Raw genomic sequence first — 70841 nt, forward strand, 5'->3', positions numbered from 1 at the left:
TATTCGTATCGTTTTATAATTTGTTATTAATGCGTACGTACTATACCCTAGCCCCTAAGCTTATTAAACCCTTAGGGGAAACAAGAAACGTGTGTCAAACATCATAACACAGCACATCTTGTTCGTATGCATTGCAGTTCACAAATTGTGCATTATATAGTCAATTATATCCATTACTTGTTACCATGTGAAGATTACATACGTGTCTACGTACTATACCCTAGCCCCTAAGCTTATTAAACCCTTAGGGGAAACAAGAAACGTGTGTCCAAACATCATAACATGATACATCTTATTCGTATGCATTGCAGTTCACATATTGTGCATTATATAGTCAATTATATGCATTACTCGTGACCATGTGGTGCATTATTCGCAGATACCAAAATGTGGCAGTTACTTTTCCGTCAAATGTCAATAATAACCCTGTAATGCATACAACCACCTTCTATAATGCAACACGGAACCAGTTTTATAGAATCAATCTGATCCGTTGATGCCTTAGATCTAACGCGTAATATTAAGAAGGAAAAAGGATCTAAAATGTGAAAAGGAGAATATATATAGGGGAGCGTTATTCTCCTTTTCACATCTTAGATCATTTTTCCTTCTTAATATTACGCGTTAGATCTAAGGCATCAACGGATCAGATTGATTCTATAAAACTGGTACCGTCTTGCATTATAGAAGGTGGTTGTATGCATTACAGGGTTATTATTGACATTTGACGGAAAAGTAACTGCCACATTTTGGTATCTGCGAATAATGCACCACATGGTCACGACTAATGCATTTAATTGACTATATAATGCACAATATGTTAACTGCAATGCATACGAATAAGATGTACCATGTTATGATGTTTGGACACACGTTTCTTGTTTCCCCTAAGGGTTTAATAAGCTTAGGGGCTAGGGTATAGTACGTAGACACGTATGTAATCTTCACATGGTAACGAGTAATGGATATAATTGACTATATAATGCACAATTTGTGAACTGCAATGCATACGAATAAGATGTACCATGTTATGATGTTTGGACACACGTTTCTTGTTTCCCCTAAGGGTTTAATAAGCTTAGGGGCTAGGGTATAGTACGTACGCATTAATAACAAATTATAAAACGATACGAATAATTCACCAAATTGTCACGAGTAATGGATGTTATTAACTATATAATGCACAATATGTGAACTGCAATGCATACGAATAAGATGTACCATGTTATGATGTTTGACACACGTTTCTTGTTTCCCCTAAGGGTTTAATAAGCTTAGGGGCTAGGGTATAGTACGTAGACATTACTAACAAATTGTTGTTATTGGAATATACGTATGTGCATTATTTGGTTTAGGTAGTGCATTATGTAGCTGTTAATTGTCATTATCTCAGTATATTATGCATTATTAGAGGTATTGTGTATATGGGTTAATCAACGGATTGAAGATTACATACGTGCATTTAGTAATGTCTACGTACTATACCCTAGCCCCTAAGCTTATTAAACCCTTAGGGGAAACAAGAAACGTGTGTCAAACATTATAACATTGTACATCTTATTCGTATGCATTGCAGTTCACATATTGTGCATTATATAGTTAATAACATCCATTACTCGTGACAATTTGGTTAATTATTCGTATCGTTTTATAATTTGTTATTAATGCGTACGTACTATACCCTAGCCCCTAAGCTTATTAAACCCTTAGGGGAAACAAGAAACGTGTGTCAAACATCATAACACAGCACATCTTGTTCGTATGCATTGCAGTTCACAAATTGTGCATTATATAGTCAATTATATCCATTACTCGTTACCATGTGAAGATTACATACGTGTCTACGTACTATACCCTAGCCCCTAAGCTTATTAAACTCTTAGGGGAAACAAGAAACGTGTGTCCAAACATCATAACATGGTACATCTTATTCGTATGCATTGTAGTTCACATATTGTGCATTATATAGTCAATTATATGCATTACTCGTGACCATGTAGTGCATTATTCGTAGCGGTTTCCAGCCATTATTAGATTACTATTGTACCCTCATAATGCACAAAATAGGACAAATAATGCAACACGGGATTAATTACCCAATGTTGATCTTGACCGTCCATTTCTCTAATCTAATGGCTGATATTAAGAAGGAAAAAGGAGGAAATATAGGAAAAGGAAATGAATACATCCCTATATATATATATATATATATATGTTGTGTAAAAGAATAATTTAAATTTAGATAGTTATAATCATTAAAATTTTGAAATATTTTGTAATAGTTAGTTATAACTAATTTGTTGTTAATTGACACTAATACCCCTAATTGACTTTTTTTTACACTGCATTGATATTTATGGTTGAATGATCTTATGCCTTGATTTAATGATCCAATATTTATTATTTAGTTGTAGTTAGCAATTTAAGATGGATTTAGCAATATAACGCACCCCTATATATATAGGGATGTATATATATTTTTTATTTTTCTCATTTTGACATTTTGTTTTAATTCCATGAACATCACATCTTAAATCACACTTTACGATAAAAATGATCATAATTATAAAGTTATTAAAATCAAGCCTCATTAAATAATTTATTTAAGCCAATATTAACCCTGGTAGCTAGGTACTAATCTTTATACATAATGTACTTCAAGTGATATTTTTAATTTTATTCACAAATGTTGTTAAAATAAGAAATAATTTCAAACAAAAATATTCATCCATACAACATTACTAAAGAAAAAGAGTTAGCATTAAACAAAAATCACACGATCGACCTGGTAGAGAATAAATTCCTGCATCCGTTTTAGATTCTTCTAGTTGCTAGGTCTTATTCCTTGATTAGTGTTTGACTCATTAGTCATTACCCTATCAATTAACAAAATACTACTGCCTCTGTCCGCGAATAGAAGTCCTGTTTTTTTATTTCGGTCCGTCCGCAAATAAGAGTCCTGGTTCACTTTTATTATAAATAGTATATAGGTCTCACATTTCACGAACTCATTTAACTCACATTTAATTTAAAACTAATATACATAAGTGGGACGCATATTCAATTAACTTTTTTCCATCCACATTTCTAATATTTCTTAAATTTCGTACCGAAAATAAATGGGACTCCTGTTCACGGACGGAAGTAGTAAAACATTAGAGCTACCACAAATTTTACCTTAAAATATTAACGAACACCTGCAAATTCACCATGTACTCAATTGTAAAATGTTTCTCTTTTAAATTTCAAGTAATAAATTATAAGGAGTTCCAATTCGAAAAAGAAAAAACAAATTCAAAAAATGAAAGGATAATTTGGTTCTCTTCATCAAACATTTATTTGGACCCCATAAAACGCAAGGACCATTTCAAGAACAATGAATGCATTTATTCGACCAAGTCTTCAATTGCAATCAATACTACAAAGCTTCCAAACGCAAAAAGCTGAGAGAGAAATTTACACTTGGATTTCTGAGCTTCCCTCCCTCGGTAGAAACGTGTCAACTCTTAATTCTTCCAAAACTCAAACCGACAGAAGACTTCTGATAGAAATAAAGAGCCAGACTCAACGGTCTTAAATTATTGAAAAAATAAGAATAATTTCCGACAAAATTAAATGCAAATATCAAGCATGATGCAAGACGTAATATTCCTAGAGTGTTGTTAAATGGCCATAATATGATCAGCCATAAAGAGTTAATTTAGTCCATTTACATGTATAAAAAAAATTAGAATTACCGATATAAACTTATATGTGTGTGAATGGACTTGTGAATTGATACTTATCTTTGAATTCCATGACGTAAAACACATTAATATCACGAATTATTGTATACGTTGAGCAACAATCAAGAAATGACAGTAGTAATAAGTTGAGCAAAAACTACGAAAGAGCGACACTAACATGTTGAGCAACATATAACGAAGATGATATAAAAGTAAAATCAAGTAGTATTAAACCAAAAATTTTAAAAAAATCAATTTTTTTTATTATTCAATTAATTTATGGCCGGTCATAATGTGGCCGCAAGCTTTATTCATATTCCTAATTCCCTTCCCATATTAGAAAAAATTACTCCTATTTGAATAAATATCTTACAAAATTCTTTACCTCTATTAGTTGACAGTTGACACTCGTCCCACTCCACTTTCGTAAAATTCCCCAATATATTCATTCCAATTTCCAATTGACACAGACTTCAAACTTCCTCTTACATCGAAATGAAAAACACTAATTTCTCCGTTGATTGCTCTCCGTTGATTGCTGCTGTTTGAGGTTTTGCGTAGAAACTATGTATAGTTTTAGTAGTATTTTCTTGGCTTCTCTTTCTAGTGTGATGCTCAAGATTCTTGGCCTCATTCACAGACACGTTTACATGTAAAATTCTTCTCAATCTCGATAAAAATCCAATCTTTTTTACTTATCATCTATTTAGGGGTAATTTCTATCCATTTTGCAGGTCAAAATCAAGTCTTGCTGAAGAAGAGAAGGGTTCCATGGATGAGAACTCTGTTTCATTTGGGAGCTGTTTGGTTGCTAAAAATAGTAAATGCCAAATTTTGTCGGCTAATAATGTGAGTGGATTCTTGGAAGAGCCTAAGGCAGTGGGATTTGTGGTCCAAGAATTGTTTGTCGGACCAGATAACTTTATTGTGGGGAGTGATCAGATCATTGCCTCTGAAATCATGGGATTAGATGAAAAGATGGAGAAATTTGGTCAAGGATCAGAAAAAACAGAGGAATATGATCAAGAATCAGAGAAAACAGAGGATTTTGAACAAGAATCAAACTTCTCCTCGCCCTTTTATTTCAAATTGTTGAATCCTTCTTTCTCTGTTAATCAAGAGAGTTCATCAGAAATGAAAAAGATTATTTCTTTAGAAGGTGTTTGTGGCGAAAAAGACAAAGAAGAGGAGGATGATTTTCGAGCTGAAGGGAAGATGGTGGATGAAGAATTTTGTTATGAAATCGAATTGATTCCCAGCAGCCATTCTTCAAGCCTGGATCAAGAATCGGATGCTCATCAGAAAATGGAAAAAAATGATTCCTTGAACTGGATGAGTAGTTTTCTTGATGAGGCTGATGAATCAAAATCATCTCTATTAGACGATGATCATGAAAATAAGGCCACTTTTGATGATGATGATGAGTTCATAGAGATGGACCCTCAATCTGTGAAGCTTAGTGATGATTTGGATTTGGACTTGGAGAGAGAGAGTGATTCATCTCCATCTCCATCTCCATCTCCATCATGTGTTGATGCAAATAATAGTTCACAACAGAAGTGTTGGGATTCAGATGATGAACATGAAAATGATGGAGTAGATGTTTTGTCCCAACACCAGAATTTGGTGCAGCAGATGAAGATGGAGCTCAAGAGCTGCAGAATCAGAGGCCTTCCAACAATATCCGAGGACTCCGAAACTCCTAAGATGATTGAAGATTTGAGACCTCTTGAAATTGATCACAAGATTGGGTACAAGGATGTGATGGATGGAATTCAGAGATTCTACAAGAGCTATACAGAAAAAATGAGAAAACTGGACATCTTGAATTACCAGACATCACAAGCTATTAGTAAGTTGTTATTATTAATTTTAATTTTTTATATGTTCAAGGATTGATTTTTGGTTGCAAAACATGATCAAAATATGTAGGATCTGATATTACTTGATGTGTTTAATGTTTCATGCTGGATACCTTTTTATATTGCTGTCTGAAAGGATTTGCATTATTGGGCTTTATTGAATAGTATATCCTTCCTCTAAAAGCTACCCAATTGTCTATAGGCCTAAAAAAATCACATTTTGAATATGGGAATGACCAAATTCTTTTTGGGAAGTATGGTTTTGCTTTTCAATTAGTGCATTATTGACCTAAAAGTTTGATCTTTATTAAATAAAATTCCTTTTGGAAAGTATGGTTACTAATCACGAGTGCATTCTTGACCTAAAAACTTGATCTTTATTCCACATTTTAATTTCAATGACTAATGAGGTAAAAGATGTGTTGAAATGATGCAGGTTTCTTACAGCTGAAGGAAACTGAGGCATTCACAGCATGCAAGAAAAGGGCTAACTCTGTTTTGCCAAGATTCTTGGCTGGGAAGGTGAGGAGGGTCTATGCTGATCCAATGCACAAAACTATAAGCGAGTTGCACAGCGATTTGGAGGTGGTGTATGTCGGCCAGATGTGTCTGTCGTGGGAGATTCTGTGGTGGCTCGATGCAAAAGCCCGTGAGCTGCTCGATCATGATGGTGAAGGGAGGCATTCCTACAACCGCACTGCTGAGGAGCTCCAGCAGTTTCAAGTCCTCATGCAGCGGTTCATGGAGGATGAGCAGTTTGAGGGGCATAGGATCGACAACTATGTCAGGAGCCGGTGCATGATCCGGAGCCTCCTCCAAGTCCCAACCATCAAGGGTAAGATAGATAAGTCAAATATTTTTTGCGATTTAACGTTCATTACTTATTGGATGTGTGATAAATATCATAGATGATTGTGCGAAGACGAAGGAGAGAGAGGAGAGGGATGACGCGATCACACTAGAAACATTGGTGGGGACCATAAGTGAGACAATGGTGATCTTTCAAGAATTCGTCTTTGGTGACAAGAAGGTGACAAATTGTGGTGGCCTAATTGCCAAGGTTGATGATGCCCTACAACATGGGCCTCTATTGGAAGTTGTCTCGAGCCTCGACAAGGTTTGTTATTTTTTCGGATATGAAGTCTTTGTTAGTAGTGGTGTGTTCGATAAATTTAGGTGGTGTTCGATTTTGCAGAAGGGGAGGAGGATGAAGGAGCAAATGAGGGGTGAAAAGTGCATCGTGAGGAAGTTGAGGAAGCATCAAGAGAGAGGGTTGGATAGAGAGATGATGGCAATTGAGGTGGATTTGAGATTGGTTTCGAGGGTTTTGAATATGTCAAGATTGAGCGAAGATCACTTGCTTTGGTGTCGGAAGAAATTGAATAACATTAATTTTGTGGGGAAGAAGCTTCGGAGGGATGCATGTTTTTTGCTTTTCCCTTGTTAGATTTTTCTTGTCTTTTATTATGGTAGCTTCCGACTTGTATATCAAGGCCATGAGAAGTACTTAGGTTAGTAGTGTATAATCGTATACACAAATATATTAGTACATAATACTACTCCGTAGTATTTAAAAATTTGTATGATATTCGAGGTTGAATTTAATATCATCGTAATTGATTGGATCTATATAAATAATTAAATATGGATAACCAGAACAAACTACTTTCATTGTTTAAGCTATGTAGATATTTCAAGTGACTTTAACACTAATTTCAAGGAAATTACTATTGTATGAATAATAGTTAAACAATTGAAAATTATTTATATATTTGGGGTGAAGGTATTATACTTCATCCGTCCCAAAAGAATATGCACTTTAAGTTCGGCACGGATTTTAATATAAAAATGGTAAAGTAAGTGAAAGGTAGAGAGAAAAATTAAATAAAATATTATTAGTGGAGAATGAATCTCAACTCATTAGAGATAAAAGAGTTTTCAAAATTAGAAAGTGTATATTATTTGGGAACGGACTAAAAAGGAAAGAGTGTATATTCTAGTGGGACAGGGGATATTCTAGGCAGAAAAAACTAAAATATGGAAAATAATTATATAATTATGATTAATCTAGTACGTATGTTTTCTCTTTTACTCAATTTTACCGTTACTTGAGGAGGTATGTTAAAGAGAACATAAAAACTAAGAACTACTACTACTACACTATTGAAAATCAAACAACAATCTAATTGCAAAAACAAGACACATTATTATACTTTTTCGGTTATTCGATTTATGTAATTTTTGACTTTATGCCAACTTTACTATAGTTCATCAATTACATGTAAAGTATTTGTATTTTATTTTTTCGGTTTTCCGATTTATGTAATTTTTGGTTTTATGCCAACTTTACTATAGTGCATCAATTACATGTAAAGTATTACTTTTTATTTTATTTTGGTCGTGTGTGTTAGTGTGGGGAACAATGTGCAGATTTTTTGTGGGGTAAAGGTTTGAATGTGGTGGTGCATATCATGCTAATACTAATAATTTAAATAAATACAGAATCGTTACTAATAATGTGACAACATTCAGCTATGTTAGAAGTGATGGCCGAGTTGATCAAGCTGTGGATCATGTTCTCAAGCCACTGGACCTCACTGTATGTTGCTTGGATGCAATCACAAACCATGCACAATCTGGAGATGCGAATGAGACAAAGAAGATTGAAGCACGTGTTGTGCAACAAGAGCCAATGGTTAACCTCTCACGAGCTGAAGCCAAGGACAAGACAATCAAGACAGCTAAGATGGAGGACCACATTTATACTTAGAGAGACTTGTTGATGCGTAGATTAAAGAAGAAGGAAGTGTGAAGGAGTTAGTTTTGATAAATGTTGTTAAAGTATGATTAGTCTTGTACTATGAAGATTAAGGAGAGATTCTAGATCATTCTAATATGGAGTATATGTAATAGGATCTTGCTGCAAGTTTATCTATGAAATGAAAATTCTCTGAGCATTCTTCATATTCCTTGTTTTCATTATGAGCTCGTTTATTCTTCTTCTCAGTTTTATTGCAAGTTTTCATGGTATCAGAGCGGGCCCAAGTCGATGATGGATTTATCTCTTTATCTCTTCTCTTGCCTACCCACGTGATGGAAGTCGGATGTGTCATTCCGGCCCACACGTGAGGGGGCGTGTTAAAACTATTAAATCTTGTCCCACATCGACTTGGTGACGATCCTAGCTCATCTATATAAGTGTGGATAATCCTCCCTCTTATAAGGCCTTTTAAGGGGTGAGTGGCTTATTTCTAATATGGTATCAGAGTTCAGTTATGCTTCAAATGCTTCTACAAGCTGGTATCCGGATTCAGGGGCAACTCACCATGTGTCTAATGACCTAAGCAACCTCAACATAAGCACTGAATACACTGGACGTAAGGCACTCTTGCTTGGAAATGGAAGTGGTGTTAATATTGCAAATATTGGTGAAAGTGTTTTTAAATCTCACTCAGCTAATTTTTCAAGAAAGCTTCATCTTAAAAGCCTGTTACATGTGCCTAACATCACTAAAAATCTCTTGAGTGTCTCTAAGTTTGCACAAGATAATGATGTCTTCTTTGAATTTCATCCAAATTTTTATTTTGTCAATGATCTGAACACCAAGGAAATAGTGCTCAAAGGAACTGTTGAGAGAGGCTTGTATCACTTTCTAGTAGATCATACCCCAATCAAGCGTGGCATAGTCCCTATTTCTTCTTCTAGTCCAGAAAGACTAGCTGTTCATTCTCTGAGCTTGGCCAACTCACAATCCAGCAGTAGTTCCAGTTTATCATCTTGTCTAGATTTGTCTTTATGGCATTGTAGACTAGGACATCCTACTCTAGATGTAGTGAAACATGCTCTTAGCAGCTGTAATATACCATATTATGCAATGAAAACTTCCTCTCTTTGTTATCCTTGTTGTGTGTCAAAATCTCACAAACTGCCTTACCCACAGTCTCTTTCTCAGCATAATTTTCCACTGGAACTTATCCACAGTGATCTATGGGGGCCATCTCTAGTTAAATCTAGAAATGGTTATTCATATTATGTTTCTTTCATTGATCATTTCTCTAGATTTACTCAGATTTTTCTTCTCAAAAACAAGAGTGATCTAGTAACTATGTTTAAACAGTTTAAAGCCATGAGTGAAAATCTTCTAGGTTCAAAAATTAAAACACTTCAATCTGACTGGGGAGGTGAGTTTCAGGGTTTAATTCCCTTTCTAAAGGAGTGTGGGATAGTTCATCACATATCTTGTCCATATACTCCACAGCAGAACGGTTTAGCAGAGAGAAAACATAGGCATATTGTTGAAACTGATCTGGCCTTGCTAGCACATTCCTTCCTTCCTTCCAAATTTTGGGATGATGCATTTGTTACTGTTGTATACTTGATCAACTTTATGCCATCCAAGGTCACCAATAACATTTCTCCATATGAAACACTCTTTCTTAAGAAACCTGACTATTCTGCCTTGAGAGCCTTTGGATGTCTGTGTTATACTCATACTAGACCCTATAATAAACATAAACTTCAGTTCAGATCAACCAAGGGAGCATTCTTAGGATATAGCCTATCTCACAAAGGATACAAGGTGCTTCTGCCTTATGGAAAAGTGATAGTAACTAGAGATGTGATTTTTGATGAGTCAGTGTTTCCTTTTCAACATTTGCCACCTGCTACTGCTATGTTTGTGCCTGTAACTCCACCTTGTCATCATTCGTCTCTACTTCCCATTCCTCTTACTCCAGAACACACTGCACCCTCTCATTCTGCTTCTCATTCACAATCTCTCTCTGACTCTAGAGATAATCCTTCTTCCCCAGATCAGCCTCATCTTAATATTCAGCCACATGAGTCACCCTTGTCGGCTCAGTCTCAGTCACACTCTACTTCTGATCCTCCTCTAGTCATTCAGCCCACTTATTCAATGACCATCGGATCAAAATCTGGCATCTTTAAGCCAAAAATTTTCACTGCTAATGTCTCATCTATCCCTCTTCCTAAAACTGCTTTAGAAGCTCTTTTAATTCTTAACTGGAAATCTGCAATGCTGAGTAAATTTACGGCACTTATTAACAATAAAACTTGGATATTAACAACATTCCCTCCAGGCAAGAACCTTATAGGTTACGCCTGGGTTTTCAAGCTTAAATTGCATTTGTCAGGTGATGTTGCTAGGTACAAAGCCAGATTAGTTGCACAGGGTTTTTCTCAGCAACCTGGCTTTGATTTTAATGAGACATTCAGTCCAGTGGTTAAGCCTACTACTAAGGATCATTCTCAGTCTAGATGTCTCCATGGGCTGGTCAGTTACTCATCTTGATGTGAACAATGCCTTTTTGAATAGCACTCTGAAAAAGGATATCTATATGAGGCAGCCTCTGGGATTTGAAGAAGGTGGACCTCATTTGGTGTGTAAGCTCAACAAAGCAATTTATGCTCTAAAGTAAGCCTCTAGAGCTTGATTCTTCACTGTGCATTCAGTCCTACTCAACCTTGGTTTTTCACAATCCAAAGCTGATGATTCAATGTTTATCAGACAGAGAGGTGGAGAGATAATCTATTTACTCATCTATGTAGATGACATGCTTATTACAGGGAACTGTCCAGTCTTAATCCACAAGATCATCTCTCAACTTAACTCTTCTTTTTCTTTAAAAGATCTTGGGGAGGTGAGCTTGTTTTTAGGAGTTGAAGTAGTCAAGACTACTGATGGAGGTCTCCATCTTTGCCAATCCTACTACATCAAAGATCTTTTAAAGAAAGCTAACATGATAGGTGCTAAAGGGTATCCAACTCCCATGGTCTCAAGCTCAGAGCTGAGCAAACACACTGGAGAACCTGTTTCTGATCCGAGGCATTACAGAAGCATTGTGGGAGCATTGCAATATGCAACCATCACTAGGCTAGACATCAACTTTGTTGTAAACAAAGTGAGTCAATACATGGCAGAGCCACTAGATGCACATTGGAGGGCTGTTAAAAGGATTTTGAGGTATCTTTCAGGGACACTAGATTATGGTATTCAGATCAGAAAGTCCACTGGAGAGATCATAGCCTTTTCAGACTCAGACTGGGCAGCTGATGTAGATGACAGGAGGTCTACCACAGGAGTGTGTGCTTATCATGGAAGAAATCTAGTGTCATGGTGTGTGAAGAAACAAACAGTGGTTGCTAGATCTAGCACAGAAGCATAATATAGGAGTTTAGCTCAAGCAGCTGCAGAAGTAGCATGGTTGTCTTCAATGCTAAGTGAGTTGAAGATTGAAAGGAAAGGAAGTCCAGTGATTTGGGTTGATAACTTGAGTGCTATTGCATTGACATCAAATCATGTGCTCCATGCAAGGACTAAGCTTATTGAACTGGATGTTCACTTTGTGCGTGATAAGGTTTTAGGTAAAGAGATTGAGTTGAGACATGTGCCTACTGCTGATTAGGTGGCAGACATTTTCACCAAGCCATTGAGCCAACAACCCTTCGTGAAGCTAAGAGAGAGATTGGGTGTTGTGTCTTTAGCCTCCCTCGGTTTGAGGGGGTGTGTTAGAAGTGATGACCAAGTTGATCAAGCTGTGGATTATGGTCGTAATGGCCAAGTTGATCAAGCTGTGGATCATGTTCTCAAGCCATTGGAGCTCACTGTACGTTGCTTGGATGCAATCACAAACCATGCACAATCTGGAGATGCGAATGAGACAAAGAAGATTGAAGCACGTGTTGTGCAACAAGAGCCAATGGTTAACCTCACACGAGCTGAAACCAAGGACAAGCCAAGCAAGACAGTTAAGATGGAGGACCACATTTGTACTTGGAGAGACGTGTTGATGCGTAGATTAAAGAAGAATGAAGTGTGTCAGAGTTAGTTTTGATTAATGTTGTTAAAGTATGATTAGTCTTGTACTATGGAGATTAAGGAGAGATTCTAGATCATTCCAATATGGAGTATATGTAATAGGATCTTGCTGCAAGTTTATCTATGAAATGAAAATTCTCTGAGCATTCTCCATAATCCTTGTTTTCAATATGAGCTCGTTTATTCTTCTTCTCAGTTTTATTGCAAGTTTTCAAGCTAGACTGGAATTGGACCGTGAAGAACTTTGGCGATTTCGGTTTTTGACGGTTTTAGTTCAGATATTGGAGGTTTCTTGAGTTTTTAAAATTGATTTTTTAGATTTTGAATATGTAATTATAACGTATAAAATAAATTTACCTTGACAACACGCAAATTAAATTGAAAACAAGTCGATAAGAAAGAAAATTTGTAATTTTATTAAATTAGAGTTGTACAATATACATATTGATTTACATGTGCCAACAACAAACAAAGTTCAAAAACACGAAATAAGAAAAAATTGAAAAGGACTTGACCTCAACTTGAACTTTTAAAGTTAGACTTTTTATATTTGTCTATGTATCCATAATTTATACTACATCCATTCTATAAAAATATGGGCATATGATCTGGCACGAAAATTAAGATAAAATTGGTAAAGTAGGAGAGGAGGAAAATGATAGTTAAAGTATTCTTAGTGGATAGTGGAACTCCATTATTGTTAGTGTTTTAATGGTGGTATAAGTTGTAAATAATTTGATGTATATAGGTAATACATTGGGATAACTTTCATAAATGGAAATGCCCATAATTTTATGGGACGGATGAAATGGAAAGTGGATATATTTTTATGGGATAGAAGGAGTATGAGGAATCAATGCCTACATAGTTCTCTTACATGACTTACATATTCGGCTCGGTTGTACTCGCAACTCATCGTCATAGTTTGATGGGTCCTACCTCATCATCGGCAACTCTTCGCTATCACTCTCCATGAGTATTCCAATTTGGCTCTTGTTTTCGCTTGTCCACTTTTGCCCAATCATCGAGTAACATAGTTGCTTCCATGTTTTTGGCAGATGGTCTACTCATTTTTGTCGTCTAAGACATAACCGTCGATTGCTAAAAGCTTGCTCGACAGCAAAAATATAATTGGCATTGTTGCGAGTATCGAAAACTCTTTCTCATGCGTTGACATCCATTGAAGGACGGCGATTGTTGGCTGGAGGACATGCATATCGAAAAATTAAGCACGATTGCAAGTACATATCTAATCCTCTAGAAGCTTTAGTCCTACTAGTACTACCATGTAGATCTTGTGATTGTGATTCCACATCTAGATCAGTTATATTTTTATAATATGTGGCGAATCCAAAATCACACATGAGAACACTAGAAGAGCGTACTTGGTGACAATTGTTGTATCGACTTTCATATTTTGTGAAGAGAGTACATAATGAGTTAGCTAACCTATATTTGATTTCTTCTATGTGTGGGAGTCTTGGCTCAAGGTTTCGCCACTGGCTAAACCTAAATCTCGAAGTGGAAGTATATGTAAATCGTCAAACTTTTATAATATTTGGTAAGTACCATAGCAAACATATTTTTATAAACGACGGATGCGCACTTGCATATTGACAACAATATATATCTTTAAAAAATTAGATAATATAATATTAAGATATATATTGTAGTCGATATATACTACTCCCTCAATACATGAATAGGAGTCTCGTTTATTCATTTTAGTCCGTCTGTGATTAGAAGTCCATGTTCATTTACTATAAATGGTAATAGAGCCTAACATTCCAATAACCTCATTCTACTCCAATTTCATTTAAAACCAGTACAAGTGAGACTCATATTCTACTAACTTTTTTCACCCACCTTTCTTAAAATTTCTTAAAATTCGTGCTGCCAAGAAATGAGACTCCTAATAGCAGACGGAAGGGAGGAATACGATATATCAAAATTACATATATTTTGAATTTTTGGTATAATGCAATAAAAAAGATTGATACTATTATCGTACAAGAATTATTTAGTAAGGTATGATACCATACGGAAAATTTAATATTTTTCGATACAATACATATGATATAGTGATATTTCAGTAGTTTTCTTATCCCATAACTATACCCGCCAACCATCCAATTACTATAAACTGAATTTTATCGCAAATCAAGGATAATCAATTCTAAGAACCAATTATTAACTAATAAATCTAAAACTAAATGCTGAAAATAAATAAATTATTTTCCATATGGACCCTTCGTTAAAAAAGAAGTGAAAATAAAGCGGGCCTAAGAAAAAGGGTGTAGAAATTGGGAATTAAACAGTGAGCATTGGGCTTTATAAACGGATTGAACGAGAGCCCGTTACACAACAAATAATCTGAGCCGTCTATTTCAAAGGATAATCTGAACCCTAGAAACTAGGGCTGCAGCTTAAATACTCATCTCTCTTCATTTTCTCATCCTCCTCCGCCACAGCCACTCTCTGCAACTCATTAACACACAAAAATGGTGCAGCGGCTCACCTACAGGAAGCGCCACAGCTATGCCACCAAGTCCAACCAGCACCGGGTTGTCAAAACTCCCGGTTTGCACAAACTTCTCGCTCTATTTTTTTTCGATTTGCTGTTCAGATCGATTCGAGGAATACATTGATTGTTTTTTTAAGTTTGGTGTTTCAACCGATTTATTTGGATTCATGAATTGATTTGAGTATGATTTGTGTGTGAAATTTAGGGGGAAAGCTAGTTTACCAGACAACGAAGAAGAGGGCAAGCGGCCCTAAGTGTCCCGTTACTGGAAAGAGAATCCAAGGGGTATGCATAGCTTGATTTTTTTATTTTATTTATTTTTTATTTGTTAATGTAGTTCGTGAGATTCAATTATTGTTGTTTGTGAAATTGTAGCTTTTGATTTACTAAAATTAATCTAACTGACATCTTTCTTGAGTGTTTTTGCCCTTTAACCAATGGCGTTAATTTATATTGAGTTGATTTTGATGAACGGCTTGATGATTATTTGATTGATGTTTAGTGAAATGGCCTCTTAAAAATTAACTCCTACGGGAATATGGTAGCATCATTGCAATTTATTAATATACTAACCCATTATTTTGCTAATATTGATCTTGTTTAGTTTGTTGATTGCTGATTATATCTTTAGTAAAGCATGCTGACAAAGAAGAATTTATATTAGAAAAGATATGAGAAAAATAGATAGAATCTGAGTTGCATAGTGGTGGTTGATACTTACAATTGGTTATGGTGCGTTACAGCAGGACATAGATATGGTTGTCCGAAAAATAAAGTACTGTAATGTTTAGTTAAAGCACCATTTTCTTGAAAACGATAGAGTTGATCGATTAGCAGAGGGCAGGTTGGAAAATTGTAATTATGTGTTGTATGGTGTGGTATGTGTTATAATTGAGGATAGAAGGAAAGAACATATGCTTTTGTTTGTGTTCTATTAATCTCAATCTTTGCTGTTTACTATCAGATTCCTCACTTGAGACCTGCTGAGTACAAGAGGTCTAGACTCTCCAGAAACAGGAGGACTGTGAACCGTGCCTATGGTGGTGTTTTGTCTGGTGGTGCTGTTAGAGAAAGGTTTGTTGTTTCTCACATTTAGTTGCTACCTTTTCACTTGTTCAAGTTTTGGTTCTTGCATTTGACTACCTCCTTTCACATCTTAATAGTTCAGGCTGAACTGTCTCATATTTATCTTTTCTTTGATTTTGTAGGATTATCAGAGCTTTCTTGGTGGAAGAACAAAAGATTGTGAAGAAGGTGTTGAAGATACAGAAGCTAAAGGAAAAGGTTGCTGGCAAGAGCTAAGTGTGATTTCTGTGCTGAGTTAGTTTTGAATCAATGAACTATAGTGAGAGTGTTAAGCTTGACATCAGTAATTTTCTTTTGCTTCTTTTGAATTCACCTTTCGGTTTGTTGAGATATCTGTTTAATTAGGATTTCCAGTTTTTGGCTATTGGATGATTATCAACTCATTTTGGATTCCTTTATGTCACTTCAAATTTTGTCTAGTTAATTTGTTATGTTATATATTTCCTGCACATGTTTCCAGATATTTGATCTTATATTGTAATTAAGCATGACAGTATCTCCTCTGCAAATAGTATGATCGTAGCTGTAGGCAAATTTAGTATCAACACTCCCATCTGTTTTCAAGAGCTCATAGTTATTTATCTTGCTTATGTCGTGATGGAAAACTTCAAGAACACACTTATAAGGCGATAAGCAATGCTGGACAAAGATAATAAACATTAAAAAAATCATATGAAACCAAAGAACTTACTAGTGCTAAATTAAAATGCATTGAGGGTTTAAAGTTCTTGCGAAAAATATAAAAATAAAATAAAGTTTGCTCACACAACTTGTTTATTTCCTCACAATCACTCGACTTTTTTAAAGTGCAAATAAACTTAATTTTACACTATTAAATATGCATTTGCCTTTCAACATTACGTGATATATATGCATTGTGCATGGGCTTCTACTACAGAGCTAACCGATTCTCATGTCCGAAGCAGATTGAGTTGGATTTGTTTTAACACCTCATTTGTTCCATAAAAATATGTGCAATTTCTATTTTCGTCCCATAAAAACACGTGCATTTTTATTTATAAAAATTTATCCTTAATTCATTACTCATATACATCAATTTATTTACAACTATGACTCCCTATTAAAACTCATTAAACACTAATAATGATGTGGGTAGGGGTGGGTTGACACGATATACCTTACCAAGAACGTCATGACGCATACCTTATCGAAAACTGCGGTATGACTAAATATCATACCTATACCATACCGAATTTTCGGTATACCGCACTTTTACGGCATGGTTAATTTTTGATACCGTTATACCGAAAATTCGGCATGGTTAATTTTGATACCGTTACCATACCGTTATTGCGGTATACCGCACTTTTACGGTATAGCGAAGTACGGTAAGGTATACCGTAATGCAAAAAAATCTATTTTATACTACAATATTTAAAAGTAGGATTTTCGGAGATTTTTCTTTTTAATTTTATATTATATATAAATATATTAAATTATTTAATATATATAGTATAATATTTCAACATGTACCGATTTTCAGGTATACACCGAGGATTCGGTATACCGCGGTATACCGAATCTACGGTATATACCGAGGTATACTGCGGTATAGGAAAACTGACACTATTACCGTACCCAAAGATTTCGGTACAGTATCATATCATACCGAAAATTGCGGTATATCGAAAAATCGGTCATTTCGATATTTTTTTCGGTACGGTAAGTGCGGTATTTTAGTATTTTTCTTCACTCTTAGATGTGGGTTCCACTATCCACTAATACTGCTTTAATTAATCTTTTCCTTCTCTCGTTTACTTTATTAGTTGTGTATTAACTTTCATGTCATTTTAAATGCATATATTTTTATGGAATGGATGATACGAAAGTTGAATGTCAATGAATTGAACTTATTAAATGGGTTTGCTGAGCCATCCCAAACTCATTTAATAAATTGAATGCAAAAATTTGTTTTTCAATTTTAAAAACAATCACAAAAACAAGCGACAAATATAAAACTAATCGAAAAGCAAGTAGTAAAACTGAATTAAAACTAAGAAATAGAAATTAGCTTGAAAGAGGATGACTAACAAAGCAGGGGCTTCTGGAGCCAGAATTCTCAATCACCCAATAAATTTCATTGCCGCCGTAGGAACCCCTAGATCAAAGGAATTCAAAATTAAGATCGAAAAACGAGAAATCCAAACAATGGCATCTCATTTTCCCCATCATTTTTAATATGTAGAAATCTAAACCCTAAAGCTTTTGATATTATTGGCCTACTTCAAAGTTCGTGGAAGAAGCTACTCGATTTGTTTAGTGTGTTGAGTAGGAAGAAAATAAAATAGACAAATGAATAGAGAATAAAGTAATGAAAATTGAAAAGAGAATAAATTAAGAGAAATATATACGTGAATTTTTGCTAAACATAGAAATACATCTATTATATTGGAACGCCCTAAATAGGAATACAATTCTATTTAGGTCCGTTCGGTACACAAAATTGGAATTGGAATTGAATTGGAAATAGAATTCTACGGAATTGAATTTAGCGGAATTGAATTATAATTCAATTCCAAATTCTTTGCTCAGTAAAAATGATAGGAAATTGAATTTATAAAAATTATGCACACACTAACATGAGTGTGTAATATGTGTAGTGTGTGTGTGACCGTGTGTGTTTGTGTGTGTAACTGTGTGTTTAAGTGTGTGACTGTGTGTGTGACTGCGTGTGTGTTTACGTGTGTGTGTGTGTGTGACTGCATGTGTGTGTTAATGTGTGCGACTGTGTGTGTGTGTTAATGAGTGTGTGTGTTAATGAGTGTGACTGCGTGTGAGTTAACGTGTGACTGTGTGAGTGTTAATGTGTGTGTGTGTCTGCATGTGTGTTAACGCAGGGACGGAGCCAGGAATTCTATATAGGTGGGGCAAAAATACATATAAAGATATTTTAAGAATTAGAGAAGGGGCATATATAGAGGATATTTCAAAATATTTAAAAATTAATAATCAAAATAGTATAAATAATTTTTTTTCAGCTGGGGCAATTGCCCCTTGTGATGCTCATATGGATCCGTCCCTGTGTTAACGTGTATGTTTGTGACTGCGTGTGTGTGTGTGTTTGTGTGTGTTTGTGTGTGTGACAGTGTGCGTTTGTGTGTGTGTGTGACACTGTGCGTGTGTGATTGTGCGTGCCTATGTGTGTTGTGTGGTGTGTTTATGAAGTAGTATGTGAAAGTATCCAATTTTATAATTATTTGGAATTTCAATTTTCTACTTTTGATGTAGAATTTTTTTTTTTCTACTTTTGATGTAGAATTCAAATGGTAGAATTGAGAGGAATTAAAATTGTAGTAATTTCAATTCCAAATCCATATAATTTGCAATACCAAATATCATATTCAGAATTGAAAGCTTCAATTCTAATTCCACAGCCCCAATTCCGTGGTCCCGAACGGAGCCTTACCAGAATAGATATAGTAATATTTTGAAAGCTACAGAATATTAGATGCTTTATTCACAGCAACCAAAATCAGAAAGCATAAAATCAAGTACTAGTATTAATAGTACTCCATTCATCCTATAATAAATGTCACATTTTCCTTTTTAGTTTGTCTCACAAAAGATGTCATATTTCTTTTTTTAAAAAAAAACTCCCTCTCACATTAATATAAATATACTATTTTCTCTCTCCACCTAACACACAAAACAACATCATCTAAAATCTCGTGTCATTTCTCAAGTGTGTCATCTGCTATGGGACGGAGGGAGTACTAAAGAAACATACTATTTTTTTGCTATTTCCATTCTTCAAATGCTTATATTGAGAAGAGCTAATCGTTGTACATGCACATCGAGTATGTATATGTACGAATATAAAGAGCACTCATAATCACTAAACAATGCCGGCGTAACAATTCAAAAAAATTAAATAAAACCTATAGTGATACAAATTGTTACAGCAAGTGATGGTTGTTAAAATCAGTCTTCCTTGTATTCTTTAGAGGGTCGTGCTTCGAAGCCCCCGTTGACATTCTTCTCAAGCGAATACGGCATGTAAGTACCGAGGATCCTATCCCACATCACAAAGAATGGCTGGGAAAAGTTGTACTTATTGCCGTAGAGCTGGTGGTGGATATCGTGATAGGCAGAGTTGTTTCTAAAGAGAAGGTGGAAGAGATTGCCCGGTAGCCATAGCCCACAGTGATCATCGACTGTTTTGAGGGTAGCAAACGAAAAAAAGAAGATCGAAGCCCGAGGAGACATGCCTGATACAAGGAAGGATAGAGCACCACCTACTGTGTCCAGAAGTAGGCCTTCAACAGGGTGGTTGTACAGAGCTCCAAACGCATAAGGGACAACCAGCCGGTGATGTTGAGAATGGATGTGCTTGTACAAGAACTTGTTTTGGTGCATGTAGCGGTGCATGAAGTACTGCCAGGTATCTAACACCATCATCCCAACCAAGAATTGCCGAGCAAGAACAATGAGGGAAGTCACCTGAGCGTGCGCAGGATTGCTGTCGCTTCCAGTAATCTGCATGGTACAAACTGATAAACAACAGCTAGCCAACATAATGATAATTATGAGGATGTAAAATTGAAATATTAAGCTATCACGATCAAAATTTCAAAATTATCCAAATCGAGTTAGATCCAGGAAGAGTAATATGAATATTAAACAAAATTTGTGCGGCCAAAAAAAGATCATAAACTACACAGCCAAATAAGTTTTCTGATTTATCAGTCTTTAACAGGCCTGAGAAAATGCTACATAACCCAGTTACATTTTATATGAAACACATTGAACCAGCAAATTTTCTGAGGTGATACTGAGCATAGCATATGGCAGTTCTAGAGTGCAAGATGTTTTGCTTAGAAAATATACCACATCCTGTCAAGGATATTCACTTACGTAGATTCTCCTACAAAAGAATTGGACAAAAGTTTACTCTTAAGTAACGAACAGAATCGACAAAACAAGTAACAAATGAGATGGAAGGGTAGGGTACTCCATTCAACAAATACAGCTCAACTAAGTAATATGATGGAAAACAACAGCCTCTTTAATTTCTTAGAATAGGCAAGTTGCAACAATCCAGAGGTGAATCTATAACTCGGTCAGATAAGATATCCCCATGACACAACATCAAAATCAAAGAGTGTTATCACCACTTCAACCAGCATGAGATTAATGCCACCGGAACCAACAATATAATCATGAGATGGGCCATCTGTCGTTCTTATTTAATGATAAATCATTGGAAGCATGTCTCTAAAATTCCAGGTGGAATCTGGGGAATGAAGAAACAATCTCCGGAAAGTACTAATACTATAGTTGAAAGTACTGAAGTTAAATACTTCATCCGTCCCACGGTAGTTGAGTTGTATTTCTTTTTTCAGTCATCCCACTGTAGTTGAGTCATTTCCCTTTATAACAAAAATCAACACAATTAATCTCTCTTACTTTATTCTCTCCATACTTAACTCTCTCTCTCTTCAATTATCTATTTATTTACTCTTCTATTTTATTCTCTCTCACTTATCTACTTTATTCTCTCTCCATTTAACTCACCTAACCCCATTCATTAATCTCCACGCCCAAAAGAAATGCCTCAACTATGGTGGGACAAAGGGAGTATTTTTCTTGCACAAACTCTAAGATCAACTGGTGTTCTTTATGTTCAAATTACTTTACACTTATATCACAGATGAATCGCTAGTTATCACATTTAATCTATCCAACTAGATAAACTGTCAGAAGACGACAACTAGTAACCAAATAATCTTAAAATGGATAGCAACTTTCTTTCTAATGGTAATGCAATTGTAGGTAAGACCTAAGCAACTTGTCCGCTCAATCAAGAACAATGTACCATGCGGCTAAATTCCAATATAGTACGATTCATTAAACTAGATCTTTAAATAACTATGCCAACTCAATTGTGTTTTCTATTTATCTACGACCAAGTAGATTACCTATTCATGGCAAAGCAGAAAAATTGGCGCGAGTGTGGTTAGGTCGAAATTTATAAAGTTAGGGGTACTTGTTATTATTTTAATAAGAATCAGCCAAAGAAATCATTAGTAGGACAAGAATATTAAATATTTTTCGTTTTATAAAGGCATATATATATTCTAAAATTCATTTAGCCAAAACAGGGCAAGTATTCAATGCACAATAAGCTTCGACATATCACGATGGCACGGAATATTAATTGTTGGTTCATATAATGCGGATCATACCATAAATGCTTCCTAAAATGAAGAAAATGCTTTGTCGTTTGGCGTATTCATGCCCAACAACTTAAGCAGCATTTATAAGCTCATTCCCCAGAACATTCCATTGAGCTTGAAGAAGCAGATTGTCCTAATAAACTGCTCTAAGCATTCAATAATCTAAAATCTACTGACAGCAGAAGGAAACGCAGCTGCATTTAGCTGTATGCTACACAGAACACAACCATGAAAAGAAGACAAGGCACATCTAGAGAGATCTAAGAAATATTTCAACAGTCTCATGTCTCGGATTAAAGCATACTAGTAATTAGGTAACAGCAATTATCAATACCAATTGCAATATCAATACAACAGCATAGGGATAACCTACTACATCTCCTTGATCAACCATTCAATATGATCACAAATTCACAATACATCTCGTAAATAAACACAGCTATGACAGCCAAGCAAATTCAACCAAAACGCACAAAGGCAGATTCCAAATCTGCAGCCAGGCAAGCAGTACACGCTCGCAAGTAACAAAAATCACCAGCTCTCATTCAACACACACGCACGCACGCAGTAATCTCGATTGAAACAAAAAAAAAAGAATATAGAAAGACTACTTACGGTGAAGAGAAGGGAGGCGACGACGGCCTGAACCGCCTGCTGGAGGAGCACGCCTTTGACGACATCGCTCTTGGACACCAAATTCTTCTCATCTTCATCCTTGCGCGTGTGCAGCCTATAATCGTCGAGTGAGCCTAGCAAGATGTAAATCCCCGAATACAGCCAGTAGACGATAATCGGCGCGAATGTCCCCAATATTTCGTCCGAGACTTTGACACCATTCATCATCTCAATACCTAACATCGCCGATCGAGGAGATGACGACGAAAAATTGAATCGAAATGTCGATGAAGAAACCCTAGGTAGAGATGATTGGACGGATCAATTTGGGGTCAATAGTCCCTCCACAAAAGTGATAATCACACACACTTGAAGAGTTCTGGGCTGATCCCACAATGTCTTTGTATATATAAATATATATGTGCTCATTTTTCATTATACATACTTGGAAAATGGAGTAGATAACAACAAATCAATCAATTTTTTGATAAACACGACAGTTAATCGTTCTGACTTGAGAAAATTCTACGTGGACTTTTCAATATTGCTGTAATTATTTAGGGCATCCGCAGTGGTGCGGATGTCCCGGAGGAATTCCCCACATTAAAAAAAATCACAAATTCACAAATTAAACAATTTCCGTAAAAACAATTTACGGGATTAAAATTTCGAAGCAAATACGGAGAAAATGCAACCACTTTATTTTAAAAAAACATACTTCATTAAAAAAATTACATAATTACTAAAACAAGTACATTATTTTTAAAATAAAAACCGGCTCCTCACTCCTCGGATTCCTCCCCGCCGCCCCCCCTCGCCGTCGCTATTCGACATCGCGTCGAACCCCAAGTCGCGGCGCATACTGTTGAAGAGGGGTCTAAGCTTCCGCTTGTAGTGGGGGTCGGTCGCTTGGCGCCATTCCTGCTGGTGAGACAGCAGCTTCACATCCTCGGCCGACATGCCGCTGGTTGCCGAGCGGAGGTTGTTTGTGTAAATGCCGACAAATCGGCTGAGCTGCTTCTTCAACCGATCCCACTGTTTCCGGCATTGCTTTTGAGTTGTGGGGCTTCCCCGTTGGCGGTTTGAACTGGAGGTAGCTTTGACTAATGCGCCACCACATCCGGTCGATGTGCTGGTTTGCCCCGACGTATGGATCCTCAACCACACTGATCCACACCTTCGCCAGCACGACGCACTCGTCCGAGATCCAGATGGTCCTCTTGGTCCCGCTGGATCCCTCCCCCACGTCAGCAACGTACACCGGGACGCCCCGTCCCCTGCCCCCCCCCCGCCTTGGCCTCCCCTTCCTCTCTGTCGCCGGCGGATCCTCCCAGATCGGAGAAAGCCCCAACTCCTCGAACCAGAACGTGTCAACACCAGTGAACTGAGTCTCGAGAGGAGTACTCACCGGGTTGTCCGCCCACAGTAAATCCATAAAGGGACGATAGACGTTGTCCACCGGCGATTGGGAGACACCCGGCCTACTCCCCCCCGAAGCGCCAGGCGATCCCTGCATCATCCCGGGCATCATCTTTCCCGGCATCTGGGGCATCATCCCATACCACTGTGGGTACATGTTGTAGTACCCCCGGCATCATGCCCGATGGCATTTGGGATTGTGGCAGCATCCCCGGAAATTGGGAGATCGACTGGGACAATTGCGTACTCCTGCCGATGGGAAAATGCGGCGCCGGTGAATCGCTCGAGGCGGGAGAAGAATCGCTATCGTGGTGCTCCATTGATGATTCAAAAGAATGGTATTTAGAGAGAGAGATACTCGTTAAAACAAGTGGTGCGAATGAAATGAAGTTCAACGGGATGTATTTATAGAAAATAAAAAAAATATTTAATGCACAATACCGGACGTCCGTGCGGAATTCCGTGACAGTCCACGCAATGGCGAACGTCAGGACGGAATTCCGCTAAATTCCGCGGACCTGCGACGTCCTCAACCCAATTCCGTATCGATGGAATTCCGGGACGTCCGTGGGAATTCCGCGCGGAAGTCCGGCATTGCGGATGCTCTTAGGGAGTAATAACAGTTTACAAGGAATTAATAGAAATAAAAGGTAAATTAGGGGGAGTTCAATTAGTATAGCTACAATAACTACTGCTCCCTTCGTACCATGTTGATGGAACCATTTCTCTATTTTATGAAGTTTCAATATAATTGAGTCATTTTTATTTTTAACAAAAGGTAATCCTCTTTCTTATTTTATTCTCTCTTACTTTATTCACCATCCACTTAATACACTAGTCTTAAACTTCGTGCCGGAAAGAAATGTCTTTATTAACATGGAACGGAGGGAGTATAATGTAATAAAATAGACATCCAAAACTAAACTAAATACTCCTTCTGTCCCATAAAAATAGATTATATTCGATGACACGGGTAATAAAGAGACTTCCAAAATCTGCAGTTTTTATTCAATATTTTTCAAATCGTAACCGGACCGTCGAAATCAAAAACTACAAATTTAAGAAGATCTAAACGGCTACATTTAGTGATTAAGAGAAAGGGAGTTAGGTGAAGAGTCTGGAATCATGTGAGAGAAAGTCGATGAGTTCTTCTAGTTCCATTGCCATTGCTCGAAGTCTTTGAGCAAGCGAGAATCTCAAAGTAGACGAAATATAGGAAACAAATTTCGTATTTGGGAGGCTTTTTTTAGTTTCAAGAGAGGGAAATATGCGGTTCGATTTCTGCATCTCTTGAGAGACACATATATTTAACGCGTATTTAGAGAAGCAAAAAAAAGTCAGAGACGCATATATCTAACGCGTATTTAGAAAAACAAAAAAGTCAAACTCGGATGGACACACTTAAAAGTCTTCCACGACGCCTCTAACCATTTGTGCGATTCGACTTTTTTTAAGTTTTCTAAAGACGTGTTAGATATATGCGTGTCTCACGAGATACGACATAGAAACACATCTTTTTTTGGAGGTAAAAGAAAATCTCCTAAACATGTATTGTTGACCTAATGCTAAAATTTCGCCCTTTGCAACTGAAGAGGAAATGGTACTCCCTTTGTCCACCAATACAAGGCCAACTATGAATGGACATGAGTTTTAAAAAATATTGTAAAAAGTGGGTCATATTTTTATATACTACCATTCATCCCCTAAAAATAGAAACTCTTTCCTTTTTGTTCCGTTCTCCAAAAACAGAAATTTTTTATATTAAGAAATTTCTTCCTCTTTAATGAGGTCATACCCATTTTTTACTTACTTACTTTTCTATCTGTCTCTTTCTTCTACTAATTTTGTATTAAAATATCATTTCAAAAGTTATTATTTTTAGGGGAGGGAGGGAGTATATTATTTTATATTGAAAATGTGAGTGAAATAAAATTAGTGGAATGTGACGTCTATTATAGAAGATAGTAAAAAAATAAATAAGACATTTATTGATGGATGAACAATGTGAAATAGAACGGTTATCTGTGGACGGAGGTTTGAGGCTATATTGGCGTAATGTAAGAATTACGCCCTTGGCAACTATAGAGGAAATGATGTTTGACCCAATTCTAAGCTAGTCCACATTGGTCATGCTCGGTTTACCGACACTATGATATTGAAAACTTATGTTCCTATAAAATTGAATAAAAAATCACTAGTTCAGTTTGGTAACCCTACAAATTCCTGAGTATTTGTATTTGTCGAAATTTTAATTTTTAGATATTAAGCAGCTAAATTTGTTATCGAGGCTGGACACATGCCAAATTTTATCATTATATAGTGTAATTAATTTCAATTAAAATAACAGATATTTTGGAGTAACTAAGAATGTAGTCTTACATTTTGATGGATGGAATATAATGTAATACTACTATATAAATTTAATGCTACTATTAAATAAAAGTAAGTGCTTGAAATAAAAGTGAGTGCTTGAAATATAAGGTGAAATCTAGAAGCCAATTTGAGCGCCGCAGATTCAGCTTAGATCCGCCCCAGCCATTTCTCGTTATCTTCTTCCCCTTCACAACTCCTAATCCGCGCGCTAAAATATTCAACTACGTTCAACCAAGGGAATATTCAATCGGTAACCCCATCTCCAGTTTCTTCGCTGTCAATTTTCCTAACATCTTTTTTTTTCTAGCAATCAAATCCTAAACCCTTAGCATATAGAAATCGGCATTACTTATGGTATTTCTAGACATCGGCATTACTTATGTTATGAAATGCGATTTTGTGGTTTGCCGTAAGTGCAAATGTAAATTTGGATATTATATTCTGTGATCAATCTGTAAAATGACCGGCTAAGCTAATTTTTCATTTTATACTTGTTATTATTGTTTGCACAGTTAAAATCTGAAGATTATGGAGCACATAGCGTCTGGTTAGAACCCTAGACGTGATAAATTAGCATAAATTGAGGAGTTTTTTTTGTTAGGTGTGTACGGACTTTATTTGAGTTAGTTTTGGAGCTGGATTTTCTCTCTTTTTAAAACATCCTTTCAGTGTTTGTAGTTGTAGATTGATATATTGTGGAGGTTTTATATCTTGCAGATGAGTTGTTTCGTAGTTGAGACTTCGGATGTGTATCCCTATGGCTTGCACGAGCAACATTGAACTTTCATCTAAGAGAAAATGCATTGGTGGTTTGGAAACAAGTCGCAGATTCAAAATGAGAAACATTTGCTGGCTACTCGCCGAGGAAGGAAGTTTGGTCGGATTTCTACAAAAATGTTGTTACTTGCTGTCCTCTTCTTGATATATTTCGTATACTTTGGGGTAAAGATGCATTTATATGGTGAGTTATATTGCCAAGCACTACATTGATGGAACTTTGTTGTGTTGTGATGCATGCTTTGTGCTTTGTACTTGTCCTCTACTAGACTTTTAAAAACTAAAGGCTGTCACTTACCACCCTCTTCTTACATGATCTCTTACAGATTTTTGACGACATTGTCAAGATTTGTGATGAAATTTTGAGATGGTTCTATTCTTGTTGTAATATTTTGACCAGATGGCCTTGATAAAAAAGAGACATCTCACTGTCAAATGTCAATCTTGAAAACTGATAATTTGGTGTGTACAGATTGCTTAAAAAGTGGTGATAAAAATTTATATTCTTATATTGAGTGTCTTTTTTATTTACACACAATATCATACTGGTTTGACTTTCTCATGACTGGAACTGATACTGCTATTGGTATATTCATTTAAAGAGACAGTTTTTTTGGAAGAGACCGAGGAAGAAACCAAGGTGAATAGCGTTCCAGAGCTACGGAGGAATGTATCAAATTATGTAACAAAGCAACCAAAAAAACCGCATAGGCAGCGTAAGTATATAGCGATTGCTTTCTTAGCAGTTACTTATGGATATATTGAGGTGTAACTAAGTTCAGCTCATGTTCATTTAAGAACAGATCATACAGCGAAGTTTTTGCTTGTGAGGTGTCTATATAGTTCCTGAATAAGAATATTGATTTTTGAGCCAGTGTTTCTCAAATGTTAATTATAGTCAATAAGGTCATTAAATCAGGGAGGTACTATGCCGATCCTTTTGTTTAACCTCATTTAAATTTTCAGGCTACTTTCCTTGTGAGGTACCTTTTCTTGATTCCGTTACTTACCTCCAAGAGCCTGAGGATAATGTGAAGCTCGCTCGTTTTTCCTTGAGGTATCTTGAAAGAGAGCAGGGGATCCTTCCTAGTGAAGCACGATTTGGAGGACATCAGACTTTTATGGATAGAGAGAAATCCTTCCATGCAACTAATCAAACTATTCATTGTGGCTTTGTGAGAGGACCTGATGGATTTCCAAGCACTGGGTTTGATTTGGATGAGGAGGATAAAAAGTTTATGAATGCTTGTAAAATTGTTGTATCCTCATGCATCTTTGGGAGCTTTGACTTTTTGAGAAGACCAACTAGCAAATTGGTAAGAACTGATACCTTCTGAAAAATTGTTGTCTTGTTAGTTTGTTATTTTATGTTGTATGTGGAACTGTAATTAGTGTACAATGTACTATTTTTTAGCTCATGCTGTTCCAAATCTTATGGAGCTGAGTGCATTCGCACAAATTGAAGGAAATTTTACAGTATATCAGTTGTCTATTTCTGAGGGGGAAAAGTTATATAATGGGGAAAAAGGGTAAGCTCACCATCACCGCAAAATGTTACTCCTACTAGTTATTATTCCCTACATCATCTAAGATGGAGTTTGTCATTAGAGAATTAAGGCATAAAACTCTATAGATCTCAGGCATCTTTTTTGCTCTAGGTTGCATATGCTATTTCCTGCATGGCACTGTGTAGGTTGGTTATGCCTTTACATGACAATATGTTTGCGTAAACTAGACATACTTTCTTGGGCTGACATTGGCATACTAATTGCAGATCAGTGAGTACTCCAAGAAAAATGTTTGCTTTGTTATGTTTGTTGATGCACAAACTCTAGCTAAGCTCTCATCCGAAGGAAATATTCCTGACGAAAGAGGTAACATTGGGTTATGGAGGATAGTTGTTGTGAAGAACTTACCATATGAAGATATGCGGAAAACTGGAAAGGTGCCAAAATTTTTGTCGCATCGCCTTTTCCCGTCTTCTAGGTGATCCTCTAGCCATAAAATATCCATGATTCATTTTTATTTCCGATAATATCCTGTTGATTTGAATAAGTAATTTGAAATCTTGATTGTGGTATTTTCAATGGTTAGGTTTTCTATTTGGGTTGATAGTAAGTTGCGCCTTAATGCTGATCCAATGCTGATCATAGAGTACTTTTTGTGGCGAGCGGGTTCAGAATATGCTATTTCTAATCATTATACTCGTCATTGTGTTTGGGAGGAAGTGCTCCAAAATAAACGGCTAAATAAGTACAATCACTCTGTTATTGACGAGCAGTTCCATTTTTATCAGTCTGATGGTCTAACCAAGTATGACTTGTCAGACCCGGATATTCATCTTCCAAGCTGTGAGTTTGATTAGCGAATTCGTTTTCTCCCTGTTAGTGCCTCTTCTTTTGCTCGTTTTTGTAATCTCACTGTTTTTACTTTCATTCTTCTGTAGTTGTGCCTGAAGGATCATTCATTGTCAGGGCACATACAGCAATGTCAAACATGTTTTCATGCCTTTGGTTCAATGAAGTTGATCGATTTACATCACGTGATCAGCTGAGCTTTGCATATACGTACTTGAAGTTGAGAAGGCTGAATCCTGACAAACCTTTGTATTTGAATATGTTCAAGGTCAGTTAAGGCAATCGATAGATAGATAGAGTAGGTTACTTTCCCAAATTTTCTACTTAAGTTCGGTGCATCAAAACCTGCTGCGCTTCAGTTCCCTCCCTGGTCATATTTATCTGATGATTTTGAAAGTTACTTTTCAGGATTGTGAACGCAGAGGAATCACAAAGTTGTTCCATCATAGAACAGAGACGTAGAGATTTGACCAACGTTAGGTTGATGTAAAGGTGAAAAATATCTTGATTTACAATTCCTTTCCCATCATCGGGTTGAATATGCAGTCTAAAAAGGTTTTCGTGATATGCAGCACACGAAAGGCGACCATTGTGCATATTTGGCTCAAGCTTTTGGTATAGTGGTTGTGCAGTTAGCCAAGTAGGGGAATGTCGTTTTGTTGTAGCCTCATGCTGGAATTGATTCTTTGATTAGGTCCTGCTTCCAAACTTGCAACTCTAAAGAAAAGGGAATGTCTTCTTCGTTCTTCAAGTGCAATGAAACCATCACCTAAATCACTAGATTTTGTTGTTGATGAGCATTTACTTAATATTGGGTCATGTGAGGGCATCCATTAACCATTATATTTCCATTTTGGAAGTTCTACGACAATTTAGTATTTTCTATTTTTGGAAAAAATTAATACTCTCTCCTACTTTATTTTCTATTCGTCGCTCTAATTTTATTTTCTCTCCTACATTTTGTCCCTTCACTTAACACGGTAAATATTTCTTCGTGTCAAAAAGAAATGGCTCATATAACAGAGGAAGTACATTTTCTTAAGAGTAAGGGCCAAAAGGCAGAGGCTGTTGGTAACTCAAAGGGGAGGGCAATGAGTAGGAATACTGAGAAGGGAACCGACAAGAGGACCGAGTAGGTGACTGACAAGGTGACTGAGAAGGGTAAGGCTATTGGAAACGGGAAGGATAAGCTTGGTGCGACTGATAAGACAACAGTGCTGCCTGGATTGTTGCCCAGACCGGACTCCATCAGCCGCACCAAGCTTACCCTTCTTCTTTCAGTAGCCTTACCCTTCCCGGTGACCTTGTCATTCACCTACTCGGTCCCCTTTCTTACTCACTGCCTTCCCATTTGAGTTTACACCAACCTTTGCCATTTCCATTCTCATAAGAAGTACTAACTTGTCTATTTCCAACCCCAATTTCACCATCCACAGAAGCCATTGCTTCATCTCCATCCCCAAATTCACCAACACTTGAAGCATCCACACTACCCACAGTACTCGAAGCACCAATAGCAGTAGCTACACCAACATTATTCTATTGTACCCACACAACCACCAACATTCTCTTGTGTTAGTTGACTAACTAACACCTCATCTGCTTCCACCGCATACACATTCACTACGGGGGTGTTCGGTTTGCAAGATTGTATCCCGGATTAAATATTTAATTTGTTTGGTTCATGAGATTCAATCTCACAATTCAATCATACATAGATAATCATGAGATAATTAGTCATAACTAACCCCCTTACTAAAATAATCTCAGAACTCAATCCTAGTATCTTGCTATTATTTTATCTAGGAAATAACACCACCTACCCCTTTCTGTACTCCTATTTCACCATCTCCATTGATGAGATGTTGTCAAACAATCTCACCAACCTTTCATCTAAGCTTATATAGGGCTTCAAGTAATAATGCTCTAACCTACTTACATCAACACTAAGCTTCTCCAGAACATTATCATCGTCCTCTTCCAGTTTAAACCACCTATCTGGGTCACAATTGTCTATGTACTGCATCTCCCCACCAACGTACAACTTTCCACATGATTCTACCATCACACCAAAGTATTGCACTCTTGTTGTGAAGGTCTCATCTGTATTGAAAACATATCATATCAGTCTTTAACACTTATAAAGAGCAATATGAATAAACGATTAGTGCCCACCAACTTTCTTGTCGCCCAGCACCAAACCATTCACACTACAAAGCAGAACACACACACCCAAAAAATAAAAAAGAATAAATCCCACATGTTCACCAACACACAATCTGAACTTAAACCCTAACACACTCCACGTATTCACCAACACTCACTTTTGCAACACACAACACTAACTAGACACAACAATTGCACCCACACATTTTTGAAAATGATAGAATAAACTTTACATTCCGGAGGGGGGTGTCTGACTATGTGTCACAATTTTTAATTTGCTCTAACATAGTTATATATTGAAAGTGAGCAAAAATTCAAAAATTGAATATCCAAACGGTTAAGTGTCCCAGTTATCGTTGTTCAACATGATCATTTTATTAAATAGTGGGTATAGAATTATTTCTGTGTGCACATTCGCACTTGCCATCATTTAAAGTTTACGGTTATTTATTCATGATGGTTCGATTGTTGATTTAATATACGGAAGACTTGTTATTGTAAGGAAAAACAAAAGCAATATAAGAATATAAGTTTCAACTTAACATAAAATTGAAACAAACATAGAATTCAATGAAAGACGAAACGGGAAGAAAAGTGTTTGAATTGACGACCTTCAATAGAACAAAAAAACTTTACAAAAAAGATGAGGCCAACTCATGAAAACATTCACAAAAAAAACCATCTAAAAAGTCCATCACTAGCTATACCACATTAGAGACACACTTCTACCTAGTGGCTAAGCTACAAAACAACCAATAACCATACAAAGCATACCAAGTCCAAAAGGGGAGGGTTGAACACTCTCAAGGAGGCTATTTAAAAATCTATTAAAGTTTTTTTACAAATAATACTATTCCAAAAATCATAATTATGAATATATGATAGAGAATAAAGTAGATGAGATTAAATGTTTTGTTTGTTCACAATTTCAACAACAAAGTTTGTTGTTTCTAATTTAAGGCACAACTTATTTAATTTGGGCCGCTGTAGGGAATTAAGCCCAATATTGATAGTAGCCAATCACTTAACCCATTAGGGTTTTGGCCTCATAATAAATAGCACTCACAAATTATTCGAAACACTTTCCGCAATACAACCGACGATCAGCTGCAGCAGAGAGCAGGCGGCGTAGAAAGCCACAGATCATGGTGCACGTCTCGTTTTACCGCAATTGTAAGCATCTCTACCTCTTCTTTATGCTTCTATCGTTATATGGGTACACGATACACACTCAATTTTTGCTGTGCTTGTATTTCTGTGTGTTTGCGTTGCCATTGTGTATGTTCTGTTACTTATCGTTTCTCGTTTTGTTGACGAGTAGCGACGATGCATTTGGTAAATTCAATTGAGAGTGTGAGAGAAATATGTGTGTCTTGATGGATGATTCCGGTGCTAGTTTAGAAAGCGACTAATTTGCAGATTTCTCTTTTATTTGTAGATTAGGTTATCTCAATAGTTGCTAAACTGTAGGATCAAACTCAGTATTTTTGCCTTCACCTGATTTTACCGTTTCTTTCATTGTTTCATGCGTTTAAGTTTTAGTATCAGTTATTGCGTATCAATTTTGAGCCTCAATGAAATTCAATATCGACTTGTTCTGAGCATTGACCAAATTAATGTACTCCGCAGTTATAATACGGAAAAGAAGCAGACAGTAAATAAGATTGTGCAAAACATTATTAACATGACACTGTAACATGACATTATTAATCGACTAATTTCCTGATTTCTCTTTTATTTGTAGATTATGTTATCTCAATAGTTGCTAAACTGTAGGATCAAACTCAGTATTTTATGCCTTCACGTGATTTTACTTTTTCTTTCATTCTTTCATGCGTGTTAATTGGGATATTTTCCGAGCCTCAATGAAATTCAGTAACGACTTGTTCTAATTAGAAGAGCATTGATCAAATTACTGTAGTTACAATATGGAAAAGAAGCAGACAGTGAATAAGATTAAGCAAAACCTTATTAACATGACCCTGTAACAGATGGGAAGACATTTAAGAAGCCTCGTCGTCCTTATGAGAAGGAGAGACTTGATGCTGAGTTAAAGCTTGTTGGAGAGTATGGCTTGAGGTGCAAAAGGGAGCTATGGAGGGTTCAGTATGCTTTGAGTCGTATTAGGAACAATGCTAGAAATCTTTTGACCCTTGATGAAAAGGATCCCCGTCGTATTTTCGAGGGTGAGGCCCTGTTGAGGAGGATGAACAGGTATGGCCTGCTGGATGAGAGCCAGAACAAGCTCGATTATGTCCTGTCCCTCACCGTGGAGAACTTTCTTGAGCGCCGTCTCCAAACTTTAGTCTTCAAGGCAGGCATGGCCAAGTCTATTCACCATGCTAGAGTGCTGATCAGGCAGAGGCACATCAGGTATTAACAGTATATGTGTGTGTTTTTACAGATCCCTCATAATACTCCGTTTCTTTGTGTTTTAAATTAGTGCCAATGCTAATGTTTTTGTCATATTTAAACTTGTGTCCCTTAGGACTGTAGTTTATGAACTCCAGCTGATTATATAGTTGAGGATACCTGCAAAAGTTAAATTATTAAAGGATTATTAGCTGTATCTGGAGCGTCATGACATGTGTCCTTCCTTTTTCTTGCCTTGCAATCCAGATTTTTTGTTTGTTGTATCTTAGCATGGATGGTGAATCATTTTAATCCTCCCTTTATTGAAAAAGTGTTTAGAATCTTATAGAAGACATTAGTTAAGCCTTTTCTATGTTGCTCAAGTGTGTATACAATTTAGGACCTCATCATCATAGCATTCCAATCCAAACTCATTATTTATATGAGTTCTATCCATATATGTTCTGATTGCACATTCATACGTAAGCCATATGGCCAGGACAAACCATGAACCAGAGTACAAGCTTTCACCACTCATCTGTAAATATTACGTAGCAGCCTCATTATGCCGTATATCTGTCTTGGTATATCTATGTAATAGGTAGGAACAAAAATCGAAAGAATAGGCGACTTGTGCCATATTTTGTTTACACGTTCGAGAACACCAGCCTCGCATTAAGTGCAACTCCAAAGATTGTGCGCTGCTTCTGGGCAGTTTACTGAATTGCATACATGTATTTGATTCTAGATTATCCATTTCCATGTTTATATCTAGAAATTTATGTGTACGCTGGCTTTATGTGTTCATAACACAGTTAGCCCAGTATTGTGAATAACTAATTATATGCATCTCCAGGGTTGGGAGGCAGGTTGTAAATGTCCCTTCTTTCCTTGTTAGAGTTGACTCCCAGAAACACATTGATTTCTCTCTCACTAGTCCGTTTGGCGGTGGTCGCCCTGGAAGAGTGAAGCGAAGGAACCAAAAGGCAGCTGCAAAGAAGGCTTCTGGTGGTGATGGAGATGAGGATGATGAAGAGTGAAGTGTAGGTTCATTTAGTTTATAGTTTTACTGGTTGGAGATTGTCTTTACATCATCAGTGGTTTTGTTCAGATATTAAGAGTTAGATGAACTTGTTCCTTTGACATGTTAAATTTTGCCATTTATAATGCGTGAAACCTTTTCTTTTCTCTTTTTTTACCTCCTCCGTCCAACAAAAATATGCACTCTGGGTTGGGTACGAGTTTTAATTTACAATTGATAAAGTAAGAGAGAGAAAAAAAGTTAATTAAAGTATTCTTAGAGTATCTTCAAGGGAAGAGGTAAATGGAGAGGTAAAAGCATATAAGTATCTTTTTTTTCATGAAAAATCATTCTCAAAGGGGAGAGTTAAGGGGTAGAGATGTCAAGTGGCCTGGCCCGGCTCAGCCTGGCCTGGTCCCGCCAATGCCTGCCTATACTGAGGCCTTGCCGGCCCGGCCCAGGCCTATGCTTGAGCGGGCTGGGCTGGGTTGGACAGGGCTTTTCTAATTTCGCTAAGCCTAGCCCGGCCCGGGCTTGACTGGGCTTTGTTTAAGTATTTTAAAGATATCCTAAATGTATTATATGCAAAAATAAAACATATAACTTGTATTTTTATATCTCATTAACTAAATCTAAATTTAATAATGTGTTTAAGTTCATTTATCGACTTTGCAACAACAATATTTTTCAATCTAAATTTAATAATGTGTTTAAGTTCAGACTTTGTAACAATAATATTTTTTATGTTCTTTATTCTATTTAAAAGTAAATGTATAACTAAAGGAATAACCAACCAATATTGTTAGTTTTTTTAGTAGATGATGACATATGAATTGATGTTGTATTTTTAAAGCTACAAGTATATGACTAACTAACAAATTTAAAGAATTCTATAACTATCATCATATATTAAGGTTTGAATACATTATATTCTTAAAGTTAAATTTCAGAATCATTTTTTTTACATTTTGAATAAAAAAATTATATAAAAAAATAGATGTAATCAAGATTGAATATTTCATTCATGATTTAGTTGGAAACTTATGTTGATATTAAACTATTACTGATTGATTCCATTCGGAGACATCCAAAATATTGAAATGATATATACAAAATTGACATGTCTCGTACACAAGATAACATGCATAAATAGAAAAATATACTATTATTAGTGATTAATCACCTAATTACATTAAAAAAACTAATTATAGAAGGTGTGCCTCTGATGGGCCCGGGCCTGTGTTGGGATTCGGATGGTCCTATGCCTGGGCCGGGCATGAGTTTACAAAATGGTCCAATTGGAGCCCATCTCAACTGATGAGCCCAGCCTAGGCAGGCATCGTTTCACTGGTGGGCCAACCCTGAGTCGGCCCAGTTGACAACTCTAATAAGGGGAGAGGTATTTGAGAAGGTATTATAACTTTTCCCATTTTAAAGAGATGTCTTTACCTCTCCTTTGGTAAAATCTTATAACTACCATATTTACCTTATTTTCATGAAAAAATCATTCATCAATAGGGAAAGTATTTGAGAAGGTATTACACTTTATGTTTTTAATGCACTTTGTATTATTATTATTATTATTATTATTTTGTTGTAAAAAAATGATTTACCCTTCTATATACATTTTTCCTTTGGAATGTGTTAATTTTTGGAAGGATATATTTCACTTTTTAAGAAGGTAAATAGATGATATATTTTATTTTTTAAGAAGGTAAAATGAAAGAGGTATATTATCTAAAAAGGAAAGTGTATATTCTTGTAGACGGAGGGAGTATCATAAAGCTATGACTTGTAAAATATGATACGCATGATTGAATTGAAAGTTTGTAAGCTGAAAATTACTAGTACAATAGAAATTGAATTTGAAATTTTCTGAATAGGTTTGAAAATTGTATTTGATCTCTGAAATCCTCGATTTGAAATTGTTTAGTTTAGTTTATTTTAGATTTTGTTCGATGTCAAACATTTTGGAATATAATTACGATCAATGTTTTAAAAATCGGACCAGTAAGCGAACCGGTGAGGCTATCGGTTCATGGTTCAACTGGTCGGACCGGTCCAACCACTAATCGAGCCGAATTACTATAGCATATATATATACTCCATATATAAGTATATAATTAAATACATATTTAGTATAATAAAATTGACATTCAAAACATGTAAATAAACAAGCATTAATACAATATATAATTTAATTTCAAATAATATATAGATATACAAATATATACCAATTCTTAACAAGTAATACTAGTGAAATATAAATATTCATATATTTTTTATGTATCAATTTTTATGTTATGAACGCTTCTTCCATTACATATAATTGTTGTTTTGTTTTCAATCTAAGCATTAGTAACTAAAATTTTATTTGGAAGTTAATTAAGATTTATTAATTTTTAGTTATGATATAATATTAGCTTTCAATTATGTACATATCATGGTACATAGTTGATAGTTGATATAATATGGAGTGCATATTAACAAAAAAAACTACATCCCATGTTGAAAAAGTAAAGACAAAAAATTGTAAAAGGTGCTATAAAACAAGTTTTTCATCCCACATTGAAAAATGAAAGAAGAATCTTGTGAAATACTTCTATAAAGAGAGACACAAATGATTTTTTAAGAATAGGTTTTAAAAATTCATAGGCCCAATACAAGTATGGGTTAATATGAAATGAAAGTTTAGTATTATTTTTTTTAAAAATTGATTTTTAATCATTTTTAAAAATAAAAAATTAGTAACCGTTCTCGGTTCCCGGTCCAACCAGCCGGCTCAACCGATTCAAAACCGCCCAACCCTCTGCCGGTTTTATATGATGAATCGGACCGGTAAGGTGATCGGTTCGCGGCCGGACCGTTCCGACCGGTCGGTTCGGTCCGATTTTTAAAACACTGATTACGACTGTCAGTTTGTCACCCTATTAAGGCCATCCTCAAATTTTAATGGTATTCTAAAATTTAAAATGAAGTGGTAAATAGTTGCAAGAGTAAAGGTCAATTTTGGTCCTAAACATACGACTAAAATATAAATTTGGTACAAAACATTCTCTTTTTGAAAAACATGTCCATAACAAATGAAAATGTCGACGAAGTAGTCCTTTTTTTTACGGTTCCGTTAAAAAACTAACGGCCAACGCTAATTGCACAGTGGCATGACTGTTAGTTTTTTGATGGAACCTTCAACAAAGGACCACTCCGACAAGAATTTCATTTGTTATGGACCTATTTTTCAAAAAGTGAATGTTTTGGATCAAATTCGTATTTTGGTCATATGTTTAGGACAAAAATTGATCTTTACTCTAGTTGCAATCTTATTTTGGATTTTATAGCTTGGTATTTGCTATGTTTTTATCGTAAAATGGTAAGATCCTTCAATGAGATTGAAATGTTTATGGTCGTTTTGTGAAGGATTTTTCCGTTCACATGTCTTTTGAGGGATGAGTTGTTATTAATGGCATAAGAATGCCTTGTTTTTATATTTGTGCACATGTTTTAACCTTGTTAGAGCAAGTGCATGAGACATGTTTTGCCAAGAGATGATTATTTAGGCTTTGCTGATGTTGTGCTTATTATATATGTTGAGCATAAAGATTTATGTTGTGAGTATACTTTTGACCACTTCTTGAAAATGTTGGGGCAAGTGAGTGAAATTCATTGTGATGAACTTTGTTTGTTGAATGATAATTCTTCTTGCAAGCTTGATGTGAGTTGTAGTTCATATTTAGCAAGAGTGATGCATCAAATGGTTTTGTTTGAGACTACATTGTGAGGGATTGTCCACACTTATGTTCTCCATAATTTAGTTTGTATACTTTGGATTTGTTTGTGAATTGGCATGAAGGATACCATGAAGATTTTCAACTGCAGCTGGATTTAATCGTCCTGTCAAGGTGACGACTAAACGCTCTCCAAAGACCTCCAATGTCTTCATCTTCGAAAGAGCTTCGCGTGAGTATCTTGCATGCCTCAATCGGAATTTGGTGGAGAGAGTTATGGCCGTTTTACGAAAGTCGCGCATTGAAGAATGAGTGACTCCAGAGAAATCGCGCGGCTAGGTGAATTGAAGGAGGAAAAACGTCTGGGCGGATGTTTTGCGCAGTTTTGGCCAATTACTCCAGAGTGTTCATGCAATCGGGCAAAATGAGGCATCGGAAATGCCTGGTCGGGCATTTTGCATTGCTTTGATGATTTTCTCTATTTTAAAGGTTTTTTCTTGGGTTTTCAACCCTGCCTATATATACTCATTTGCGAGGCTTTAGACTTGGATTGATTTACATTGTAGCTTGTAAGTTAGTTTTTCTCCGTTGTGAGAGTTCCTATCCAATTCCTATTTTGTAGGTTGCTTGATTCATTCAAGTATGATGAAGTAGATGTATGCATCAAAGGGCATGTGAATTCCTTTGAGTTGTGGAGCCATTAATATATCAAGCATGGTGAAGGTAGCTTAGAGTGTTCTTTCTCCATCAATGTGTTTATCGATCAAATTCACATTCTCCATCTTTTCCCCCATCAATTCATTTGGAATCTAGTTTTTTAAGGCTAGATCCGCTCTATCTTTATTTTCCCTTTTTTGATAAGTTTCAATTGATAGATCAATCGCCACAATGGAAAAATCCTTGGGTTGATGAAATCACAAATTCATGATTTCATATCAATTGGTATCTAGAGCCTAGTTGTCTACTAGGTGTTTGATCTATTGTTTCATTGGGTTGGGTTTTATTCCTTTGTTTCCTTGTTTTTACCTTGTTTTGATTGGATGATCGGATTGATCAAATGTAGTTATATTAAGCTGAAATTTTACTTGTATGATCTATGATATGTGATCTAATTCTCCGAAAATTTTCATTGAAAAATTTGTTCATTTTCCCTTTCATCGTTGGGGTTAAAAATTATTGCCTTGTTTTGGCATAGTTGGGGAAAAACGTATAGATCATATCCAATTCTTAGATCTGACTATATAAGCATATTTTTCCCTTAATCTATACTTGATTATGAAGCTGACCACAAAAAACCGTCCAATTTGGACGTGGGGTTCATTAGTAAAAAATTCATGAAGATTTAGCCAAGTTTCTACAAAAGTATCTTTTTCTTGTGTGTGCGCGCGCACTTTAGGCCTAGAACCTTACTTTCATCTTGCTTAAGCACGCTTAAATGCCTTCACTACTTGCTTTCACTTGTTTTAGAGGTATATCTTGATTGATCTTACACAAGAATCTATAGCTAGGAATTGGGTTTGCGAGAGAGAGTGAACATACCCTTCACTATAAAGATTGCATCACTCACCGCACCTCTGCCTCGCCTTGCCTCGCCTGCCTGCCTCATTGCCTTACCGTCAGCCTGCCTCGCTGCTCCACCGCCATACCTTGTCGCATTGCCTTTCGCTTGCCTCACCAGATCTCCTTCTGCACTACCTCGCTGTCCACCACGATGAAAGAATATGAATTTATAGGCAAAAGTTAAAGGTCACCAATAGTATTTAAAATCTTCCAAATTTCACCATAAATCATAGAAAAAAATGCATTTATCTAGCTCATCAATAACAATTGAAATAAATAACAAGTGAAATGTTAAAAAGTTTGGTAATAATGTGACCGTTAAATTCTTGATGACATATAAGTTGAGATAAAAATGTGAATATATAAAAGTTGAGGCTACGTAATGCAAAACTATTTAACTGCTACAGTAATACTAAAATACAAATCAATTGAGTTAAAAGAATTAAATTGTAACTCCAAATTAATTATTTTCTTAAAGATTAATTCAAACTAGTATCACACCCGTCCTATGCAAGGACTAAGATATATTTAAATTATTGTTTTTTATAGTAAATTAAGTTAATAAATTTATTATTAATATTATTATACTAAACAAAATGAGTAACACAATTTTAATTATATGATGATTAAAAATATATACAAATCAATGTTAATCACAAAATATAATGTTCAAGCCTTAAATCATACTCCCTCCGTCCCATTAAATATGCAACATTTGCTATTCGGCACGAGATTTTATGTAGTGTTGTTTTGTGAGTTAATGAATAGAGTAAAGTAAGAGAGAAGAAAAAGTAGAGAGAGTATTGTTTCCATTTTTAGAAACGTTTCATTTTTAATGGGACAAACCAAAAAGGAAAACGTTTCATTTCTAATGGGACAGAGGGAGTATAAATAGTAGAAGATTGAAACCTATCACAATAAAGAATAATACAAAGGGATAATTGCTTATAACTTTTTGAAAACTTCGTAATAAACTATATTAATTTCAGAATAAAAAAAATCATCAACCTCATTATTCCAAACTAAAATCTACAATCGTCATTATAACCCGCCACTCTCCTCGTTTGCCTTGTTTGGAGCCATCCATTGCACCTCTTAAAACTGCAATGTAATACAGATCGAGTGCATACATGAAAGAGCAGGTTTGTGCAGGTGTCGCGTCAAGCAAGGGATGTATCCTACTGATCAGGATAGAAAATCCCAGCTAATCCTGAACCTGGCTATCAATAATTCCTCAACCCACTTCTACTGACTAGTATAGTGGATGTAAGGGTCGAATCCCACAGAGATGAATGCGCTTTGGTAATTGTGGTGATATTCTGGAAAGGTTGGTTAGCTACCACGCTTTGGGTTGAGATTCTAACTAGGCAAGAATTTAAGATGGTACTCTACTGACTAGGAGGGGTGAATGATGATTGATAAGCGGCTGCGTACGTAAGAGTGTGGGACATTATGTTTCAGAAATTATGTGGGAGGTACGGGGTTACTATAAAAGGTGAAACGGCGTATCAGAGAATAAGTGGTAGTTAGGTGACTAGGCTGACACATCTGTAGGGTACCAGCAGAAAAAGTAGAGAAAAGTAAAGGACAAAAAGCAAAAAGTAACTAAAAAGTAAAAGTGTTCTCAAATTTGGATGTGGACATTGTCTTCTCCAACTAGTATGAACACAAATCAAACAACTCAGATTCTATGAACGAGAATTTCAGGTTAACAAACTCCACAAGAACAGATCTACAATCTAAACTCCAAATCAAAAGATTAAACTAACGAAACTGAAATTACGCTTACTGGGTGACATGCAAGGTGGCAGAAATCACGTAAACTAGGTTTTCACACTTAACCATTTCAGATCTAAAATCTAACAGCTATCTAAACTCATGAACTCAGATCTATCAATTCGGAAATGAAAACATGCTCGCAATACTTGAAAATTACCGTAACAACTAGATCTAAGCTATCTAGGCAGAAAGAAACAGAATCAAACAGGAACCGATGCATAAAAACAACTTCATATCATAAACGTTTGGATCACAACCAAGACTTCAAAATAAGTAAATATTGAAAATGCTACTTATCCAACGTAAGAAAACAAAGTGCGATTAACTAAGAAAACAATTAAAGATTGTTTTGCCACTCCGGGCGATGAAACTGTTAACACTACGAAACACGCTGACTGGAACGAGAGGATGTGGAACTCCGGTGAACTGATGAACTTCAGGTGACCATGGCTGTGGTGAGGAACGAGAATATGAAGGACGAAGCTGTAGGAACTGATCTACCGAGAAAGAATTCTAACTAAGTGTGAAGGTTTTGAACTAATTGAATTCTTCTTCTCTCTCCAAGTGGCTTCCTTTTATAGGGAGGCCTCCCTTGATTTTTAGGGTAGACTCTCTTTATGAAATGACTCTTTTGCCCCTTGCTTGCGGCTGATCTTCCCAGCTATTCTTCTTCTCCATCTCGAGCCTTTTTGGCATGCATCCTGGTCAGTATTGCACCCTACTTTCACCTGAATTATCCGAACATTCCCATACTGGCTAGAACACTTTCCATGCACACTTTAGCAACTGTTTTGCATATATATTCCAATTATGCACATTATACTGACCAGTTACCAAGGCCTAGAATACGACTTATGAAACTGCTCACACTTACCACATGCTTGTCCTCTAGCGTGAAGAACAAACAAAAAGCAATAAGTCGAATTCTAGCCTGGTTACACCCCTGACCGACTCTATCCTAACCTAGACTCTAAACTATGATGCAAAGAAAAACACATAAACAAGACAAACACACATAAAAGACAAAAGAAACACTTAAACACGTCAATCGGGCTATATTTTCAACCATCCATCCCCTTTGGGTCTGGTGCAATCCAGCCTTAGACAGCCTTGAACTTCCGCCGCCCCCCTTTTCCTTCCAGTCAGTATATCCGCTCGTCAAGATCACCCAAACTCTCGGCCAAACACCAGATTCGCTCAGTCACTCATTCCTCACCGGGGATATTAGGATTGTATTCTCTCATAGCGCTGAACCACAGATGCTTTGGACATAGATCTCACGTGCGGCTACCGAAGGTCTTTAAAGCTTGTAACGAGGCTATTGGCTTGTAGTGTTTGGGTTGGTTGTTCCCGAGGCTCTAGGCTCAAACATCTCTAATTTATTTCGATGTGGGGAAACTGTGTGCGCTCAGGCTCTTGGCTATCACCTCACCTCTGCTTGGCTGGACCTTTTCTGATGTTGCCTCCCAACTGGTCAGTAGCGTCTTGTGGCTTCGCCACCATTGTTCCTTCTCAATTTTTTTGTGGTAAAGTATTTTCGACCATTTTCTTCGCATTCTTCTTCTTTCCTTTTTGTGGCTTCGTCACCCTTATTCCTTCTTATTATTTTTGGGACCTGGAATGACTTCCTGGTCGATTTTCTCCTTGCTTCTCCATTTCTCGCTCCAGTTGGTTTCTTTCTTGCATGTCCTTCTGGCCAGTTGCCTCCTTGCCTTGCACACACACAGTCCCAGTGGCTGATAGGTTATATCTGGGTATATATGGCTCGAAATTGGGGTTCTAAGGGTTTTTTTTGGGGGGGGGGGGGTTTCCTACTGCCTTCAGTGTATGCTACACGCGGTCACTTTACCCTAGGCATCTTGTGGCAGCCACTCTTTTCTTTTCTGGATGAGTGGAAAGTGGCTCCACTTTAGGCTTTTAGCTCACATTTAAGAGGGCTTTTGTGTTCGGCTCTAAGGATGGTTTTTCTCTCATACTTGCATCATCTACAGTGACTAGGAGATACTAAGGTGGGTGGTTTCCATTGTCCAACATGTCTTATCTCCCTCAATTCCCCTCACCGTCAGTTCGAGACAGTTGAGTTTTAAGCCCAATCAACACGTATATAAAAAAACTAGACCTAGACAAACAATAACACAGACCACACATATATATATGTCATACTGGCCATTGCATCCCCCCTCTCGCTTTACAAGTGTCTGCCCTCAGATAAGGCTGTGAAGTGGAAAAAGGTAATGGCCAGTATGGCTGACACACAGACATACCAAGTGGGAGAATTTTAAAACCTAAACAGAACCCAACAAACACACGCACATATATACAAAAACTCCTCACACTTAGGCTACGCAGTGGACTAAGTGTGAGCTAACATGCACCCAAAAATAAAAAACACATAAACAGAAACACATGCGCAAAAATAGCAAACCCTTTACTTCTCACACTTAGACTATTGTATAGGCTAAGTGTTATGAAAGGGGTTTGATCACATACTACACAGATTATACTACCTAAAAAAAACACATAAAATACGAAATACGAAAAACTAAAACTTAAAAAGGAAAAGAAAAACTAACTTGTCAAGGGGGGTGGTGGTCACATGTTCTTCCTACTCCTCCGCGGAGCAGGGCTTGGTGCAGGTGGCTCTGCCAGATCCTCTTCCTCGTTCCCGGATGGTTCTTCCTCAGATTCTGCTTGTTCCCTGTTACCTTCTTCCTCTAATTCTGCTACCTCTGTCTCCGGCACCCTGGGTTCATCATCCTGGCCTCCATGACCACTTGATCCAGCTCCTCGTACTAACTTTCCTTCCGCTAATTTCTTCAGAATCCCTTCCATCACATTTGTCAGGTGAGCTAACTCCGTCCTAGCTGCCGATTCTCTTCCGCCAACTCTTCCACTGCCTTCTCTAATCTCTCCTACCTCTGTTCTTGATCTTGTGTTCCCTGGCTTGCTGTAGTTCTCCCAGTCGGTATAGCTTCCTCACCCATCCCGTAAAAACGCGGTACTCCTTGCCTCATGTAAACAGCATTCGTTCGGACGAAGAATGGGGTATCAAACAACCCAGGAGGATCTACCATGATTTGGGGGGATAAGCCTTCAGCCTCTGTGATGATGATGTTGTTTCTGACGAATACTCCCAAGATATGGCAGAGGGTGAGATTTCTCGCTGGATGGGTGGCAATTAGATGACATTGGTAAGCAGTCCAAAAACCCAGATGTAACTTCCTTCCGCGCTTGGCGCACCAAAGAAGGTATAACTCTGTCATTGACGTTCGTACAGCGGAGTTCGACTGCCCCAGCAAATTGAAGTCCAAGTGGAGTTGTACTAGGCGTAGGATTGGGTTATTGAAATGGATGGAGCGAGAGAGAGTGGATGCAAACTTCCCAGCGACCGGGTGAGTTAATTCCTCCCATGCCTCCTGGGGCTCGAAGTCTACGTGTCTACGGGAATTCCCCGTTCCCTGCTCCGCCACTCCGATCCTATCGCCTCCTCCAGACTACACATCCCCAAACGTATTGTCCATTCAATCAGATTCATGCTTATCTCCCCTCCAAACAACCGAAAACTAATAGAAACCTCGTCCAAATATGTGGTGACCCTAAATCTGAATGTAGTAAAGAACTCCTTTGCTAGCCTAACACTGATATTCGGGTTCCCATTCTCCAATAACCATTCGAATCCTAAAGCATGCAAATAAGAGAGAAACTGCTCGCGGGCACCCAACTCATCTAAAGAAGGAATATGAAGTACCTTTCCGCTCTTCACTTGCTTACTCCCTTCATCCTTGCTATCGAAAACCTTTTGTAGCTTCTTAGAGTCGAATAACTTCATCTCCTCCACCAAATCATCAGTAAGGTCCACTGTCCAGCGCCGGTACCTCAGTCTCTCTACCGGGGGTGTACTAGCTCCCGATGATCGTGCGGGAGCTGTTGCTCACTGTACTCCTCATTCTCCAAGGAAATGTCGTTTTCCGATTCTGACTCTTCACTGACAGCGTATTCGCTATCACTCTGTTCCCTCTGGTGTTCCTGGGCTCGCTGAACTGACTCAGTAATGACTATGCCAGTGTTCACTGTACGTGGCTTCTTGTTGCTGGGCTTCTTCTTCATAGGGGCCTTCCCCTTCCATTTTCTCTCTGCACGGTGTCTGTCCTCATCACTATCTCGCTCGTCTTCCGGTTCCTTCTCAGCGTGTGTTGAAGGCTGGTTTGGGGCAGAGGGTCGGGTCTCAGTACTGATACGAGTACCTTGAGTTCTCGGCTCGACGTGACCGGCTGGTGCAGATGCGAGGTCCGGCCCCTCAGCCATCTGCGCCATCTCTTCGCCCTGGTCACTCGTCGTTTGGGAGACCGCTTCGATTGCCAACGCAGTATCCTCCAAATCAGTAGTGGGTAAGGATCCCTCCCCAGGTTTTGTGGGAGTGGTCCCTTCCTCTTCACTTAAAATCTCCACCGGATCTGCCGCCGTGTTTACCTTTGCTTTACTAGATACCCACTTCCCTAAACATCTTTGTGACACCCTCTTCGGCTTCGACTGTTCTGCCCTAGGGTCGCCCTTCAACACCAACTTCCTCTTGACAGCCTTTGGTTTTATCACTGGCGGTGCCACTGGTCCGGGTACCTCTGTTCTTGCTACTGTTTCCTCCTTCTCAATATGCACATCACTCTTCCCCGCCTCTGTCTGGGGAGTTGTTGACTCTGTCCCTTCTTCTCTAGTCTGGCCTCCCACCACTTCGTCTACTGGCCGTTCAGCTAGGCCTTCTGGGTTGTTCTCTCCATCGTCTTTCTCACCCTCTTCTACTGCCCTTGATGCGAGGTCTAGACCCTCAGCCATCGTGGCGGTACCATCTTCCGTCCGATTTACCTCATCCAGAAGAGCCTGAAATTCTTCATCAGTCATTAGGCCCTGCTTTGTGGCCATCTCATTTAAATCTATCTCTTCCCTCGCCGTTTCTTGAGGAATGGGCTCCGCTGTCAGCGTTTTCTCTGGTTCATCGCCTCCCTTTCCTCTGGTTCGGAGTCGTAATAGGCAGAGATGGGGTCAACATCCATTGAGTCGATTCGTTGGGGAGTTTGGGCGGATTCCGAGGGTTCGGTCGCCGAGGGAGGTTCCTTTTCTGGCGCAATTGTTGATGAAGTCGGAATGGAAGTGGGTGGTTGTGCTGTGGGTTGCACATTCGGTTCCGATGCAGGTACTGCTGGGGTTTCTCCGGTCATGCTCCATTTGCCCCCGATTCGGCTAAAACCGGCCAACTCAGCCGCCCAATCTCGACTTGGGTCCTGCTGTCGAAGGAACTCCGTCATTATGTCCAAAGAAACCATCGTCGGAGCCAGAGGAGTCGCTCCGGTGGTTGCGGGTTCGGTGGCTGCTCTTCCATTGTCGGCTGCGATTCTGGGGTTTCTTCTCTGCGGTTTGAAGTAGGTTTCTCGCTGGTGATTTTCTTCGCCCATTTCTTCTTTCCCATGGCTTAATTCGGTGAATTTCTGGTGGTAATGCGGGTGTTGGCTTTTGTGGAGAGAATGGTGGAAATTTCTGGAGAGAGGGATGGAGGTAAGGGTTTGTGAAGTGAAATGGGAGAGACAATTTGATTATGAGGGTGTAAGGGTCGAATCCCACAGAGATGAATGCGCTTTGGTAATTGTGGTGATATTCTGGAAAGGTTGGTTAGCTACCACGCTTTGGGTTGAGATTCTAACTAGGCAAGAATTTAAGATGGTACTCTACTGACTAGGAGGGGTGAATGATGATTGATAAGCGGCTGTGTACGTGAGAGTGGGGGACATTATGTTTCAGAAATTATGTGGGAGGTACGGGGTTACTATAAAAGGCGAAACGGCATATCAGAGAATAAGTGGTAGTTAGGTGACTAGGCTGACAGATCTGTAGGGTACCAGCAGAAAAAATAGAGAAAAGTAAAGGACAAAAGCAAAAAGTAACTAAAAAGTAAAAGTGGTCCCAAATTTGGATGTGAACATTGTCTTCTCCAACAAGTATGAACACAAATCAAACAACTCAGATTCCATGAACGAGAATTTCAGGTTAACAAACTCTACAAGAACAGATCTACAATCTAAACTCCAAATCAAAAGATTAAACTAACGAAACTGAAATTACGCTTACTGGGTGACATGCAAGGTGGCAGAAATCACGTAAACTAGGTTTTCACACTTAACCATTTCAGATCTAAAATCTAACAGCTATCTAAACTCACGAACTCAGATCTATCAATTCAGAAATGAAAACATGCTCGCAATACTTGGAAATTACCGTAACAACTAGATCTAAGCTATCTAGGCAGAAAGAAACAGAATCAAACAGGAACCGATACATAAAAACAACTTCATATCATAAACGTTTGGATCACAACCAAGACTTCAAAATAAGTAAATATTGAAAATGCTACATATCCAACGTAAGAAATTAACTAAGAAAGCAATTAAAGATTGTTTTGCCACTCCGGACGATGAAACTGTTAACACTACGAAACACGCTGACTGGAACGAGAGGATGTGGAACTCCGGCGAACTGATGAACTTCAGGTGACCATGGCTGTGGCGAGGAACGAGAATATGAAGGACGAGGCTGTAGGAACTGATCTACCGAGAAAGAATTCTAACTAAGTGTGAAGGTTTTAAACTAATTGAATTCTTCTTCTCTCTCCAAGTGGCTTCCTTTTATAGGGAGGCCTCCCTTGATTTTTAGGGTAGACTCTCTTTATGAAATGACTCTTTTGCCCCTTGCTTGCGGCTGATCTTCCCAGCTATCCTTCTTCTTCATCTCGAGCCTTTTTGGCATGCATCCCGGTCAGTATTGCACCCTACTGACGCCCTTTTCACCTGAATTATCCGAACATTCCCATACTGGCTAGAACACTTTCCCTGCACACTTTAGCAACTGTTTTGCAGATATATATTTCAATTATGCACATTATACTGACTAGTAACCAAGGCCTAGAATACGAATTATCAATATATAATTCAAAAAGTTAATTTTAATAAAATATATTTTACCATAACTGTAAAATGAAACAAAATTAATTTGCAATACATGAAATTAATAATCAATCAATAGAATATAAAAATGAAAAATCTATCAGTTACTATTGGAAAGAAGAATTATATTCATTAAAATACGAAAAAATGGTAGTGATAATATAAAGCAATATAGTAGAAATGTCTGATTCAAGTGATCCAAAACGATGGTAATATAAATTAGTAACATAAACAAAAATATAAAGGGCCAATAATATGGAGAAGGCCTAAATTTGATGAATAACCTAATAGTTAATCCCAAATAACTAAACGAATATATGGAGTACGATTGATCAGATTAATAATAGTATAAATAATGAAAAAGACTAAATCCAAATATGTGAAATGAATAAGAGTATGGCGGCGGTAATATGATGCTACATTGCTACACAAAATTCCTATCATATCACCGGCCTTTGTTCATGGGCCTTCTATCTCATTCTCCGATACAATTTGCCGTCGAGAAATAGAAAAAAAAATTGAGAACCGCACTAAAAAGATAATTCCACAATAAAAAAACATGTATTTATAAATATTTTTTTTTCAAACCTTTCAAGTTCTACCAAATGAACAGTTATTCTTTAATGAAATTAGATTATTTCGCACACAAAAAACAATCATGCATATAAAATATATATTTAATGGATTTTCGTTTTCACCACCCTTTCGATTCATCTAATGTTTTAACACCATATTACAAACTTGCCTACAAACTCCAGCCAAAATTCCCGACTTTTAAAATGCTTTAAAAAACTGTCAACACCTTAATATACAATTATGATGGAGCATAAAATAATTTTTCCACAAATTACTTTACCACGCTTTACATGAAACAGTCGATTATTAAATATAGAAATTCATTAATAAAAAATAATTTTAATTAAATTATAATTTTTATTTTCGATTATTAAATATAGAAATTCATTTATAAAAATAATTTTAATTAAATTATAATTTTTAATCTAAAATAGCATTCTTGTATATATCTCCAAATTCTTTTTATATATGTATAGATTTATTCGACCTATTAATATTTTTAATAATAGACTGTCCATATTCTTATCATTCTGCAATATTCATTAAGTTCAATGATTATGATAATTTCCTCATATTAATCTGCCGGGTAAGATTACAAATTTAATAACAAAAATTAACTGTAATTAAAGTATAATTTTTAATTTAAAATTGTAGTCTTGTAAATATCATCAAAATTTCCTTTTTATATATGTATAGGTTTTTTTAAAAAATATCCTAAATTATAACTCCAACACTAAATATTTATTTAAATATTAATCAAAATTTATTTTTAAAACATACTCACTCATAAATTTACAAATATTCTAATTCATACATAGAATTTATAAATATTTAAATTAAGGCCAAAACTCGCCTTATATAGATTATAGAGTTGAATCTTATGCCTTCCCTATTTTATTAAGTGCAATGGTGTGCATATCTATGGACAACGAGAGATTTCAGTTGATGCTAATTGGGGTTCAAATCAAATCTGATGTGAGTACTTTTAGTCCATTCATAATTTTTGTAAGGGAATTAATAAGAATAAAAATGAGAAAATAGGTTTAAAAGTAAAAATTCTTTATTGTGAAAAATTTGCATAACTCAATCCTCTGAAAGGATAGCAAAATTTTAATCTCAATTCTTAAAAAATCAACGAATTGGGCCCTGAGTTTAGGCACAACTTATTTAATTTGGGCCGCTTTAGAGAATTGAAGCCCAATAATGCTAGTAGTCTATCACTTAACCCATTAGGGTTTTGGCCTCATAAATAGCACTCACATTATTTGGAACACTCTTTTCCCAATACAACCGACGATCAGCTGCAGCAGAGAGCAGGCGGCGTAGGAAGCCACAGATCATGGTGCACGTCTCGTTTTACCGCAATTGTAAGCATCTCTACCTCTTCTTTATGCTTCTATCGTTATATGCGTACACGATACACACTCAATATTTGCTGTGCTTGTATTTCTGTGTGTTTGCGTTGCCACTTTGTATGTGCTCTTATTTACCGACGAGTGGCGGCGACGTATTTAGTAGATTCAATTGAGAGTGTGAGCGAAATATGCGTGTCTTGATGGACGATTCCGTTGCTAGATTAGAAAGCGACTAATTTGCTGATTTCTCTTTTATTTGTAGATTATGTTATCTCAATAGTTGCTAAACTGTAGGATCAAACTCAGTATTTTATGCCTTCACGTGATTTTACTTTTTCTTTCATTCTTTCATGCGTGTTAATTGGGATATTTTCCGAGCCTCAATGAAATTCAGTAACGACTTGTTCTAATTAGAAGAGCATTGATCAAATTAATGTAGTTACAATATGGAAAAGAAGCAGACAGTGAATAAGATTAAGCAAAACCTTATTAACATGACCCTGTAACCGATGGGAAGACATGTAAGAAGCCTCGTCGTCCTTATGAGGAGAGACTTGATGCTGAGTTAAAGCTTGTTGGAGAGTATGGCTTGAGGTGCAAAAGGGAGCTATGGAGGGTTCAGTATGCTTTGAGTCGTATTAGGAACAATGCTATAAATCTTTTGACCCTTGATGAAAAGGATCCCCGTCGTATTTTCGAGGGTGAGGCCCTATTGAGGAGGATGAACAGGTATGGCCTGCTGGATGAGAGCCAGAACAAGCTCGATTATGTCCTGTCCCTCACTGTGGAGAACTTTCTTGAGCGCCGTCTCCAAACTTTAGTCTTCAAGGCAGGCATGGCCAAGTCTATTCACCATGCTAGAGTGCTTATCAGGCAAAGGCACATCAGGTATTGACTATGTATATACTTATATTTTAAATTAGTGTCAGTGCTGTTGTTATTGTCATATTTAAACTTATGTCCCTTTGCTTCAACTATCAGTTGTTCGCAATCTGCCAGTGAACTAGGGCTGTAGTTTATACACTTTTATTTCACCTTTACATGATGCATGTTTTGAGGTATTGGATTGTAGCTGGTTGGAGTTGAGGATACCTGCAAAAGTTAAATTACTAAAAGTTTATTAGCTATATCTGGAGTGTCATGATGTGTCTAATGTCTTTTCTTTTTCTTGCCTTGCAATCCAGATTTTTTGTTTATTGGATCTTAGCATGGATGGTGAATCATTTGAATCCTGTTTTAATCCTTCCTATATTGAACAATTATTTAGCCTGTGTCCAATCTTATAAGGACATTAGTTAAGCCTTTTCTATGTCGCTCAGGTGTGTATATGATTTAAGACCTCATCGTCATAGCATTTCAATCCAAACTCATCACATACGTTCTATCCACATATGTTATTTTCGCGCACTCATACTTAAGCCATATGGCCGTGAGAAACCATGAATCAGACCAGCTTCCACCACTCAATTGTAGATATTTTGTAGTAGCCTCATTGTGCCGTATATCTGTCTTGGTATAACTAGGTAATACTCCCTCCGTTCCATAGTAATAGAGTCATTTTGTCATTTTAGTACATTACATAGTATAGAGCCATTTCCCTTTTTAGTAAAAGTCAACACATTTTTCCACACCTACTTTACTCTCTCTTACTTTTTTCTCTCTTCATCTCTCTACCTTTTTCATTTTCTACTTTATTCTCCCTTTACTTAACTCACCTAACACAATTTTTCTTAATCTCCGTGCCGAAAAGAAACGCCTCCATTACTATGGAACGGAGGGAGTAGGTAGGAGCATAAATCGAAAGAATAGATGACTTATACCAAGTCTTGAAGAACCTTGTAACTGCCATATTTTGTTTACACATCCGAAAACACCAGCCTCAGCATTAAGTGAAGCTGCTCCAAATAATGTGCGAATGATTGATCTTGTTTCTGTGGAGTTTACTTAATTGCATACATGTATTTGATTCTAGATTATCCATTTCCATGTTTATATCTAGAAATTTATGTGTACACTACCTTTATGTGTTAGCCCAGTACTGGGATTAACTAATTATATGCATCTCCAGGGCTGGGAGGCAGTTTGTCAATGTCCCTTCTTTCCTTGTTAGAGTTGACTCCCAGAAACACATTGATTTCTCTCTCACTAGTCCGTTTGGCGGTGGTCGCCCTGGAAGAGTGAAGCGAAGGAACCAAAAGGCAGCTGCAAAGAAGGCTTCTGGTGGTGATGGAGATGAGGATGATGAAGAGTGAAGTGTAGGTTCATTTAGTTTATAGTTTTACTGGTTGGAGATTGTCTTTACATCATCAGTGGTTTTGTTCAGATATTAAGAGTTAGATGAACTTGTTCTTTTGACCTGTTAAATTTTGCCATTTATAATGAAGTTGGGACTTTTGCTTTTCATCTTTTTTAGTTTAAAGCTATAATGGGTGACGGAGGAAGTATAAAAGTAGGACTCATGTTCCATTAACTTTTTCAATACACATTCCTTTACATTTTAAAAAACTCGAGTCAAAGTGGGACATATATTGAGTTGAGAGATGGAAAGAGTAAGATTGAGTAGTTAAATGATAAGGTGGTGAAGCCCAAAATTGATTAATTCTAGTATCAGAGTAAACATAGTGGAGATTAGATCATTCCTATCAATCCATTTGTCTACATATACCAATTCTTCATTCATTTCTACGCAAATTCTAACAATTTTCATATGAACAGTTTGTCCCAATGCATGTCGGAGTCCATCTTAGAGGCGAACGAGAAATAGAGACGAGGAAAAATCCTGCACGCTGCCATCGGAATGTAATAAATGAGCTGAGAATAATGTTGGATGCGTTGAGATCAGACAAAAATTTGGGAGAGAGGAGCCTGTTAAATCATTTGGTAGCTGACTATGTCGATGCAGCTCGACAGTTAGCTGACCTCAGCATCATGGTCGGAAACATTGATGAAATGGAAAATGACCTAGGTCCGCCGAGGATGTTAGGGAAGCGTGTGAAGGAGCTCGGAGATGGTGAGAAGGTGATCAGACCACAAAGTGTTGGAGAAGATTCCGTGGTGGGCTTGGATAAAGACGTGCAACAGCTTTGTAGAGTGATTCTTAACGAGGAGCCCGTGCAACAGTTGATTGAACTTGATGGAAATCCCTTGTTGGCGAAGAATATGGAAAACGAGAGTCTTATGGAGATTATTTACGACCACCTGCGACGATTTCCATGTTTCTTAACCTGCTACCAGAATTTAGCTTTGAATCTTTCTTTCTACGTCTGCGAAAAGTAGGAATGTTCGTCTTTATTTCTTATCTCAGAATTAATTTTAACTAGAAATGGAAATTCATCATATTAGATTGCCTTAAACTATCTAAATGCTTATACATAATACTCCCTCCGTTCGCCATTTGTATTTCTATTTTAACTCGTCATGAATTTTAAGAAATTGTTTGACTTTGAGCTTCACTTTTATATAGTACTATTTGTTTTATAATAGAATATGAGTGTAATTAATGGAGATTAGTTGAACCTAAAATGGAAAAAAGCAAATGTGATTTTAAATCACGGACATCCCGAATTGGACTTTAAATTGCAGAGTAATTTTGGAAGGTCGAAAAATCAACTGACTATATCAAATAATCCAAAATCTCAAAGTTGAATAGCATTTAAGTCATTAACTGTTCTTAACATGTTTAAAATCAGGCAATGGAAGTAGGTTTAAGATAGCCAGTCGCCGTGAGATTAATTTACAGATCTACATATCTATTATACTCATGAGATGAAAGCCTTGGATTCAAATCAGAGCTGGAAATTGTTTTTGAAAACAATTGATAAATTTACAAGGCGTGAGAACTAATTCTCGAAGGACTTGGAGGCTAAAAATTGTGGGGGTTTAATAGATGCTGGAAGACAGAAAGCAAATGAAATACTTTCCAACATTGAATGGGAAAAGGTTTTTGATACAATTGATTTGGGTGAAACATTGAAGTTATTGGAGCAGATGTATGATGTATTGGAAGAAGAAATGAAGACATATTTCTTGCAAATCTCCCTTTTTTAAGGAAAATGCAATAATGAGGAATGAAAAGTTGGTACATATTTGGGTTGTAAGTGGATTAAACAAGTCTACATTGGGAATAAACATATGGGCATACAGGTTATTTGCTGAATCCATAATTGAAGTCATCCGTCAAAAAAAGCAGAGGAGGAAATATGCTTTGAGAAATTTAATCAGTCCACGAATCAAGATAAACATCTTGTTATTGAAAAGTAAAATGCGGAAAATAAAATTGAAGAACTCTTGAAGACTACATTTTGATTGATTTGAATTGTTTTGTTGATACATAGTACATCCCTATTTATAGGACTAGAGAAGTAATGTATTTAGGAACTAAACAATTGGAACTATAACACTATTAATGTTATATTCCTTGAAACTCTAAAGTGACTCTTTTCAATATTCTTGAGACTCCACACTTTCTTTTCCCAATATACTTGGGACACTTAAAGTGATCTTTCCAACACTCCCCCTCAAGTTAAGTATCGAGTTTTTTCGAAACTTAACTTGCACGATCTTCACTTTGATAAATAGTTTATACTCGTATTCAGGAGTTCTTCAATTTTCATTGACAGTTTATACTCGTATCATAGAGTTCCTTCAATTCATCATTGATAGATTATGCTCGTATAATAGAGCTTCTTCAATTCTTCATTGATAGTTTATACTCATATCAAGGAGCTCTTCATCATTGAAAGTTTAAACTCATTTCAAAGAGCTTCTTCAATTTTTTGTTGACAGTTTTAACTCGTGTCATAGAGCTCTTCAATTTTTGATTGACATTTTTAACTCGTGTCAAGGAGCTATCTTAGATAGTTTTTGCTCGTATCTAGGAGCCATCTTAGATAGTTTTAGCTCGTATCCAGGAGCCATTTAGATAGTTTTTGCTCGTATCTAGGAGCCAAATCATTTTTTTTCTGACTGACAGTTTTTACTCGTGTCGAGTAGCTCATTCAGACAGTTTTAACTCTTGTCGAGGAGTTCATTCGGACAGTTTTGACTCGTGTCGAGGAGCTTTTTTCTGACTGACAGTTTTTACTCGTGTCGAGGAGCTAATTCTGATAGTTTTTGCTGATATCGAGGAGCTACTTTAATTTTGGAGGACCAAAGTCCCATTCCAGCTCAAATTCATATGAGCCCAAATACTTTTCATTGTTTCCCTTCTTGAGCCCAAATAGTAGGCCAAATTATTTTCTTTTCCCGGAAATGCTCAATTGAGAAGACCAACAGCAACCTACCTCTACACCCTTCTCTCTGAACTTCTCCGATTGATGATGGCCATGCCATCTGATTTCCGAACGCGGAATCATCCGCGCCATCTCCCTTGTCTTGACATTGTCAGCAGTTTGACTTATCTTCCTTCTTTCTTTCTGGGTGGAGGTATTTCGGCCTCCTCTCTGTTATTCGTTCAGTTCGGGCTCGGGCCTCCTTCGACAGGCATGTGCGTCGGTGATTGCCAATCCTTTTCATCTTGAAATAGGATGGAGTGCTCTCTGCTTTCCCTCACGGGCCTACCTGACTTTGCCGCCAGCAGCTCCATTTCCGGCAGCTATTCTGGCCCTACTTCCCGATGTAATCAATAATTTCCTTTCTCCAAAGACTCTTCTCGGTTATAGCAACTTGCTGCTACGGGAGTATTCACCGCCATTCCTGCGGTCATCGTATCGATCTTCTCCGGCTTTCATTCCCACTAACCATCGTCTTATTCTGCCACCAGAATTCTTGATGGGATTTGACGATGGCTACTTCGAAGGTTTTATTCCCACCATGGCATTCACAGTAGCTGTGTGGCGACGCCATCTCTCTCCCCCTCGCCGCGCAGATGCTGGCTGGCTGCTCCGCCTCTTTCTCTGCGATTCTCTCCTTGATTCGAGGATAGATGACTAGCATGCTGCCATTTTTCTGCTCGGCCTTCTCCAACAGGGCTGCTCCCTTGGAGCCTTTTCCTCCATCCATGGAAGCATTGGTTGGCTATTTAGTGCATCTCCTCCCCAGCCGCCAACCTATGCTTCTAGCGCTGCCATCTCCACCGCGGTTGGATGCTATTAAGCCTGGCCATCTTCGACGAGTCGCAGCCAAACTTCGCAGTTCCTCACAGTCAGCGGCATCTTCTCGGTAACAACTTGCTTTGCCGCATCTGCCCTATCGCCGGCTCTTAGCTCCGTAGCTTTCTCGACTGCATATGCTCGATCACCGCCTCACCCTTCTCAGCGGCCCATATTCTACGGGCTGCTTTCGCTGCTCTCTTCTCAGCATTCAACCATTCATCCAGGTGCCCTTACACCTATCCTTCGTTATACACTCGCCAGGCCCGTCCCTTGGCCCGTGCGGCCTGTGCGACCGCACAGGGCCCCCAATTTTCAGGGGCCTCTGAAATATTTCAGCCCATATACATGTATTCCTATTTTTTTCAGCCCAACAAAGCTATTTCTCTTGTATAGCAACGCCCAGGCCTTTTTCTAGCACCGTGACTCCAATTCTGATCGGTTTCTTTTCCCGATCGTAGACCTGGGAGCCGCCTGTTCGTGTTCGGTGTTCCTCATCGACAAACGCCGCAACAGGGATCAGCTCACCAGTCGAAGATTTCATTTCAAAGAACACCAAAAGAATGATGTTGTTCAAGTAAAGACTATGCAATCGAGGTTCGAAATGGTATATTTCTTTAATTATCATATAGCTTTAAAATGCATTGTCTTTTTTTCTATAGTGGTAGGCCTCATTTTAGATTTTTGCACAGGGCCTCTGATTTTGTCGGGACGGCCCTGACACTCGCCTTCTCCGATCCTGCTCAGAATGCATCACTGCTCTATCGGCTCTCTTTGCATCTTCGAGATTCATTCCAGCCTCCAGGCATTGGCGTGTGGGTTCGTCATCTGTAGGTTTCGCTCCCTCTCATCAGATCTTTGGCCTTCTTGGCCAACATAGATTTGAGAGGAATCGTTCGGTCGGATACTTCCTCTCCCCCTCGGCCGGACGTTCCTTGAATACAGATTTTTCTCCAGATCTCGGGCTCGTTGCCATCTCCTTATCGGCGCTAGTGCTCCGTTGGCTCCTCAGCAGCTTTGACAAGAGAGGCCATCATCAAGTTGCTGTTGTCGGGGTCTCTGTTGCTTGCGGTCTGCGCCGTCGTCTATCCCTGATACCGTTCGCCATCGGCTGGGGCTGAGCAGCGGCTGCTGGAGTCACCGTCAACCGGAGTTTCCAGCGCTGGAGTCGCGAGGGCGTCCAGCCGCTGCTGGAGCTCGCCGAGGTCGCCCCGTAGCTGCTGTCTGCTGGAGCTGCTGTCCGGATCAGTTCGGGCAGCCACTGGCCGACGTTCTTGGCTGTCCCATTTCTCTCAAAACATCATAGGAACTTGGAATTGATTTGGAGTAGGGTAGAACGTTGCTGATGGTGTTGGTTGGGATAAATATTTTTTTTTGTTGTGGCTGAAAATTGATTTCTTCGGCAGAGAAGGCTTGAATTTTGGTTAAATTTTTTTTTTTAGATTTTGGGGTATAGGATGAACACATTCAACCAAATATTTTTTTTGGTTTTGAACAAACTAACGAAGGATCGTTAGCTGCTTTGATGCCATGTTGAAAAGTAAAATGCGGAAAATAAAATTGAAGAACTCTTGAAGACTACATTTTGATTGATTTGAATTGTTTTGTTGATACATAGTGCATCCCTATTTATAGGACTAGAGAAGTAATGTACCTAGGAACTAAACAATTGGAACTATAACACTATTAATGTTATATTCCTTGAAACTCTAAAGTGATTCTTTCCAATATTCTTGAGACTCCACACTTTCTTTTCCCAATATACTTGGGACACCTAAAGTGATCTTTCCAACACTTGTTTCTCTCATCTTCCATAGAGGTGGTCACTCTTATTGGAAGATTTTGGGGTGAAGACTTAGTCAGAAACTATGGGCACAATTATATTCAAGAGATCCCACACTCATTTGGGAACTTGAAAATGCTCGATGTAGCTCTTAATTTTATGGTGGAGGTGCCAAGTAATATATGGGAAATGGCTAATGTGATTTGCAAGGAACCTTTGAATTGAATGTAGATAGATGCGTTAGAGAATCTTGATTGGTATGTGTATTTGGATTTCTGCCTCTTAGCCGAGGGTCCGAGATTGATATTGGACGCTGATGATGATGCTATAATCTGAGTCCCCTACTGCTAGATTTTCGAGAGCATAATCATTTAATCAAAAGTCTCCTCTAGTTATAATTATGCTGGATTAGGTGTAACAATCATCTTATTTTATGACCATAAATTTGACTTTTGATTAATTGCTTGTTGGAAACGATGATTTTATTTTATTAATATCATAATTCTCTAAGCCAGCCAGCCAGCTGCACTATATAAAATCTTTTCTTTGAATAGTTTCGTGATTGTGTTGTTTTATTTGCATTCATTTGCTTAGAAAAAGTATAGTGATGAAAAAGTAAGAAAGAGAATGCCAAAAAATGAAATGACTTATTTATTTTAGGGTATTCAATATTTCATGAATCACTTAGCTAGGGACGGAGTATTAAATTAAACTAAAACAAATCACAAACCACAAAATACAATGTAAGTATATTAGGGTGTCCACAATAGGGAGCCGCAGCTCCCGCCCGAGGACACGGCTGAGACGCGGCTCCCTATAGGGATGGAAACCGAGGGCCGCGGCTCTGTCTGCAGCGCCGGAATTCGATTTTCATTTTTTTTGAATTTTCATAATTTTTTCTATACATATACCCATTCCTCTCATTATTTTCACACCATTTCAATCTCCACTCTTCTAAATTTTTCTCTATTCCACTTTCAGAAAATGGATAGTAACGAGGAGTATCAACAATTGATCGATGGGGCGTTTTAATTAAATTATGCGGTTTTTTTTTCTAATTATTATAGATTGATAATTTTTATTCTAATTAAATTAAAATATACCAATAATTGATAAAATAATGTAATTTGTGGCGGTGACTTGTCCACTATTGGGGTGGACAAGTTTTTTTTGGTTGTGGACAAAAATTGTGGCTTGGCCTTGGAGTTGGCCAAACTATTGTGGACAGTGGACACTCTTATTTCTTGCCCAATTTAGTTTAGTATTCAAACCCAATTTCAATGTAAACTGTTTCTTGATATTTTTGACTTACAATAATTGGTGCCGCCATTTCAAAGCTTCAATACAAATATGTCAAAAATGGCGAGCACGTTCTAACATGACTTCACTGAATCCTATCAAGTTACTTAGTTAGCATGTTGCTAGTTCTGAACGGCCACAATCTTGTCCTAATATTAGAGAGTCAAAGAGAGATGAATCCATATTCAGCATTCAAGCTTTGGCCGTTTCACGGGTTTTGAAGCAACGAGAGATGCCTTCAAGATGGGTTTGATGAGGCCATCTTCCAATGCCGTCGTCGATGTAAGAGCCTCTTTCACTATGCTTAAACCCTGTAGCAGCAATATCGAATATGAGATTCTCAGTTACATTTTTCGCATCACATTATCAATAACATGTCCCACGACCAATGGTAGACACACATTGGCACAACGTGAAAGTGTCGAGTCTTGAAAAGGGAATTAAGCAAGAAGAATTATGCAATCTACTCCCAACCCAAATTCTTGATTCAAAACAAATAGTAAAATCTTACCTCTTCGAGCCCAACTTGCACGTCCACTTCTTCAACATCAGACACGGAGATCTTCAGCTCGTTCAGCACATAGATGCATGATGTCATAGTCAACGGTGAAACAGTCAAATTATTGGTCACCATGTGCAGCCTCTCTCCCTTAACATTATGGTTTCTCACATCAGGGTCGAAATTGAGACGGGAAAATTCGTTGGATTGACTGAGGTTTGACTTGGTTAGATAGACTCTTGTCTTTGCACTCTTCAATTGGACCTTCTTAGACTCGTCTGCTACACTCAGGTGCAGATTAGCAATAGCCACTAGGCCACTGTTACTCCCCAAATACCACACGACGCTTCCCAAAGGAAGCGTGAGCATGCCAAAAAGGAAATTGATGAAATCGTTATCTGCTTGAGCAAATAGGAACTTGTTAGTCGATTTCTGTATAGTGGCCTTCACAATCATCTTCTTGATGTTGGTAGATGCAACTTTCTCATTGATGCATTGCAACCAAGCATTCCCCTGCTCGCTGGATTTCTTCAACGCCAACCTTATCTGGCCACCACTCAGCATGAAGGCCGTCAGTGGATTCCCTGAAACCAATGATAGCCTCAGCAAGTCCACGATCTGTTAAAAAACAAACCAGAAACAATACTCTTTTTTAGGTAACATTCTCAAGAAATATCTAAGAATTAAGAGAAAAAACAGAGGAGTATATCACCTCTTTCGATCCAAAAGCCACATTCATCGTCTCAGCACCATCAATATCGGTCCCATCAATGTCGAGACCCCTGAGAGTTTCCATGAACGAGCCCATCACATTAGGCATCACCTTCAGATCATCACCGATTATGAAAGAAGCTGCACTTTCAGTGAAGACCCCATCGTATCTATTGACAGAATTGGGACTTGCAGGAACAGCATTAGAGACGTTGAGCCTCAGTTTACGCAACTCAGCATCATAGCAACTTGCTGGAGCGAGGAGCTTCTGCTTGGCAACCTCTGTCTGGAAATGACCAATGTCAAGATTCACTAAGCCTCTGTACAGCGTGCTCAAGCTTCCAATAGCAGGCGCATCGCCTACATTTTGCTTCTCGAGGACCTTCAAGATCGTTCCCAGTGGCAGAAGTAGGAAGCTTAGCAAAACATCCGTGAAATCGCTGCCAGCTTCTGCAAACAGGACCTTAGTTCTCTGCTTGTTCACCACAACCTTGATATGCAACTTCAATTCCTCGCCCTTCGACATGTTGGCTATGGGAAGTGAAGATCCTGTGCTACCAAACTTCAATTCCTCGTCGAATACATGAATCAAACATAAATGAGATACGCGACTCTTCATTGATAAAACATGAATGTTTTAACAAACTTCAGTATGCAAATTACTAGTACTTTTCAACACGACATTCTATTGCTCGTAGCAGTGGCGAAACCAGGCTGATCACATCAAGATTTTATGCAACACCTTTTATAAAGCCAAAAATAGTTTTAGCTATAATATTCCTTGATAGGAAATCCTTAGAATAAGCTCAAAGCATAGTTATTAAATCTACATAATATCATAACTTGCAATATCAAGTCAAGCAAAACCAAAACAACCCAAGTATAAGTTTCCGAAATACTTGAAAATGTTTCTTATTTTTAACTGGTCATAATGGAAAAAGAACCCTTCAAATCTTCGTTTCTTTCAAGGCGCAATTTTAAAATTTAGTAGACAATCTAACAATTTAGTCTGTAGACGAAGAAAATAGCAAATCAAAACAGTACATTAATCAGAATAAATAAATTGAAGTTGTTTTCGGTCTAAATAAACAAGAAGCTCAATAAATAATAAATTTCTTTCCCTTCCAACAACACCCAACAGTTTTCACAGTAAAAAATAGGAAATAGCAAGACAAGATTTTCAGTCAAAAAATCGAGCATCGAAGCTGATAGATAATCAAAATCAGAGCCAATTATAAATATTCAGATCGAGATTAAGAATTACCAAGGTTGATAACTCGCAAGATGAATTGTTCAAAATGAGAGAGAAGTAAATGGCCTTTTTAGTCGTGTGAGGTAAAAAGAAACATAAATAAGCTCAACTGAGATGAAATTTGAAATCGTTTCCCTAAATAGGAAAATTCTATCCGGAATGGGATCGGATTCTCTGCAGTGCTGTAAATCACAGCAAATGCAGCTGGGTTTAAATGCAATTTTTACTGAATGAAACGCAGCGCTGCAAATTCAAATTTTCTTCTTTTTTTGTATAATAATGTAAACTTAGTTAGTTAAAAAAAAAAGATTCTTTGAAGTGTTTACTGAGAATGGAAGAGAGCTCGATTAAACTAGTTTATGGAGTAATAAACAAGTAGCGGCACTCGGTGAAAGCGGCGAGGGAGGGCGGCGCAGCTGCAGACGGCGGCAAGTTAATTGAGTGAAAGTTTAAAATGAGAGAAAAGTAAATGGCCAATTTTGCAAGAAAAAAAAGTAGTACTAGTACTGATTTCAATTCATTTATGTAAATACAAAATACAGAATAAAAATTAAAACCGTATATCTCAAAATTTTATTGTTTTTTTTTCTTTATTAAATTAGTTGTTCTAATAAAATGTTTAAAAACCTTTTAACTATATAAAAAATATCTTAAATAATGATTTAACATATTTTACAAATAAAAAGATATTTAATCATTTCCACAAATTTTACCATTTGTTAAACATGGTATTGTAATTCCAGTAAGGTTGAGGCGTTGAGCTGAGTGAGAACGAAAAAAAAATTAACACCTGAAATTCATACTCCTATGTAGTTAAAACTTTAAATATAATTGTAAATTACAAAAGTTTGTATGAACCGTCCCTTGAACTTCAAAAGAGACTTATTAGATTTATGTATAAAATTATTTGGGTCTATTAAAAATCATAAATTTAGATCAAATTAGTTTATCATGCAACTTTCAAAATGAGCCAAAAAAGGCATAAACTTTAGTACTTCAAAATGAGCAACGAGTTATGCAATGTGTTTTCTTGCCGATCTGATTCATGAAATGTAAATGCTAGATGGCATGTTTATCAAATTCGAGAAGATTCTAAACAGGAGTTCTTTCTATTTTTGTTCTAGGCCACTATTGGAATTCCATTTTAATAAAGGAGATTAGATTTATTCCGACTTAGGGAGTGACGCATAAGCGTTATGCGTCGTTATTAATGAAACGCACAACCCTTATGCGTCTTTGGTTAATGACGCACAACCATTATGCGTCGTTAAAAGACGCATAACCCTTATGCGTCACTCCATAATGACGCATAACCCTTATGTTTCACTCTCTAATGACGCATAACTCTTATACGTCTTTCAGTCAGCTTTTAGAAGGCAGAAGCAGCGCACAGAATACACTTTCAATTAAACCATGTCATTTTATAAATTTAATATTTTAAAAGAACGTAATCAATTAAATTTAACTAACATATATATGTATAAAGGACATTTTAATTAGGAGAAAGAGCAATCAATGGTTGAAATAATAATATACATTCAGATAAATGCATTTCTTAATGATATTTTAAACATTTTTTGGCTATAGAATGTCATATTTTACATCACGAAATGACATGTTTTATGTTATAGAATGAAATATTATACAATATGTAATGATTTCATTAAACGTAACGAATTAAATTTATATGTCATTTTACTATCTTAACAGTTGAAAGAATAATACAATCAAACAAATCCATCTCTTTTCTTTCCCGATAACTTAGTATATCGAAAAGATTACAGATTAAACAATTGGATGAAATTCGAGGACTCAAACTATTGTATGCCTTCTTCACACGCTTCGCCTTTCACCGCAATCCATCTCTCAGGTCGATTATCCCTCAGGTCCGGCGGTAGCGCCAGCTCCTGCCAGCGGCGCCGGGAGCTTGAGTGGTGGCTTTTTGGCGGTGGTGCTGGGGGCGATGTTGGTTGCGGTGTGAAGAAATTTGGGATTTTGCTAATGGTGAAGGAAGTAGGAATGGTTTATTTGTTTGATTCTTTTGGAATGGAGTTTATTTAGTGACGCATAATGCTTATGCGTCACTAAAGAAAGACGCATAATGCTTATGCGTCACTAAAGAAAGACGCATGATGGTTATGCGTCTCTCTATTAACTACGCATAATGGTTATGCGTCACTCCCTGAGTCGGAATATAACTAAAGCCCTTTATTAAAATGGAATTCCATTAATATGCACTATCAAAAAAAGAAATTTTCCTTCTAAACAGCTTTCAGGTATGGAAAAGTTCCAAAATAAATTTGCATGGTTTCGTGTAGATTTGTATATTAATTGGTGAAAGTCGACGGTTTAAGCAGTGGCGGACACAGTAAGAGGGAAGGGAGGGCTTAAGCACATGCCAACATAAAATTTCTTCCTTTTTTCTACTTCAATTTTTTTTTAAATTTCTAAAGCAAGCTTCAGCCCTTGCGAAGATAGTGCCGTTGAAGACTAAATCAACTAAAGTTTTAATGGTAGAAAGGGCTAAATACCTGGAAATTGAAAATTTACAGAAGAAAAAAAATGGCCACCTAAATGTGTGAAGGGTGAAGGAAGAAGATGACATACAGGCTATAGGCATGCATAAACCGAACCGAATCGGCGGTTACCGCCGGTTCATAACCCTGAACCGAAACCGGCGGCGGCGGTTCGAATCGCCGGACGGTTCGGTTCAAGTTCACGATTTTTAGAAACCGGAACCGCCGGTTCAACGGCGGTTCAAATAAAAAAATTAGTTATTATTTATAAAAATAAATTTTTATATTTAAAAATAAATTTTCACAAAAAAATAAATAATTTTTTTTCATAATATCCCATATTTATTTGTTGGGCCTCTGAGTTCTAAGAAACCATTCTTGGTTGTTTCTCTTTTATAAAGACATCCTTGAATATTTTATGTTTCACTTTCGATGTAGGACAAAATATGTTGAAGTATTTTCTTCTATAACTATATGTTTAGATCATTCATTAATCTTTTTCCAATGTAGAAGACAAAACTTTCTTTATTTTTTATATTTTATTATTTACTATTTTTATATTTATTTTTGTCATAATTCATTTTCTAAGACGAATTTATAGTTAATAATAGCATCAACTAGAATAATTTAGTTATAATAGTTAAATTAAATTTGAATGTTGCATGTTGCTCATAATTTGTATATTTATAGAATGTGGACATGTTCAAATAATTGGATTTAAATGTGGGTATGTTACTCATTTTTCTCAATGTATTGATTAAAATGTGCAAAAAAGCAACAATTAATATAATTTGTATAATAATGATAAAAATAGACGATTAAAAAAGCAACAAATATTTAAATTTTTTTAGGATTTTAATTATGTGTTATTTTTATTTTTTTGAATTTTAAGTTGTATTTTTATTTTATGCTGTAATTTTATTTTATTTTATGAAGTGTGTTTTTATTAATTGAATTTGGTTGGAAATAAAAATAAAAAATGAAATTGAATGAATAGTAATTTAAGAGACGGTTAAGGAACGGATAATAGATGGAGGGTTGCAGGTTTCGTCCCTTAGTTAAGAGATGGAGTAAAAAAGTACAGTGGAGCCATGAATAGTAATTTAAGGGACGTATAAGAGACAGCGTTGCAGATGGCCTAAGTGCATTAGCAATGATTGCTTCAAAACACAAAATCAACCACAACCTATTTTTCCTCTGCCATGTCAATATTTTCAATTTCAGCTACAACATTTGCAGTGTACATTTTCAACCCTAAAATTAGCTACAACTTATTTCACCTATTTTTATGTTTTTAGTTTTAATTTTCTATTTTAAAAAATAAATAACACAAATTAAAATACTAATACGATTTAAATAAACCATTACAATGAAAATAACATTACTTAATAAAAAATCCTACATTAAACTTCAATGATTACAGGTCGAAATTTCTTCGATCAAATCTCGGCGGAGTTGAATGTAGGTGCGCTCCTCATGCATTGAAGCCCGTCAACGCAAAAACTCTTGGAATTGGAATGATGCACACTGATGTTGGGGGTTATGTGCTACTTCGGAGCTAGATTCAACTTTATCATCTATTCGACATGGTCTCACGTTGGGCCGACACAACTGACCCCGTCGTTAAGAAAGAGTACGCTCTTGTCATACAATCCATGAAGTGCAATATGGGGATTCGGAGGGTGCTGGGAATGCTGCTCGGGATCAATGACGGACCCAGAAAATAAAACCCGTAGGTCGAAAAAAAAGTAATAGTAATATTTATTTAAAAATTATTTAATTTATATATTATTAAAATAATCATTTTAAAAAACTTTATTTTTGTAGTTATGCTTTTACTGTTGAAAACAAAACTAAATTAAATTAACTAACCATGCTATTAACATTTTGAATATCTTACACATATATATAGTACTCCATCTGTCGACGAAAAATAGGGTACATCTGTTATTTTCTGTTGTCCACAAAAAATATGGCACATTCAAAAAATGAAAGTTTTCAACAACTTCTCTCTTACTAATAATATGAACCTCACATTCCACCAACACTACTTTTCTCTTACTTTTTTACATTCTCTCTTACTTTTTTCACTTATCTCTTACTTTACTAATTCTACATTAAAATCCGTGTCATTCACAAAGTGCTCTATTTTTTGTGGAGGAATGAAGTATTTACTATAGCTAAATCAATGACACAAAATAAACAAGCGCATATTAAATATAATAGTAGTATTAATTTAGTAGCATAAAAACTAAAAATAAAATATAATGAGCATAAAAACTAAAAATAAAATATAATGAAATGGAGAACCATATCATCAGCAATAAAAATATTCGTAGTGTTACTAAATCGGCTCCGCTCTCTTATTTTCTTCTTAGCCTAAATTCAGAGCTCTCCTCTTCTACAACATAGCTCTCCTCCTTAAATTCAAATTCGTTCTTCTTATCAAAATGTTCACCCTACTTATATTTTCAAATTAACAACAATCGTTTCTGCAGAGATTATGCTAGTGTACGTGGGGTCGGGAGGCGGAGCGGCCGTGGGTCGGCGCCCGGCGGATGATTATGGAGCTTCCCGGCAGCAGTCACGGACCGACGGTGCCAAGCCGCGTGTAGAAGCTAGTACAAGTGTTTTTTTTTATTGTATTAGAAGTTTTTTTTAATGAAGTTTGCTTGAGTTTTTCTATATATTTTTTTTCTAATTAATTTCATTTTTGTTTATTTAATATTTGATAAATATCAACAATTAAAATGAATTAAATTGGAAGCGATCGGAGGATTGTAAGATAGGCTAATGGCGTGGCCGGAGAAATTTTTGTGAGGGCTCTCCCTATTGTAAATGTTACAATGAAAAATTACTCCCCCGTCTCACTTAAGATGTCACACTTTTATTTTTAATTGGTCCCAACTAATACATTTCTATTTTTGGTAACTCTCTCTGCAATTAATACACCCAATTACTTTTTTCACTCTCTAATTAAATATTCCACTCTCTTGCCCAAGTACATTTATACTCCTTTAATCTTACTCTGTTTATTCACCAAAATATTTAAAATCCGTCCAAGTCGAGTGACTAGATATGGGTAAGTGATCGATCGATCAATTCAACAAAAATATTTTGTTATTAGAGTTAAGAGACAAATGCACAAAGCAAGTACTGAAATTTTATGGAGGGATGAGTACAATTTATGTCGAAGTTCATAACAAGGCAAACTTTACCTCAGTTCAACTCATCTTCCTGAACTAAAATAAACAGAGAACCAAATGCAAACTCCAGTTTTTCATGAATCATATCCCCAAAATATACTGCTACATTCTACCTAAAACAAAAATGGAAATATTTCATATTCTCCCCCGCCTCACTCTAAATGACACATTTCTAAATATAAAAACATCTCTCTCCCTACTACTCCATTTCCCACTCTCTTACTTTATTCTCTTTACTTTACTCACAAAACAACATTACATAAAATCCAGTCCCGAATTAGAAATGTCACTGCGGCGGACCTTCACACGGGACCCACGAATTGAGCTCGATGAATCCTTCACCGGCATTCCGAGGCCCCCCAATAACCATGAGCCGATCACCGCATGCCCTAAACGCCAAACCCCAGCCTTACATTGAATCAGCGCGTTCGGGCAACCTCCCTACCGTCACCCACACCCTGTTATCTTTCTCGTACCTCCGAATCTCCATATCCGCATGGTCTGCAGCGTATAGCTGATTATTTACGACAGCGATCAACGGGGGCGCCTCGGATGTAGCAGGTGGCTCGTTGTCCCGTGCTGCACCAGTACGCACCGGGGACATGTTAGGTATTTCAGTCCAAGTTTGAGTATCCAAGTTGTACTCCTCTCCGCACGTGAGAAGCACGTTGTCGGCCCCTCCAATCCGTCCGACGACGTAAATTTTTTCATGCTCGGGAGTGTCGTCCATGTCCCCGACTCGGAGTTGTAGAGCTCTACCGAGCTAAGGATGCTGCCGTAAGTCACAACCGCCGGCCAAGATGGCGATCTCCCCGAGGCTTGTAGACCCAAACAAACACCGGGAAACAAGCTGTATCGGTAAATCACGTAGGACCTGAGATCCCTACCGAAAACAAGCTCAGTTCCAACCGCGAGAGATTCCGTATCTGCAAACACGAAACAATCGTCAGGGTCCATTCTTGGCAAGCGCATCCACCTGCGACGGCATGGGTCGAACGCCTCCCATTCCAACAGTTGGCACGACAGGTAGACCCAATGCTCGGCCACCTTATTCTGCCGCCTCAATCTATACAGCTCCCCGGTCCTAATAAGTGACTGGAAGCTCCGATTCAAGGATGCAATCGCCCCGTAATCAGCTCTAGAGCACTTGATCAGACAACTAATGGAGAGGTCGCGACCAATGCCACCAATTAAAGAAGTCGTATTAGAATTTTCACCCGCGTGCCGCCTACTCCTAGACTGCATGACGGATTGGGCCAAGGCCGAATTTACTATGCCACCGATTGGAGAAACAATATACATTTGATGAACGGGTCGCTTATCTTTAGATGCAAACAATTTACTACGTGAATAGTCCCTCGACACCAAACAAGCCCGGTCTTCCAGCATATCTTTAGATGCAAACCCCCAAAAGGAGTAGCAATTTCCTCACTAAAATGGATGCAAATCACTCTTCCGTTTTTCCTTTCTTTCTTGTCTTAGACTATAAAACACTCCACTGTCAAAAAATCAGAAACCGTACATCCCTGATCAGAAATTGAATAATCCATTTTATACATAGAGTTCAATTAATTATATACAAAAATCTAAGAAGAAACATTTGCCATAATTCTGTTCCATTCATCTCTTCAAATTCCTAAATTCAATTTTCAACAAATAGTATTGTTCAAGAAACGGAATGACTGAGGAGGGAATATAACTGTTCTTCAATAAACCATATTCAATAACAATCCTAACAAAAGCTACTCAATTCCACACACACGAAGAGAAAACTGATATTTTCTAATAAAGCAACAACATAACTATCTAATTCGTAATGAAACAGAAGAATTACTCAAGAATGAAAAAGGCCCAGATTGAAGAACACCATAAATATTCAATTATGAATTTTAATGCATAATGAAACTGAATAATAACTCGAAATGAAAACAGCCCGGATTGAAGAACATCATAAAGATTCAATCTTTGATCAATTGAACATGCAGAAACCCATAAACCACTATAGATTAGATCTGAAAAATCAGATCAGCCAATATCCACTTCCCAAATTTGCATAAAGCAAAACAAAAAGCTTCCAATCTTGCATTGGTTCCCTTCCATCAGTTACTACCCCATCAAAATTAGATCTATCAAACAGTCCAAGAAAAAAAGGGGATGAAAATTGTCACCACTGCCTAAAACATCACAGCT

At 37.2% G+C, this 70841-nt stretch overlaps 6 protein-coding genes and 1 pseudogene across 11 annotated transcripts; 4 read left to right on the forward strand and 3 right to left on the reverse strand.

Annotated features, from left to right (window-relative positions):
- The first annotated feature begins 4131 nt into the window (after positions 1–4131).
- LOC121759153 lies at positions 4132–7192 on the forward strand. Its single transcript, XM_042154658.1, has 5 exons — positions 4132–4377; positions 4460–5577; positions 6024–6422; positions 6496–6704; positions 6783–7192. Exons 1-5 carry the CDS (start codon positions 4292–4294, stop codon positions 7032–7034), a joined length of 2064 nt encoding a protein of 687 aa, XP_042010592.1. The 5' UTR covers positions 4132–4291; the 3' UTR covers positions 7035–7192.
- Positions 7193–14856: 7664 nt separating this feature from the next.
- Positions 14857–16459, forward strand: LOC121759615 (60S ribosomal protein L34-like). Its single transcript, XM_042155268.1, has 4 exons — positions 14857–15005; positions 15155–15234; positions 15914–16023; positions 16158–16459. Exons 1-4 carry the CDS (start codon positions 14927–14929, stop codon positions 16249–16251), a joined length of 363 nt encoding a protein of 120 aa, XP_042011202.1. The 5' UTR covers positions 14857–14926; the 3' UTR covers positions 16252–16459.
- Positions 16460–19860: 3401 nt separating this feature from the next.
- Positions 19861–23246, reverse strand: LOC121757533 (sphinganine C4-monooxygenase 1-like). The gene is made up of 2 exons (XM_042153061.1): positions 22848–23246; positions 19861–20532 (listed from the first exon to the last, which is right to left on the reverse strand). The coding sequence occupies exons 1-2, from the start codon at positions 23088–23090 to the stop codon at positions 19978–19980; spliced, it is 798 nt and encodes a 265-aa protein (XP_042008995.1). The 5' UTR covers positions 23091–23246; the 3' UTR covers positions 19861–19977.
- Positions 23247–26727: 3481 nt separating this feature from the next.
- Positions 26728–30553, forward strand: LOC121759302 (probable hexosyltransferase MUCI70). 3 transcript variants are annotated; one of them, XM_042154837.1, is made up of 10 exons: positions 26729–26889; positions 27152–27240; positions 27357–27600; positions 28019–28132; positions 28383–28732; positions 29191–29402; positions 29511–29767; positions 29863–30041; positions 30182–30265; positions 30346–30553. In XM_042154837.1, the coding sequence occupies exons 3-9, from the start codon at positions 27438–27440 to the stop codon at positions 30233–30235; spliced, it is 1329 nt and encodes a 442-aa protein (XP_042010771.1). In that variant the 5' UTR covers positions 26729–26889; positions 27152–27240; positions 27357–27437; the 3' UTR covers positions 30236–30265; positions 30346–30553. The 3 variants fall into 3 exon arrangements, with proteins under 3 accessions (XP_042010772.1, XP_042010771.1, XP_042010770.1); XM_042154838.1 differs by lacking the exon at positions 27152–27240 and having other exon boundaries at positions 26728–26889; positions 28025–28132; XM_042154836.1 differs by lacking the exon at positions 27152–27240.
- Positions 30554–32987: 2434 nt separating this feature from the next.
- LOC121758806 (40S ribosomal protein S9-2-like) lies at positions 32988–54748 on the forward strand. Of its 2 annotated transcripts, XM_042154214.1 has the most exons (5): positions 32988–33112; positions 33931–34312; positions 35148–35302; positions 53460–53551; positions 54012–54748. In XM_042154214.1, exons 1-4 carry the CDS (start codon positions 33085–33087, stop codon positions 53546–53548), a joined length of 654 nt encoding a protein of 217 aa, XP_042010148.1. In that variant the 5' UTR covers positions 32988–33084; the 3' UTR covers positions 53549–53551; positions 54012–54748. The 2 variants fall into 2 exon arrangements, with proteins under 2 accessions (XP_042010148.1, XP_042010147.1); XM_042154213.1 differs by lacking the exon at positions 54012–54748 and having other exon boundaries at positions 53460–53699.
- A 5671-nt stretch (positions 54749–60419) lies between these two features.
- On the reverse strand, positions 60420–63389 carry LOC121757288. Of its 3 annotated transcripts, none has more exons than XM_042152822.1 (4): positions 62942–63389; positions 61679–62226; positions 60979–61584; positions 60420–60778 (listed from the first exon to the last, which is right to left on the reverse strand). In XM_042152822.1, exons 2-4 carry the CDS (start codon positions 62201–62203, stop codon positions 60653–60655), a joined length of 1257 nt encoding a protein of 418 aa, XP_042008756.1. In that variant the 5' UTR covers positions 62204–62226; positions 62942–63389; the 3' UTR covers positions 60420–60652. The 3 variants fall into 3 exon arrangements, with proteins under 3 accessions (XP_042008756.1, XP_042008755.1, XP_042008754.1); XM_042152821.1 differs by having other exon boundaries at positions 61679–62239; XM_042152820.1 differs by having other exon boundaries at positions 61679–63389.
- A 5438-nt stretch (positions 63390–68827) lies between these two features.
- Positions 68828–69943, reverse strand: LOC121758357 (annotated as a pseudogene).
- Positions 69944–70841: the final 898 nt, after the last annotated feature.

Source organism: Salvia splendens, chromosome 12, assembly GCF_004379255.2.
Source record: "Salvia splendens isolate huo1 chromosome 12, SspV2, whole genome shotgun sequence".
Lineage (NCBI taxonomy): Eukaryota > Viridiplantae > Streptophyta > Magnoliopsida > Lamiales > Lamiaceae > Salvia > Salvia splendens.

Excerpts from the sequence above, each read along its gene's own strand:
- LOC121759153 (XM_042154658.1), top strand. The coding sequence starts at position 4,292 with ATGTATAGTTTTAGTAGTATTTTCTTGGCTTCTCTTTCTAGTGTGATG. Across the intron at positions 5,578-6,023 it reads CCAGACATCACAAGCTATTA|GTTTCTTACAGCTGAAGGAA; the intron begins GTAAGTTGTTAT and ends GAAATGATGCAG. Across the intron at positions 6,705-6,782 it reads TTGTCTCGAGCCTCGACAAG|AAGGGGAGGAGGATGAAGGA; the intron begins GTTTGTTATTTT and ends TCGATTTTGCAG.
- LOC121759615 (XM_042155268.1), top strand. The coding sequence starts at position 14,927 with ATGGTGCAGCGGCTCACCTACAGGAAGCGCCACAGCTATGCCACCAAG. Across the intron at positions 15,006-15,154 it reads CCGGGTTGTCAAAACTCCCG|GGGGAAAGCTAGTTTACCAG; the intron begins GTTTGCACAAAC and ends TGTGAAATTTAG. Across the intron at positions 16,024-16,157 it reads GGTGGTGCTGTTAGAGAAAG|GATTATCAGAGCTTTCTTGG; the intron begins GTTTGTTGTTTC and ends TTGATTTTGTAG.
- LOC121757533 (XM_042153061.1), bottom strand. The coding sequence starts at position 23,090 with ATGTTAGGTATTGAGATGATGAATGGTGTCAAAGTCTCGGACGAAATA. Across the intron at positions 20,533-22,847 it reads TCGCCTCCCTTCTCTTCACC|ATTACTGGAAGCGACAGCAA; the intron begins GTAAGTAGTCTT and ends TGTACCATGCAG.
- LOC121759302 (XM_042154837.1), top strand. The coding sequence starts at position 27,438 with ATGCATTGGTGGTTTGGAAACAAGTCGCAGATTCAAAATGAGAAACAT. Across the intron at positions 28,733-29,190 it reads GAAGACCAACTAGCAAATTG|ATCAGTGAGTACTCCAAGAA; the intron begins GTAAGAACTGAT and ends TACTAATTGCAG. Across the intron at positions 29,403-29,510 it reads CGCCTTTTCCCGTCTTCTAG|GTTTTCTATTTGGGTTGATA; the intron begins GTGATCCTCTAG and ends TTCAATGGTTAG.
- LOC121758806 (XM_042154214.1), top strand. The coding sequence starts at position 33,085 with ATGGTGCACGTCTCGTTTTACCGCAATT. Across the intron at positions 34,313-35,147 it reads ATCAGGCAGAGGCACATCAG|GGTTGGGAGGCAGGTTGTAA; the intron begins GTATTAACAGTA and ends ATGCATCTCCAG. Across the intron at positions 35,303-53,459 it reads TGCAAAGAAGGCTTCTGGTG|GTCGCCCTGGAAGAGTGAAG; the intron begins GTGATGGAGATG and ends CGTTTGGCGGTG.
- LOC121757288 (XM_042152820.1), bottom strand. The coding sequence starts at position 62,296 with ATGAAGAGTCGCGTATCTCATTTATGTTTGATTCATGTATTCGACGAG. Across the intron at positions 61,585-61,678 it reads TGGCTTTTGGATCGAAAGAG|ATCGTGGACTTGCTGAGGCT; the intron begins GTGATATACTCC and ends GTTTTTTAACAG. Across the intron at positions 60,779-60,978 it reads TGCAAGTTGGGCTCGAAGAG|GGTTTAAGCATAGTGAAAGA; the intron begins GTAAGATTTTAC and ends TTGCTGCTACAG.